Source organism: Chenopodium album, chromosome 3 (assembly GCF_948465745.1).
Source record: "Chenopodium album chromosome 3, dcCheAlbu1.1, whole genome shotgun sequence".
Taxonomy (NCBI): Eukaryota; Viridiplantae; Streptophyta; class Magnoliopsida; order Caryophyllales; family Amaranthaceae; genus Chenopodium; species Chenopodium album.
Window position 1 is genome coordinate 59,421,897 of NC_137836.1, and position 72,089 is coordinate 59,493,985.

The 72,089-nt window shown below is 42.3% G+C and overlaps 2 protein-coding genes across 2 annotated transcripts; both read right to left on the bottom strand.

Annotated features, from left to right (window-relative positions):
- Positions 1-43,102: 43,102 nt before the first annotated feature.
- On the bottom strand, positions 43,103-43,930 carry LOC145625154 (uncharacterized). Its single transcript, XM_081678232.1, has one exon. The coding sequence runs from the start codon at positions 43,928-43,930 to the stop codon at positions 43,103-43,105; it is 828 nt and encodes a 275-aa protein (XP_081534358.1).
- Positions 43,931-46,999: 3,069 nt separating this feature from the next.
- LOC145625156 (uncharacterized) lies at positions 47,000-47,503 on the bottom strand. The gene has a single exon (XM_081678233.1). The coding sequence runs from the start codon at positions 47,501-47,503 to the stop codon at positions 47,000-47,002; it is 504 nt and encodes a 167-aa protein (XP_081534359.1).
- Between the last annotated feature and the right edge of the window lie 24,586 nt (positions 47,504-72,089).

A 72,089-nucleotide genomic window follows, 5' to 3' on the forward strand; every position in this document is an offset into this window, starting at 1 on the left:
GGAGTGGGTGGTGTTGGCCCTGTTGGGGCAAGTAAGCCTTCTTCATTTAGTTTTTCTAGAAATTCTTTATAGCTTACAGGAAATGGAGTAAATTTTCTCTCTTTTGTCCATCTTTTCCTAGGATCACCATATCGATTAGTGTTATTGTATTGCGTGGAAATCGCAAATACGTCAATAAAGGATGATGCATTATCATTCCCTTTCTTGTAGTTGTTCTTAGGTTGATTATGATAATGAGGTTTGTTTGCTTTTTCCTTAGCAAGATCATCTTCAATCCTAGTAGCCACAGAATAGACCTTTTGAAAAGTCTCTAGACCAAGGTAACGTAGATGTTTGTTGTACTTTTCATGACAACTGTTAATGAATTTTTTTACTAACTCGAGTTCAGGAGGCCTTTGGGCAAGGTGGGTCGCCTTTTCTCGCCATCTACCATAGAAAGCAAGGAAACCTTCATCGTCGCCTTGCTTAAGCATCTCGAGTTCACGTAAAGTTGACTTGAACTCTACGTTACTCTCGTATTGGGTGATGAAAGCCGAAACTACATCTTCCCATGTTGCTTTAAATTTTGGATCTAGCCCATAGTACCACTCTTTCGCGGTTGGGTCTAGTGATAAAGGGAATGTCAAAGCATAGAGCTTAGGATCAACTCCCTTTAGTGCCATAGTTCCAGTAAAGCACATTAAGTGATTTTGTGGATTATTGGTCACCTTAAATATTGGCAAGTCCGTAGCTACGAACTTTTCTGGCAAAGATGGTCCTGAGGGAGGAGCAAACTTTTTTGCGTCAAAGTACTTGTTCCCCATTGTAGAACGAAGAACTAGCTTCTCTAACGACTTTTCTTTGATGGATAGTTGCTCCATATTTTCCTGTAAGGCTAATACTTCAAATTTTTTCTTTTCAGCATTTTCCATCTTCTTAATTCTCCTCTCCTCGGCCTCTTGAGCCTTTTCCTCTCTCATACGAAGAATCTCTTGTTGAAGTTCTTCGACAGTTGTCATTGTTGTTGGACTAGGATTAGTTGTCGAATGAAAGTGGTTTGAAAGGGGTTGATCTTTGGGTGGTAAACGTAAAATGCCAGTGCCCGGGGGTCCTCTTTCCCAATCTTGAAAATCGGCTCTAAAAGAGTACGAAAGGATAAGTAAATCGATACGCTTGCTTTTAAAAGGAAAAAAAAAAAGAAAAAAGACGCAAAATATACTCAAAAGGATAACATCGCCCTTAACAATTCTTCAATGAAGATATTGTTCGGACGAGTCAATTTGTTTTTTGTGAAATCAAAACTGACTCGTCCAGAGGGCGCGACAAGTTACTCAGTTGTGCACGGCTGTCGCGCGCAACGAAATAACTTGCGCTGAGAGGGGTCGCGCAACTTCTTGAGTTGCGCGCGCCACCTGATTGTAGTATTTTTTTTAATCGAGCGTTTTTTTAATCGATTTTTTTTATTTGGCCCTTTTTTTTCTTCTCTTTTTTATTTTTTATTTTTTATGTTCTCCTTTGAATATGACGCTAAATCACGAAGAGACAACTTCGTAATTGGTAACCTAGACCAAACTAAAAAAAAAAAGAAAAAGAAGATTATCCTAACACGTTGCACATAGTCACATAATCACATAAGCATGTTATAAGTCAAGATTCACGCAATGCCATTCTAAGGTAAAAAAAGGCTTGGGTGTCCAAAGGTACCATACCTTAAGACACGATGCATAAATAAATTACTCAACGTGTTGACCCATGACATCGCCCTCCCAACATTTTGTTGGTGATATGGGTGGGATGATTGTTATTGATTTTGGGATAGACGCCTAGTGTTGGCGATCCCTAGTCAATGAGCCAATCCCTAATGGTTTAAGTGTGCTATGCTTATGCATGATGCAATGTTGCTTGTTTGGTTTTTACTTTTGTGCAAAAGGAAGATATTATGCGTTCAAGTCTCGCTCTCTAACTAGAGATTATCCAAGTTCACTCTCGTTACAACCCATAGGCAACCTAGTGTTGGATACCTTGGACCATAACTACGAATTAATCATGTAACCTCTAAGTCCCCAGCAGAGTCGCCACTGTCAGGAGGGTGATCCCATCGTAAGGGGTACTCTCTTTAAATGCCCTTGGCCACTTAAAAGCCTAGGATTTTACAGACTGTTTGGGGGACCTTGAATTAGAATTGATTCCATCATCACGCTTTTTTATAAGAAACAAGTAGGAGTCGCCAATGAGTTTTAGGAAAAACTCATAAAACTCGTTCATGCCTTTCTTCCATGTGGATTTCATGGAATAATTAGCAGATTTCATAAGTTTACCCATTCCCAAATTGGTCTATAAACTAGAAATGAGTTCGGGAGCGAGGGTACTAAGATAACGTTCCTTTTAGAGGGAAATCGTCATCCTAGCCCTAATACGGCCTCTACTAGCTCTTCCTTTTTCACAATTTCATCACCAAACAATATATGCAACGCGATACCTAATACTATGTTAGTTGATTTTATTTACAAGCATTAATTCATGTAGGAATTACATTGCAAAGTCGTTATTCTTATTTAATAATATTCGTGAAAGAACAATAAATAAACAAGATTCGCCTTGGCTTAGGTGATCAACCAACAATGATTTAATTTAATTCTAGTCTTTATTTAACGCAAGATACTATATGGAATTGATTGATTAATTATTTTAAAAGTGATCAAACAACAGTCGTTAATTAATTAAAGTCCTTTTAAACAAGAAAAATAAAGGTGATTTAACTAAGTGCTCGGGAATTTACCACTTCTCTTTGCTAGATCTCCGTTTAGAACACTTATGGACACCTTCTTGTTGGGGAACCTCCACCGTAGTAACAAGGTATCGAAAGAGTGAGTGTTTAGGACAAGAGGGCTAGGTTGCACAAGTTCACAAGCTATTTTGCCAGAGTTTTTTAAGTTAATTTCTCTCTGTTGAAGCCTCGGTTTAAGATCGTATTTATAGAGAAGGATTAGGTTTAGGGTTTCGAGCAATCTGCCGCAGCAGGTGTCGCACGCAACAGATGAAGTTGCGCGCGGCAACCCTGTGCAAGTTATAGAGTTGTGCTGCTATGTGCAGCGCAATTATTGGTCTTGTGCACGGCTTTATGGTAAGATTCGATTTTATATTTTCCGTATAATTTCCGAATAATTACAAATATTTTGCAGCGCAACTCCGGAAGTTGCGCAAGGTGTCACGCGCAACTGATATAGTTGTGCACGGTAGCTCAGCGCGACTTTGTGAGATGATGTAGGGAATATTTCAAGCATTACCCCAAAATTGAACCCAACTGTGATCATACACTAAAGTACGGTGGCGTCTAAAGGGAACGAAGATAGAGCAAAAGAGTCGCCAACAAGTTTTTGGAACTTGTAAACCGTTCACGAGGTGAAGGTTACACCCCTTAACGATCCAGGAGATCGTTAACTTCAATAGGTCTGGAACCATGACTGGAAGTTCGGGGATGAAGGTACAAATCCAATCTAAAATAGATTGAACCTGCCCTAATAATAGGCCTCCACTTTATTCAGATCGTATTCATATGCGCTTTTTGACTAACATGCAATCATTAGGTTTACCCTAAACCTGTGTATCTATGTTGGTTGAATATTAATGCACAAACAAAATTATTATTGGCGATCACTTGAATTATAATCAAATTAACCCTAAACAAGATTATTAAGCGTGATTACAAGTACCAATTCCCTTTAAACATGCAAGGTGTGATCAAGCAATAACAATATATATCAAACAACATAATAATATTCATCAAAATAATAATTAAAATAATCATAACAATAATTATGACCATAATATTCATGTTAAAGCATAATAATAGCAAGATCCTAGGCATGATACTAACAACATTAATAACAAACCCTAGCATGTCACTAAACAATAAAAATCAAAGCTTTAGCCCTAACATGATACTATGAATATTAGGAAAGAAAATAGTAAGCATCTCAGAAATCATAATTGATATAAGCAAATCACCCTAAATATCATACTAAAAAAAGCATCCTAATATGATACTAGGAATCAAAATATCAATAAAACAATTACAGTACTTACTTGGATGCCTCGTATCTCTTTCTAATAACAAAATACACACGTTAGTAAATTCAAGGAAAATAATAATATCAAACAATTAAATTAAATAATTGAAATAGAGATTTGGGACCAAACCCTCAGAAACCAAACCTTTCACGTCTAGGGTGAAGGCAACTTCGAACAACGCTAGGTGTTTCTTGATCTTGTGAATGCGGAATTTTGTAGAGAAAAGCTAGGAGAGAGAGTAATCAAGAATTTCTTGATGAGAATTGATGAAAATTGACGAGAAGAATTGATGATTGAAAACGAAGGTTTTAGGAGGCTATTTATAGAGAAAAATAGCTAGACGGACAGAAAAACAAATCAGAGTTTCGAAGAGAATAAAACAGGTTAGCGCCAGACGCTGAAGGTTAGCGCTAGGCGCCAAGCCTTAGCGCCAGGCGCTAATGCTTGCCGTCAGGCGCTAATAACTAATTTTATGCGTTTTCTTAATTTTGGTAAAATTTAGCCGTACAGAAGGGAAAAATCTTATTTTCCTTAAAAACACTTCTTCGTTCATTCTAATTAAAACTCTAAAAAGTCAACCAAAGTCAATTTATCAATGCTAATTGAATTAGGAATGAAAAGAACCTTCTAGAAGAATCTAGAAGACTAAAATCAATTCTAATTTTATTAGGAATGATAAATCAATATTAGGCCCTCCTTTAGATCATTGGGCCGCATATAAAGATCAAACCGGGCCCAGTTTAGTAATTTGGCCATAACTTCCTCATTATTCATCGGAATTGGGTTTATAATATATTGTTGGAAAGCTCTTTTCAAACCCGACCCAACTACACCATTATTGGACCTTGCCATGGACCAAACCAAATTGGATTGGCTATTTTCTTAAAATAGGTTTTTAAAACCGAGAGAAAGAAAAGAATGAAAACTAGCCGCAACACTAGACTTTACACACTTTCACTTCATTCGATTATGATTCGACATGAAAGGTACTCATCACCGGGTTTAGTTTTGGGGAGAAACAAATGGGTGTCTACAGAAGCCCCCACTTTGACTGAGTTTGGAGAAACGCAAGTTTCGAAAACAAAAGTCAAAGTATCGATAGGGATGGAGAATGATTCAGAACGTTCTACGATCCTAAATCATTCTTGTAATGCCAATACCTGCAAACTAGCGTTAGTTAAATAGATAAAAGTGTTAAGAAATGCGTATCTTGCACCGTCGAGCACACGTCTCTGGAAGTAACCGATTTGTTGTTGTTGCATTGCTGTTGTGACAACCTTCCACAAGCTAGGGAACACCGTCGAAGATAACTTCTCTTGAAATCACCTCCAGTTGTTTGTGACAACCCTCCACAACTAGGGAACGCCGTCGATCAATGATGCTACATCTTGAGCCTTTTTGTTGAATTATAGTGACAACCTTCCCAATCATAGCAAAAGTCGTCGAAGACCGGCTCATCACGAACCGCTCTTCTCAAATCTTGGTGACAACCTCCACAATCTCAGCGAATGTCATCGAAGACCGCCCATCTCGTGCTATCTTCTCACATCTTTGGTGACAACCTCTACAATCTTAGCGAATGCCGTCGAAGACCGCCCATCTCGTGCTATCTTCTCAAATCTTTGGTGACAACCTCCACAATCCTAGCGAATGTCGTCGAAGACCGCCCATCTCGTGCTATCTTCTCAAATCTTGGGTGACAACCTCCACAATCTTAGCGAATGCCGTCGAAGACCGCCCATCTCGTGCTATCTTCTCAAATCTCGGTGACAACCTCCCCAATCTCAGCGAATATAGTCGAAAATAACTTTACTTGAAGTCATCCTCAGTTGTTGCGATAATATTCCGAAGAAAACTACCGAAGACCAACACTTGTCGATCTTTAAAGCTCGCTTGAACTTTGCTTTAGCTAGTGCGTCAGCGCTTCTGCTGCTTGTAAACCAGTATGTCGGTGTTGTGGACCTATATTTTGGTGCCTTTTGCGATGAGACAATGTTTAGGCACTTTAAGCTAAGTGAGACGATCTTTCGTCAGGTCGATCACTTATATGCGGTTGTAATCAAATCGACTACTCAATCATGTAAAATTGTTTATAGGGGATGACTAGCGTACTAAGGAACTCGAAATTGCTGTTCTAAGAGGCTTCGAGCGTTCTGTCGCTGCTGAAATATCTCTGGCGCCGCGATTTTGCGCTTTCGCCAGACGCTGGGATCTAGCGCCAGCCGCCAGGCGCTGAAATCTTTTACCCGACGCTGGATGTTGGCGTCTGGCGCTGGAGTCGGGTCTTCCCTACTCTACTCTTGCTGCCACTGTTCATTGCTCGGTTTCGCTTTGAACTTTGAACTTGGTCGTTTCTTTTCAACCAAATCCGCTCAAATATTTTGTAAATTAAAGCTCTTCATCTCTAATTTACCAATCAATGTAACTCTTCTTATCTTGGAGGAATCTCCTGCGTCATATTTGCGGTTTTTTCGAAAAAATTCAGGAATGTCCTTGCTTGCTAGGATGCACCTGCATTTATATCTTTGACTATAGGACTTTGCTTATCTTTCTTTAGGGTTGACCTAATGTTTAGTGTTGCTTGACTCATTGAATTGACATGACTCAAGGTATAAACTTGACTCACTGTGATTGACTCGAGGTTGACTTGACTCAAAGAGTTTGACACATGTGTTAGACTCAAATCAAGGTGATATGACACGATGTGCATGATTCGTGTGTGCATTGTAATGTGATCATGCGACTTGAAAATTCCAAAAAGCAAAAATTTTCCGTCATTTTTGTGGAGGGTACAGACTTTCTCCCGTTAAAGAAAGACGCGAAAAAAGAAAGAAGCAAAGTTTTTGAAGGTGCATGTTGAATGAGCTTAGTCAAATGTTTTGCAATGGATTAATTCATCCTGGGCTATCTCAATTGTTGACTCCATGATGAAATTATTTGGGTAACTTAGGCACGGAGGCTAAGCACTTCGTACTTTGTGAAGAAATGATGAGTGATTGACGAGGCATGCTTCAACGTTGTGTTAAGATTCCATGACAAAGGGTTCCTACGAGAAGTATATTTGGTCATGTATCTGTGCAGTGTGTGAAAGTGACACTAAGGTTAGGCTGCAAGGGCTAAGTGTGTGGAAAGATATTATTTTAAGAAGAGTCAAATGATGGTGACTCTTTAGGCTAGGTAAGCTAATAATGTAAGGATCAAGCCCCCAAGTCTAGCTTTAAGTAGATAGGGATGAGCATAGGAGATCCCTTGATATGATCATGGTGTAAGTGTGTGAATGTGAATATGAATGCATGTTTATTACGACCGCACCTCGATGTGAGGTTGCCTACGTATCCGTTAGGAATCAGGCCGAACGTAGCTCTAGCCGAACCTTACACAAGTGTGTATACCTTAAAAAGGTCTTTTTAAGGGTTGTAACGTGTTCAGGCTAAAGGTTAAAGAAGAAGGGGATAAAAGGCTCAAGACCCTAGATAAGCCCCCAAGGTGTGCAACCTTGCTTTTGAATCTTTATATTTTCATGCTTGAGGTTTAGCTCTCTTTTTTTTTTTTTTTTTTGCTTTATTTATTTTTTCTCTAGCATTTATTTTATTTTTATAAGTGTGGGCAATCCCGATTATGCGGTCTATCACTCACTAGGCATTCACGTTTCTCAGGCACGGTACCGAGCACTCAACAAGAGATGCAATATGAGACGTGTTCATATCAAAGACATGTTCATGTCAAATACATTGGAACACTTGCCCTTTGTTACACTTTATTTATTTTTTATTGTCTTTTTTTTTTTTAAAATCACTCAAGCTTTTGAAATTGCATAAGTTGCACACCATCCCATCCCAAGGTTAGGTAGATATGGGTTGAAAAAAGAAAGGTTTATCGTTAGACGAGGCTCAAAGTTGTGTATAAAAAAGGATTGTATATTTGAAAGGTGAACGGAGATATGATGTGGCTACAAGGGGTGCCTCAAATCATTGGTATACCTTGTTCTTAATTCTACATGGATTTTGTTTTTTTTTTTTTAATGCAATGTAATGAAATGATCATATGCAAAGAAATAAATGCTCATTTTATTTAAAGGGAAAAAGAAAGAATCTACAAAATTAATCTAAGGGAAAAGAAAGGTGCCTATGCTAGACTTATTAGGGAAAGGGTAAATAAAGAATAGAAAAAGAGGTCACGAAATCTTGTCGTTGAAGCTCGCCTCTTGTCTTGTGTCGTTTGCTTTATCATCACTCGCTCTTCTTGTTAACTGGAGGCATGGGAAGCTTGTTATTATCAATCAAATGTTGGATAGCCTCCTTTAGCTTCCAACAACTCTCAATAGCATGACCCCTACCTTGATGGTACTTGCATTGTTCATCTAAATTCCAACTAGGCAATCTCTTTTCAGGTGCGGGATCTTGAATAGGTCCAATGGGAGTAATGAGTCCCTTAGCATGGAGTCGATCGAAGGCAGTATCGTAACTCATCCCAATGGGGGTGAAGTCTTTCCTTATTTGCTTCTTAGGTCCTTGGTTATCCATGGCTAAAAATTCACTGAGATCATAGGTACTAACATTGTTACTAGGTGGGCGTTTTTGGAAGAAGAAGGATTGTCGTTCTTCTTTCCTTTCCAGCCACCGTGGTTACTATTATTGTTAGCAGCTTTTTGCTTTGCGAGGTCGCCTTCGACCTCGATTCCTATGTCATAAACGGCCTTGAAAGTATTCAAGTTGTGTTGATATTTTAAATGCTTTGAATACTTTTCTTGTAAGTTTTTGATGAACATCCTCACAGATTCTTTTTCGGAGGGCACCTCAATCATCTTAGTGGAATTTTCCCTCCACTTATTGAAGAAAAAAGTAAATCCTTCATTCTCTTTTTGTCTTAGCATCTCAAGTTGTCTATAATTGGTTTTGACTTGAATATTACACTTGTATCAATCAATGAAAGCGCTTACTATCGATTCCCAGGTAGAGGTTTTCTCTTTGTCAAGGGAGAAGAACCATTGTTGACAAACGGTTTCAAGAGATAAGGAAAACAAGGAATGAAAGAGTTTCTTATCAATCCCTTTAATGTTCATTATAGTTTCAAAGGCTCTTAAGTGAAGATAAGGGTTATCTGTTGCCTTGAATTTCGGGATGTCCTTGGCATTGAACTTCTGCGGAAGAAGCTCCTTGTCCACCGAGACCCCTTGTGAGCTGATGCCTTGAAATTTGTAGTCACTAGACAACTTGCTCAAGCTTTCTTGCATGAGGTCCATCTGTTGTTGCTTCACAGGGTCATCGATTTTGAGGGTTAAAGCCTTTAATGCCTTAGTCACGGTAGTCAATTGTTTCCTAAGTTCGTTGACTTCTTCTTGAGTTGCCATTATCTTCTTAGCTTTCCTCTTTTGACGAATCGGTTTATCAAAAAGTAAGACCTGAATAAAGGTGTTGTCCTTGATTAATCTCCCTTCTCTCCTTGACCAAGTACTGTGGAAAGGGAAATTAGGGATATTCACTGTTAATTATTTGACTCAAACTCTATTTAACATGTATAGATGGAAGAAGGTAGAAAGAATGAAGGTCGTGATATGAAGGGATCATGTAGAAAATGGAACGGTGATGTAGGTGGAGAGATGTGAAAAAATTAGGAATAGACTGTACCCCCAACTCAAATGACGGAAAAGGTCGACTCATGCATGAGCCTAAGACATGGTCATGGTGACATATACTTAAAGTGTGTGCTAAGACTAATGAGTGTAAGTGACATGTTAAGACTCGTGTCATGACCATGTGGCTAGACTATGTGACTAGACTCAATTAAGGACTTAATGAGGTATTATTATTAATAAAAATAATCGAATTGATTAGCAAACTGTTCAATTAGACACAAAGTGATGACTTGAGCAACATACCGAACTGTCGCCAAAACGACAAGACTGGCACCTCTCTTTGCAATGTAGCACCAGATGACAGAATTGTCGCCAGGCGCTACACTCCACAGAGCGGCGCTGCAATCCAAATCTCGGCGCCATTGTTGGAACGTTGATTTGGAACTGTTTTCGGTATTATTACTCTATAGGGTATGCCTAAAGTCGTACTGGGTCAATTCTGATTAAATTATTAGGCTTTAATTACTCAAAATTAATTAATTAATTAATTAAGCAAAGTCATTTTAGCCATTAAGCAGTTTATTTAGACTTAACACAAGTCAAACAAACGGTTAGGAAAAAAAAACACATAGAGTATGCACAACAAATAATGCACAACTAGTCAAGTAAAAACAATATGATGCAATGAGTTTGCAACCTAACCATGGCTCTAGTTCTCTTAAGTTCGGGATATGGGTTAGTCAAAGAGGGTCCATGGTTAATTCTCCAGATACACCATGCAGAAGCCTAACCGTGAAGGGTTGGCGCGAGTGGATGGGACACCGCGATTTTAGAAAAACTCGCTTCCATGGTTTGGTGAATTCAACATTCTCGGATGTACCCTTTGTTGCACAGAGCGTTCAATCAGGTAGATGGAACATAAATTCCCAGAGGGTTATGTCCATATGTAGAACACATATGGGTTTCAGATTAGTGAGGAAAACTCAATCAAGAAGTAGGATTGAGCAAATAGTGCTAAAAACTGGTCGAATTTAGAACGCATATTTCTGGCTCGGTATTGGAAGAACTTGGCGCCAGCAAATAGAGGCCGGCGCCAACGATTTGGATTTGGCGCCTGGCGACAGAAGCTGTTGCCTGGCGCCAGAGTCAAATCAGTGGCGCTAGACTCTGTTTTCTGACGCTAGTTCCTACATTCCTCAGCAGCTTTTTATGCTCGATAAAATTTTCCAGTTTCGCGTAGCATTATTTCGATCCTAGTTGTGAAAGATATTTCTCAAATTTCCTACGTGTAAAAACCCTATGTTTTAACTCATTACGGATGGTTTTTCCAATGAGATCTTTTTTATGCATATGACAATAATGTTAATCAAAATTACGCACATGAAATACTTAGAACTTTTCGAGTCTCATCCACTAATTCTAAATCATTGCCGAAATAAATTTCAGGAATTAAAATAGAAATCTTCCCCGGTGGAGTCACCAAAAAACTGTAGGGAATATTTCAAGCATTACCCCAAACTTGAACCCCACTGTGATCATACACTAAAGTACGGTGGCGTCCAAAGGGAAAGAAGATAGAGCAAAAGAGTCGCCAACAAGTTTTAGGAACTTGTAAACCGTTCACGAGGTGAAGGTTACACCCCTTAACGATCCAGGAGATCATTAACTCCAATAGGTCTGGTACCATGTCTGGAAGTTCGGAGATAAAGGTACAAATCCAATCTAAAATAGATAGAAACCGTTCACGAGGTGAAGGTTACACCCCTTAACGATCCAGGAGATCATTAACTCCAATAGGTCTGGTACCATGTCTGGAAGTTCGGGGATAAAGGTACAAATCCAATCTAAAATAGATAGAACCTGCCCTAACAATAGGCCTCTACTTTATTTAGATTGTATTCATGTGCGCTTTGTGACTAACATGCAATCATTAGGTTTACCTAACATGCAATCATTAGGTTTACCCTAAACATGTTTATCTATGTTGGTTGAATATTAATGCACAAACAAAACTATTATTGGCGATCACTTGAATTATAATCAAATTAACCCTAAACAAGATTATTAAGCGTGATTACAAGTACCAATTCCCTTTAAACATGCAAGGTGTGATCAAGCAATAACAATATATATCAAACAACATAATAATATTCATCAAAATAATAATTAAAATAATCATAACAATAATTATGACCATAATATTCATGTTAAAGCATAATAATAGCAAGATCCTAGGCATGATACTAACAACATTAATAACAAACCCTAGCATGTCACTAAACAATAAAAATCAAAGCTTTAGCCCTAACATGATACTATGAATATTAGGAACGAAAATAGTAAGCATCTCAGAAATCATAATTGATATAAGCAAATCACCCTAAATAACATACTAAAAAAAGCATCCTAATATGATACTAGGAATCAAAATATCAATAAAACAATTACAGTACTTACTTGGATGCCTCGTATCTCTTTATAATAACAAAATACACACGTTAGTAACTTCAAGGAAAATAATATCAAACAATTAAATTAAACAATTGAAATAGAGATTTGGGACCAAACCCTCAAATATCAAACCTTTCACGTCTAGGGCGAAGGTAACTTCGAACAACGCTAGGTGTTTCTAGATCTTGTGAATGCGGAATTTTGTAGAGAAAAGCTAGGAGAGAGAGTAATCAAGAATTCTTGATGAGAATTGATGAAAATTGACGAGAAGAATTGATGATCGAGAACTGAGGTTTTAGGAGGCTATTTATAGAGAAAATCAGCTAGACGGATAGAAAAACAAATTAGAGTTTCGAAGAGAATAAAACAGGTTAGCGCTAGACGCTGAACATTTGCGCTAGGCGCTGAAGGTTAGCGTCAGGCGCCAATGCTTGTCGTCAGGCGCTAATAACTAATTTCACGCGTTTTCTTAATTTTGATAAAATTTAGACGTACAGAAGGGAAAAATCGTATTTTCCTTTAAAAACTTCTTCATTCTGATTAAAACTCTAAAAAGTCAACCAAAGTCAATTTATCAATGCTAATTGAATTAGGAATGAAAAGAACCTTCTTTAAGAATTTAGAAGAATAAAATCAATTCTAATTGCATTAGGATCGATAAATCAATATTAGGCCCTCCTGTAGATCATTGGGCCGCATATTAAGATCAAACCGAGCCTAGTTTAGCAATTTAGCCATAACTTCCTCATTAATCATCGGAATTAGGTTTATAATATATCGTTGGAAAGCTCTTTTCGAACCCGAACCAACTACACCATTATTGGACCCTTACCATGGACAAAACCAATCTGGATTGGATGTTTTCTTAAAATAGGTTTTCAAAACTGAGAGAAAGAAAAGAATTAAAACTAGTCGTAACACTAGACTTTCCACACTTTCACTTCATTCGATTATGATTTGACATGAAAGGTACTCATCACCGGGTTTAGTTTTGGGGAGACACAAATGGGTGTCTACAATTGCACGCGGCTTTTTCTACGGCAGCACTAAGTTTTAACCTAGGCGCTCCTAAATCCGTCATTATTAGAGTTTAAGCACGGACTTAAGCCTAATTATGATCGGGTTTAGTTAATTAGACCTTTATTTTGGCTTTTCTTTAATTTGGGCTAGTCTTTTATGTTTTGTGGCTTAACTAGTTATCCATAAGTATTCTCCACTTTGATCCAACACGAATATGGCTTTATTTATCGTCATTGCACTTCCTGTCGGGACAGGAGGTCAAAAGTAGATGTCTACACAATTTGAATTCTTATGTTTTCTTAATTCTTCGACCCTTCTTTTTCCTTATAAATAGAGGTCATATCTCCCCTTTTTCAATCATTAACAAGCTTGATTATCAAATCCTGCTCTCTTTTACACCAAAAATCATTATCTTCTCTCTCTCTCTCATATTCTAAGCCTTAAACCTATATTCTTAGTTACACCATTCTTCCCTTAAGCACTCCAAGGAGTCCATACTTGACCCGAAGTTTTATACTTAAACCAAGGCGTGAAAAGGTATAATTAACTTAGGGTTTGGACTAAATCAACTCTACTTTTTATTTAATTTAATTGTTTCAATTTGATTTATATTTTTTTATTGAAGTTACTAACAATTTATTCATGATGTATTAATTTAAAGGAACGCGCGGAATGTGAGTAATTAATTAATTTAATTACTCTTATTTTATTTTAATATTTCTAGTATCATGATTAGGTTATTATATATTTGACTTGACTAACTCTATTATTGTTAAATTGCTTCCAATATTAATGTTTATTCTATTATTATTTACGATTACCATATTGCATGTTTATAGGGAATATGTAATTGAAAATCAAGACTAATAAGATAATTTGGACAACCGGTTTAGGTTCCTTTTTAATCTTGTTGTTTAATTTAGTGATCACTAATATTTTAGAATTATATGTTGCATTAATATTCAACCAATTTAACCTAATAATAGTTTGGAGCAAATTGAATATTTTGTTTGCATGCCTTTGAGATCGCAGGAATCACTTTTCACTATAAGAATCAAGTAGAGGCCAATACGGGCGAATGTGACTCCATGACTCACTTCGTACCATCATCCCCGATCCTCCTTTCGTGGTTCCAAACCATATGGAGTTAGTAATCTCATGGATTATGAATTGGGTGTAACCTTCACGGGTCAATCCTCGTTTCCTTTTGTTGTCCCTTAATCGTGGTTGCCTTAAATGATCCATGAACGGTTTACAAGTTCCTTAAAAACTTTTTGGCGGCTCCCTACTTTCCTTATCCCTAATCGTTGCCCTAATCATATATGTCGATTCCTACTTCCTAAGAGTGCCAAGCATATTCACAACATGCTTTTACGTAGGCGCACTTCGAACGACGCCTACACTACCCCTAAGCCAACGAGGAAGCGACCGGCGTCCGCTTCAAAGGACGAGACGTCATCTAAATCTCACAAAGTTTCGGCGTCCAAGACCCCCTCAGGGACGCCGGCGGCTAGAGCAAGGTCACGGGTTTCACCATCGCAACCCAAAGGAGAGCAACCCCAGCTAACACCTAGTGGGGACTCCAAGCCTTCAGAGCCACAACCGTCCGAGGTGGCCCTAAACGAGCCCGTTCAGAAGGACGGGGAGGGAGAGCCGACCCTGGACAACACGGCTGGCCATGACTTAACTCCTCATGTTAAGTATCTTGGGACTTGGTCCTCTAGTTCCCAAGCTTAAGAAGGGCATATGTATCCGCCCAAAGAGGTCAAGCATCCGCTGCCGACGCCCACTCTTGAGAGGCGTCCGCATGTCCCTCATCTCTCAGATGGTACTCGTACTCCATCTTGTGTTTATACTTAGTTGACATTTATTCAAAATTCTAACTTTTCTTTACTTTGTAGAAATTTTTGAAGAGATTGGCCCTTGGCTTCCTGGGTCTTCTCTAATTGGGGCCAAACGTAAGGCCGTCCGAGACGCTATCCAGCAGGCCATACCGGGCGATACGTAGAATACGTTTTGGGGTATCCATGATGGGCACCTCGATCCAATGATCAATAGTTAAGTTGAGGTAAACTGGCTTGTTGATAAGTGTCATTAATGTCACTATTTTTAGGAGTTTTCTAGTTAGTTTTTCATAGTTTTTCTATCTTTTTACTTGGTTTTAATAACGTTTTACTACATTTGTCATGTTTGTGTGTGAAATGTCGTTATTGCTTAATTTTGGCATTTCTTGCATATTTTGGTGGCTTATGACATTGGATTAAACTTTATTGGTTTACTCTTATTTTTAGGAACACTTGGATAAGTTCATTGCTCAAGATTGAAGAAATATAAAACATAAAAGAACAAGTAATGAAGAAATGTGCACTTGATTTGCAAAGATCATACTTCAAACACCTATATCTTTTGATCTAAAAAACATTTTGGGGAGATTCTAATTGGAGATGAAAGCTTATCTCGAGAGCTTTCCAACGACAGGTCATATGCCCAATTCCGATGTAAAACGTGGGAGATATGCTCATTTGAAGCTGAGCAGTTTGCCCAGTCCGAGAGGAGTGGGCGCGCACCTGTGAGGAGCGCCCGCTCCAAACTTTTTGGAACAATTCTGCCATATTTTGCTGTAGCTAGGAGCCCCCGTGCACGAAATTGGAGCGCCCGTGCACGAAATTGGAGCTCCCGCTCCTCTACGCGCTGCTCGACTTGTTGCGGAGCTTCCTAGGCAATTTAGTAAGGGCTATAAATAGTTTTTTTTTATCATTTTAGAGTGGGAATTCATTTCTTCAGTAGTTTTTAGATTAGTTTTAGGTTTTTAGAGAGAGAAACTCTCAAATTTAAGAGAGAGAAAGTGAGAAACACAATGGTTTTCATGGATTTTAGATAATCAAAGGAGGAATTTGATGATTTCAAGATCTCCATCTTATATCAATGAGCATTCTTACTCTCTTTTCTCTTTATGCTTTCTTTAATTGCTTTGTTAATCATGTTTGAGTAGGTTTCCTTCTACTAGGTGTTGAGTGAAGCTTTGTAATGGTTAATTGAGTTATTTGAGATAAATTTGATGATAATTGTGTGATTAAATTGATTGAATTGATGATGGCATGTTGTTTGTTTTAGATTGGATTGATCTCCCATGATAGCAAACTTAATTGCATATTAGTTCTAGTTTAACAAGGGATTGTGAATTAGAATTGTTATATTTTATAACATATTGGGTAAATTTCTTCTATGCACCTAGTCAATGAGGGATCTAGGCTAGGAATTTGAGAGATTGCTCTTGAGTGTAATTAATTCCCATTTTAATTCTTTCTTTGCATGATTGATTTTCGAATGGATTCTCATTAACTTGTTAATTGTTCAAAGTGGATCTTTACCCCTAGTAGACTTTATAATATTTGTTCTATATATGTGTGTTAGTGTAGTTGTAGTGTCCACTATCCATAAACTGACTTCGGTGTAGCTTAAGCATTAGATCGAGAACAATCTAACATTACCGTTCCTTGTGGTTCGACTCCGAACTTACCACTAGACTTGTTTAGGGGTTAGTTTAGGATTATAATAAATTTTGTTTGGCCGTAAGGAGGTTAGTCAACGACCTAATTTTCCCGCGCTCACTTGTCTTCTAAATTCTTAGCCAATTTCCTTACTTCTTCCCTTTAATTATCTTTATCCATTCGTCCGCAGCTTCTCCTTAGGCTCTTTGCCTTTCAAGATTGGCGTCCAAGGTAGAGGCGCGAGATCCAGTCGTCTTGGGATGACCTTAAACGACTGCAAGACGAGAACACTAATCTTCTCGCTCTTAAACAAGTCCGCCATCAGACCGCCATGAACGCCCTACCGAAAAGCCAACCAACAGGCTGAGGAAATCGTAAAAATTGGCAATGATCTTTAGCGAGAACGACTGGCTAATGAGGCTCTAGCTAATAAGAGGGACGAGACGGTCAGTCTTGCGGCTGGTCGGTAGTACGCGATCGAGGCCTCTGAGAAGCTTAAGGTCGAGCTAGAGACCACTAGGGAGGCGTTGAACACAGCGCTTCAAGCTGTAGACAAGCTCGTCCAAGAGACTGAACGCCTAAGTAAGGAGGTGGAGGAGCTGAAAAAACAGCTTAATGCTCCAAGGCCAATTCCTGCAGCAAACGTTGTCCAGATTGAGCAGTCGACCCTTACCCGCCTTAAAAATCGATTTGAGGATGCCTTTTCAATGATGGTGGAAAGGGACGAGCTCGACTACTATTTGGAGCGCTTCACTAGGCACCTGGACTTTCTCTCCATGAAGGATGAGTGCGAGGCCGTTGGGATGCCTGTCTTCCCCTTCGTTGAGATTCCCTCCCCTCCCCCATGCGATGCTGAGGACGAGGAAGAAGAAGCAGCCGAGAACGAGGGAGCTCCCTAGGCTGACAATGCAACCAACACTAATTTTGGGGTTGAGGATGCGGCCGAGTGATGGGCCCTCTTCTGCAGCTTATTAAGATTTTTGTCTTCTATTTTAACTGCTTTAATTGAACAATTTTTTTATTGTCGCCTGTTTTGAGCGGCCTTTGTAAAGATATTTTTCCGTCTTCTGAGCGGTCTTTTATTTATGGTAATTTTGCCACCTTCTAAGCGGTCTTATGAACCTTCATACTTAGTTTCTATATGTATGCTTATTATGCTATTTGTACAATCAACGGGGGGTATGGCCCTTTAATCGGCGATTTTCTAGTCCAAATTCTAAATGGTTTGATTAACTTAGTAGATTTTATACCTTAAAGGGTATGAATACTAGTAAGTTAATCAAATCATATATCATGATTGCCCTTGGACTAGGTGAACGTCGAATCAGCATTAAGTATACTGCCTTTCTATTAGCTTTGGTGGAGTTGTCCGTTGAAGCTATCGCTTGGACCAACCCAAGAAATTTCAAGTATTATCTCAACTTGTAAATTTTCGTTTGTTGCCTTAAATTTCCCGTTTTTCTTCCGTTTGGCCGCGTGGGGGCCGACCAGTGAGATTGACTTTTTAGGCTAATTAGCCGAGTAGCTAAACAAGGTTTGCCCTTGCTTAACTTTCTACTCGGCTGATGCGCATTGCCCTTACTTTGGGTGCATCAGCGTTTGATCAGATGTGGCCGAGCCAATCTATTTTGATACGCTCTTATTGAGTTTCTGCTCGGCTGATGCGCATTGCCCTTCTTTTGGGTACAACAGCGTTCGATCAGGTGTGGCCGAGCCAATTAGTTTTGATACGCTCTTATTGAGTTTCTACTCGGTTTACACCCTTTACTCTCTTTTGAGAAGACCGAGGTGCTATGTTGAAGCAACTCTTGTTTCTCTTTTCAGGCGCCCATTGTGTCTATTTTTCGATGGTCGACCAGCATTGCTATGAACAACCTAGTTGATAAATTCATTCGGCATTTTAGCTTAACAATATAGACATGAAAAACAAGAAAAAAGAATTTAACAACAATGCTTGACTTTTCATTAATGTTTGTCGAAAAATTTTACATTGTTGGTGGCCGTTCGGCTTAATTACATCATTCGGCTAGTAAGTCTTAGTTAAGCTACTTGGACATTCTGACTTAGATGCAACAACTGGCTGATAAGCTTTAGACATAGTATTTTTTTAAAATTATCCGTATTCCATGTACGAGGAACAGGACGACTATCTAAGGCTTCGAGACGGTACTTACCATCTCGCACTTATTTGATTCGGTAGCGCCCCTCCCAGTTCGGGGTTAGCTTTCCATCTTCATTGTCTGGGCCTACTGCTTCCATATTTCTTAAATACAAATCTCCCATCTTCAGTGGACGCTTAGACACTCAGCAGTTGAATGCCCTTGTTGTTTAGGGTATTTTCACCCTGCCACGTGGCCCAATCAGAGGGTGACACGTGTCAGCCTCAGGTTGGTCCAAAACGGACCAATCCCTGCTTGACACGTGTCATTCCAGAAATAAAAGGGAAAAAGGCGGCCTTCAAGCCCAAATCCCGAGAACGCCGGAATACGGCGCAGCCCACCAAATGATTAGGGTTTAGTGAACTAATCAGGGGCAATTCCCAATGACCCTATAAATAGGGAGATGTCCCTCATTTCAGGGAGAACGTTTTTTGATCATTCAATACACCTACATTCTCTTACATCAGAGAAACACCTGAGCTTGGAATCCGAGCAGATACCCACCTAAATTTCCGTATTCTTTATTCCTTTTCAAGTTACTAACTTGATCGTTGGAGGCGGAGCACCACCCAACAGGTGTCTCCGTTTGTTTTGCAGGTACAGCTCATCCCGGATCAGTCTTCGTGTTGTAACTCTCCCGAGGGACAAAAACCCCCAAAACATTTGGCGCCGTCTGTGGGGAGAGTACCTCGAAGATGGTTCAAGAGTCTGTACCACCCCCTAACCGTCTGGATGAAGACCCAGAAGTTTTTACAGACCACGAGGAGGATGAGGATCCTCAGGTCGAAACCTCTACAGCCGAGGACGGCTCTCTCAGAGTCAAGCGCATCCGGCCCAAAGAGACTTTGGAGCGGGGCGCCTCCCAGGCGGGTTCGAGCAGACCTACTGGACAGCCGGAAGGGGCAACCCAAACGGCATCTGGATCGGCCCCTGTCACCCGAGACGAACTCATGAGATTCATGACGAGTTTCAAGGGTGAAATTACAAAGCTGATCACCAAAAACCAGGCTGGCCCAAGTAAAGGTCAGTCGGTGAAGAAGACTCCTCCAGAAAAAGGGAAGTCAGTCAGAAACCGGCAGCCCACTCCTCACCCAAAGGAGAAGGCAGCCGGGACCATCGATTGGTAAAAAATTCTCCTTCCTGGGGGGAACACCAATAACACCCGCCGGCCCCAACAGCCGGTGAGAAGTAAAAGACCAACTTCTGATGCCCGGGAAATTATTAACCGGAAGAGAAATCAATCGCTGTCTGAGTCGGCTTCAACGTCGAACTTTCCAGACAGTTTCAACAACGTTTCTGCAGGGAGTGCACTCTCCTTGCATGAGAGTCAGACAGGCGGTGATACCGTCCATTCTGGCCCTCATATGATTGGGGCTGTCCCGTATATGCCTTCTCCGGCTTACGGGCAATATCCTCCTCACTTCATGCGACCGACCCTCTTTGGGGGTCAGGCGGCATATCCAAATGTCCAGCCTTTGGACTGGCAGCTTCGTTTGCTGCGCCTGGGTGAACAACCTTCTGCGTTCACTCGGGAGATAACCGAGGCGGCACAGCCGGCCAAGGTTAAAAATGTGTTGGTTGGTACCTATGACGGTACCTCCAACCCGGAAGATCACCTCATGGCTTACACCAACCTCATGTATCTGCAGGGGTTAGATGATGCCGCTTGGTGTCGATGCTTCCCGGCTACATTGAAGGGCATTGCCCAACAATGGTTTGGTAATCTGCCAGCCGGGTCCATAGACAGCTTCAGGAAGCTTGCCTTCCTGTTTGCCTCTAACTTCTCAATGAACATCCCTGCTAAGAAAACAAGCCTTGATCTGAGCACTGTTAAGCAGGGAGAGAGAGAAGGGCTGCGCTCATATGTCAGGCGGTTCAATCTGATAAGAATTCAGATTCAAGGACTGTCGGACGAGGTAGCTTTTACAGACTTTTTTAAGGGTCTGAGAGACGGGTCGACCTTTAAGTTCGACCTCGTCAGAAAAGGGGCTTTCACCCTGCAGGCGGCCCTGAGGGAGGCGGAAAGCTACATTCAAGCTACCGACCTCTGCTCGCCTGGCAGTCAGTTGGACTCTAAGAAGTCTGACAGACAGAAAGACAGCCGGCCTGCTCAGCCGGCAAAAAAGAAAGAAGAGAGCAAGAAGAGAAAAGAAGTCTGGGTGGTTAGTGACTCTGACCAGCCGTCCCAGAAGAAAAAGAAAGAGTTTAAACCGTACGTCCCCAAGTACGAGTTTAACAAAGACTCCAACTCCATCCTCATGGAGGTAAAGGACCGGCTGTCCATTGAGAAGCCGAATCCTATGAAGAGTTCTGTCCAGTCACGGAACAAGAATAAATTCTGTCAGTTCCATGAGGAAGTTGGCCATGACACCAACGACTGCTTCAGTCTTCAGCGTGCGTTGGACCGTCTGGCTGACAAAGGGCTGTTGAAGTCCTACATTTCTAAGTCCCCAGCCGGGGCAAAAAAGAAAAACAAGGGTCAGTCCTCCAAGACTACCCCCCAGCCTGCTAGTAGTTCGGATACCGACAAGGAGCCGGTCTACACTATAGCGGGCGGGTTCTCATGTGGTGGCCCTACCATCCGGGGCACCAAGAGCCATCTTCGAAAGATGGACAAAGATGATGATGAGCAGGCGGAAGCCAACTCCTCCTTCCCAGACGTCGTGATCACTGAGAAGGACAGGGGCAGCGTCCGCCGCCCGCATGATGACCCGGTGGTCATTGAATGTAAGGTTGCCAACCAGCTGGTTGGACGGATCCTTATAGACACCGGCAGCTCATCAGACATCATCAGTCTCCGGTGCCTACAAAAGCTGAAATACAATGTCAGCAGCATGCATCCGGTCACCCACCCCTTGGTTGGTTTTGGGGGTGGGATGGTCTACCCAGCCGGGAGAATTGACTTACCCATCCGGCTGGGGGAGAAAGGCAAGGGACGACACATTGTCGTCAGATTCTTGGTCGTTGAGGAGTTGACGCCTACAACATCATCCTAGGCAGGCCAACCCTTAACGTAGCCAAGGCAGTAATCATCCCGTCTCTCATGCTCATCAAGTATGAGAGGGATGACGGCTCTGTTGGTTCCTTGAATGGGGATCAGAAGACGGCCTGAGAGTGCTATCTCTCAGCCGTTCGAGATACCGTGGCCCCAGGCGGTCACGAACCAATAGACCTTGACAATGTCAAGGATGCCGACCCAGCTCCCGCCCCACCAGCAGCCGGTAAGAAAAGAAAGGCACCTATGCTGGTGGAGGTGAAGAAGGAGAAAAAATAGCAATCACTGACCGGTGAGCGGTCAGATGAGCTTCGTCCCCAACCGGCTGACGAATGCATTGATCTCGTTCTGGATGACAGCCGTCCAGAACGTACTGTTAAGGTTGGGACGGTTGCGCATGCTACCTTGGGTGCAAGCCTACACCTTCTGCTGAAGGAATTCAAAGACATTTTCGCCTTTGAAGTGGAAGAGATGCCAAGCGTCAGCCCGGATCTCGCTGTCCACAAACTTGCCGTGGATCCCAAAAAGAAGCCCATCCGGAAAAAGAAAAGAAACCACGGTAAGGAAAGAAGTCAGGCGGCAGCTGCCGAAGTCAAAAAGCTGCTAGATGCCAGGTTCATTCGGCCTTGTAGTTTTCCCGACTGGGTGGCCAATGTGGTCCTTGTTAAGAAGCCGAATGGGACCTGGCGCATGTGTGTTGATTACACAGACCTCAACAAGGCGTGTCCAAAGGACAGTTATCCGCTTCCAAAAATCGACAGCTTGGTCGACTCTACAGCCGGCCACGCCTTGATGAGCTTTATGGATGCCTATTCCGGCTTTCATCAGATACCCCTGTGGAAAAAAGATCAAGAGAAGACGGCCTTTGTCACTGATCAGGGGTTATTCTTTTATACTGTGATGTCGTTTGGCTTGAAAAATGCGCCTGCCACTTTCCAACGAATGATCAATACGGTCTTTGTTAATCAGATTGGGAGGAATGTGGAGGTATACATTGATGACATGATAGTCAAATCTAAGCAGCAGGCGGATCACCTTGCTGATCTCCGAGAAACCTTAACCACACTCAGGCGACATAAGGTCATGTTAAATCCTAAGAAATGCGTCTTTGGTGTTGAGTCTGGGAAGTTTCTCGGGTTCCTGATTGATCAAAGGGGGATAGAGGCTAACCCTGAGAAGATACAGGCGGTGATTGACATGCAGTCACTCCATTCTGTCAAGGAAGTCCAGAGACTCACCGGTTGCCTGGCTGCCTTGGGAAGATTCCTCAGCCGGTCAGGCGACAAATGCCTCTACTTCTTCCAAGCAATCAGGAAGAAGACCAGATTTGAATGGGGGGATGATGCTGAGGCGGCGTTCCAGAGGTTGAAAGAGCACTTACATTCTCTGCCTAGGTTGGTCAGCCCTTTGCCTAGGGAGACGTTGTACATGTATTTAGCCGTCTCAGACCATGCCCTCAGTGCTGTTCTCCTTGCTGAGCGAGACGGCGTGCAACTCCCGGTTTACTTCATTAGCCATGTTCTTAAAAATGCTGAACTCCGATACCCCATGGTTGAAAAATTTGGCCTCGCTTTGTATATGGCATTCAAAAAATTGAAGCCTTACTTTTTGGCACATCCGGTGGTGATTTACACGGACCAACCACTCAAGCGGCCAATGTCTACTTTGGACTCATCCGGGAGAATGTTGAAATGGGCTATTGAAATGCAGAGCCTTGAAATCACTTACGAACCAAGAAAGGCAGTGAAAGGTCAGGCGTTTGCCGACTTCATTGTGGAAATGACTCGTCCGGTGGCTCCGGATAATCTTGATCAGGTTTGGAAAGTGTACGTAGACGGGAGCTCTACAAAGAACGGATGTGGTGCAGGTGTAATTTATGAGTCTCCTGAAGGAGACAGATTTGAGTATGCACTACGCTTCAAATTTCAGGCCTCTAACAATGAGGCGGAATATGAAGCCCTGCTAGCCGGCATTCGCATGTGTAAGGCGGCAGGGGCCATGAAAATTGACGCCTACTCTGATTCTCAATTGGTTGTTAGCCAGTATGAGGGAATCTACGAGGCTACTCATCCGGCTATGATTAAATATCTTCAGGCAGTCAAAGAAGAGACCAAGGCACTTGAGGAATTTCGGCTGAATCAGGTGCCTAGGTCGGAAAACAACCAGGCGGATGCATTGTCAAAGCTGGCATCTTCCGCCTGCCATGATGCGCCTCGGTCAGTCTTTTGGGAAGTTCTTGAAAGAAGAAGCATCTATGAGGATCCCGTTGGAATTCTGGATCGAAGCTCTACCTGGATGGATGGCATCCGGGCCTATCTCTCAGACGGAACACTTCCTGATTCGCCACAGGAAGCAGCCGTCCTGAAAAAGCGAGCTGCAAGCTTTGAGTTGAGAAATGGAGAACTCTTCAATGCGGGGTTTCTGAAGCCTTTATTGAAGTGTGTCACCCCAGAAAAGGGGAAAGAAGTTCTCGAAGACTTGCACTCGGGATTCTGCGCCTCTCACATAGGCGGCAGGTCCCTAGCCGTCAGAGCCAGACGACATTACTTTTGGCCCACTCTTGAGGCGGACGCCAAGGAGTTGGTGAAGAAATGTGACAAGTGCCAAAAATTTGGCAAACTCATTCACCGTCCGGCTACTGATCTGACGGCCATCCACAGCCCAATCCCGTTTGCAAAATGGGGCATGGACATTCTAGGTCCTTACACGCCTGCTCCAGGCGGAAAGCGCTATATCTTAGTGGCGGTGGATTACTTCACCAAGTGGGTTGAGGCTGAGGCGGTTAAAAACATCAAGACCTCAGACGTAATTTCCTTCATCTGGAAGAACATTATCACCCGGTACGGGGTACCCATGTCTATGGTTTTTGATAATGGTCCTCAGTTTGAGACGACTCAGCTAAAAACTTGGTTGGGAGATCAGGGGATCTCAAGCTATTTCGCATCTGTTGGTCGGCCCCAAGCAAACAGCCAAGTTGAAGCTTTCAACAAACTCATCTCAAACGGCATTAAAAAGAAAATAGAAAGAGTTGGTGGCTTATGGGCAGAAGAATTAATTCATGTCCTGTGGGCCATCCGGACAACAGCGAAAGGGGCAACCGGTGAAACCCCATTCCTCATGGTTTACGGTGCTGAAGCCGTCTTGCCCATCGAACATTACGAGCCGACTCTCAGAGTCATGCTGTATGATGAAGAGGCAAACTGGGAAGCAATGCGCCTGGCATTGGATTCACTCCCAGAACGTAGAGGCAATGCCGCCTTGCGTCATGAGATTTACCGTCTGAGAATGACGAGAGCCTACAACAAAAAAGTACACAAGCGTCCCTTGAAAGTTGACGACTTAGTGTTACGAAAAATGGAGGCAACCGGTAGGGCCAATGAGTTGGGAAAGCTAACCCCAAATTGGGAAGGCCCCTACCGGATCTATGAAGAAGTAAGGGACGGCACTTACCGCCTGGAAACTCCAGACGGCAGGCGCCTGCCTAGAACTTGGAATGTAGACAATCTAAAAAAGTACTACTTCTGAGAATGTAAACTTTTTGTAAACAGTGTCAGTTAATGAAGATTCAGACTTTGTTTACAAAATTATCGTTTGATTATCCATCCGGGTAATATCCAGGCGGATTCCTCATTTACCTAACTAAGTTCGATACTTAGTGAAGATTTCATTTGTTAATCCGCCTGAGTAATACTCGGATCTCTTGTTTATTAAAGTTTGATTTTGTTTATTCAATTGCTTGACTATCCGCCTGGGTAATACTCAGACGGATCCTCCATTTATCTAACTAAGTTTGATACTTAGTATGATACTATCCGCCTGGGTAATACTCAGACGGATCCTCCATTTATCTAACTAAGTTTGATACTTAGTATGATACTATCCGCCTGGGTAATACTCAGACGGATTCTCCAGACTCGCATGCTAAAAAAAAAAAAAAAAAAAAAAAAAAAAAAAAAAAAAAAACTAAGTTCGATACTTAGTGTAAATTCAACATTGATTAAGAAACTAAGCACAAAAACGTTTAGTGGCTACACAACCGGTCTCAAAAAGGACCAGAGGCTAAAATGGCCGGATGGTTGCTATTTTTATAAAATCGCCTGTCCCAACATGTACAAAGGCGTCCGACGACACCCCTCCGGGTGCAATCGTCGCAGAGAACAGATTATCTGTCGGTTCTACGTATCCATGCAGACGGCAAAAATTAAACGACCAAATTGGTCAACTCATAGCCGTCTGACTAAAATAACCTATGAAGAACGAATTTCCTAAATACCGGATGCCCATAGGCATCAGTCGGTAACCGGCTGAAGTTCTCACTTAGGTCATTTATTTAAAAATTGCACCTCACCCCAATTGGGGCAAGAGTTCAATGGCTATAAAGTCTCTACCAAGACGGGCATAAGCCGTCTGGGTAGTGACTGAAACGCCTGTTGATGTACGACTGTGCACTTGGTTTGGGGCAATCACTACTGTGATTTATTGACTTGCAAACATATCATGCTCTTTGCAGCATCAGACGTTCCCAAGTCAATCAACCAGCTCCAATTGAAACCAATCACACAGCCGTCCAGGGGCAAGGACAGCCGGACTACTGATTAGTTAGGCAAGAAATCGCCGCATGCTTTTGATAAGTTAGGCAAAAAATTCAAATGAAAAATAATCAAAACCGACTTAGTCGGTGCAATTCATAAAGTCCATCCAACCAAACGGTTGTAATGGATCGAATGTTAACCGGACCCCGTCCGGGAGAAAGAAATTGTTAATTAACCCGGCTCCATAACCGGTAAAAACACCAATACTCGGCACGCAGGCCGGAAAAAGCAAGTTTTGGCATACATCCGCTGAATAAAAATTAAAAAAAAGCAAAGATTGGCATACTGCCGCTGAAGGGTCACTTCTGGGCTGCAGACGGAGCCTCCGGGTCCTCTCCCTTCTCATTGTCTGAGGGAATTTCCTGCGCTTCGCCAGGACCAGGAAGCTCAGGCGCGGACGGCTCATTGTTGCTGAGCCAGGCTTCAAAGGAGGCAGGCTCTGGCTCGCCTTGCTCCCGCAAGTACACCACGTACTCGGCGTAGCTGTGCGCCAGTGCCCAGACGCGGTAATCAGTGTCTGGGTACAAGGCAGCCCAGGCAATCTTCATACGGGCGTCGTTGTCAGCGTCACTCTCAGCAACCAGGCGGTTTTGCTCCGCCTCCAGGGTTGCTGCAAAGTTCTTCTGAGCCTGCGCAGCGTCCTTCTCTAGCCTCTCAACCTTGGACTTAAGTTTGCCAAGGTCCGCCTGGGCCTTCTTGAGCGCCTCATCAGCCTGCTTGGCGCTCTCGTCTGCCTTCTTCTGGGCCTCCTCCGCCTCCTTCTTGGCCGTCTCAGCATCAGCAGCCCGCTGGTCGGCCGCCTTCAGATCTAGCTCCAGCTTTTGGATTTTGGACGCCTGTGTCATAATTATTGCTTTAGTTTCAAGTTCATGTACGATAGTTGAGTGGAAAGCAATATTATCAGCGTCTATGGCAGATTTCTTGGCCCTTTTTACCTCTTCCCGTTTGCGGGAATAAGGACGTTTGAGCCCGTCCACCCGCAGCATGGCCTGAAAAAAGCAGGCGGTATAAGAATTACAGGCGGGGTAAAACACTTGGAAAAAATAACATTGAATTGACAAGTTTCCTACCTCAGCCAGAAGGGACAGAATGCGTTCAAGGTTGAACGTCTCTATCCCAGGGATTTCGTCCTTATCCCTCTTCCGGACGGCCTCCAGCATGGCCTTGGCATGCTTCTGGACGTCTGGCCAGCGGGGAGATTGAGTTTGATCTGCACCACAATCAATAGGTGATGAGTGCGAAACTAAGGCAGCACCTATTTGTTGCCGACCGTCTGAGGATGACGTCTGTTGGGAGTGGGATTTCACCCGTAAAGGCCACCCCAGCTCAAGCGGGGATTCAAAAGGGTTCTTACCTTCAGAGCCGACCAAGCGGGAGACGCTTGCGGGCGTGGTGAACCCCGCGGCTGCTGAGGGGTTGGCAAGATCAAGGCACACGCTGCCGGCTACCTTCTCGAGTCGCCCCGCTATCCGCATCGTCTTAGCCCCGGCTGAGGCGCCAGGAGTTGACGTAGAGGCGGACTTTTTTATTTTATTGAGAACGGCTGGGGCCTCCTCTCTAGCCCGTTTGAGATTCTTCTCAAACGATTTTCCAACTTCTCCCCCCTGTGAAAATAAACAAGTAAAGGTTAGTATCCGGGCAAGACAGTCTATAAAATAAACTTAAGAAAGGGACAGGCGCTCAATACCTTGGCCCTAACCTCGGCCGCAGCTTTCTCCGCAAGTTCTTTGCGGATGGCCGCAGAAGACCGCTTGGGAGTTTTCTCCGTCTGCAGCATGTTCAATGCTTCTTCTGCAAAAAGAAAGAAATTGGTCAACATCACAAATCAATACCGATAGAAAGATACTACAGACGGTATGAACTCAGGTGCATACGTTTATTAAACATGTGCCCTAGCCCGCAGGCGGCTAAGAAGCATTCATCCCTGAACCAGGCGCTCTTGGGAATCCAGTTTTTAGGGACTTTTATTGTTTCCCCGGTTGACAGAGTTGCGTCTGTGAGGCCGAAAAAGTCTGCCTCAATTATTTTGTCAAAGTCTTCCTCTGGGATCCGGGGAAGAGCGCACTTCCTGCCCAACAAGTCAGGCTTCTTATTGTACAGACGGAATTCATAATTCTCCCGTCTGGTTGGGGCTGACATCAGGTAGAACCTGTGCTTCCAGCCATCGAACTTGGAGACCTTGTCCAGGGTCATCATATATTGCGGCTGCGTGGTTAGAGTATACCACGCTCTCCAGCCGCCTGGGATCCTGCTGAGGTAATGCATGCTTGCAAAAGCCTCCCAACCGGGGTTGAGCCCTTGGAATTCGCAAGCGGCAACATACCCCAGAATGTTGGTCCAGGAGTTGGGGGTAAGTTGCCAGAGCCCCAGGCCGTAGCCTCTCAAAATTGCCTTCACCGCCTGGTGAAGGGGGAAGCGAAGGCCGGCTTTGAACGCCGCCTCATAACAGCCAAAATAGCTGTTGGCGTTCTCTTGATCATCCCCCCAAGCGATGGTGCCCAGCTCAGGCGGCACCCGAATCTTATACCCGTCTCCAAGCGGGTGCATTTTCTTAAAGCTCTCTAAGTTTTCCCCCATTTGGATCCGGTCTTTGGAGGAGACGTGGATGCTGAAGGGATCGTCCTTCTCACTCCATTTTTTCCTTTCTTCCTCCTCGCTATCCGGAAGAGGGGGCAAGTCATTGCTGCTCTCGGAGGTAGAGGCGGAGCTGTCACTCTCCGACTCCCTCTCACTTTGGTCCATGGGGGCAGAGGCGGCATCATCGCCGCCTTGGTCACACTCGTCCAAGAAAGAGTCAGCAGGGGTTGAAGGGGCGCGCGGAGGGGATCTCTCCAGAGCCGTCTGATCTCCCTGACCAGACGTTTCTCCCTCAGGCGTTCGGCCGCCTGAGCCCTCGCTTCTGTAATTTGGATCATTGGCCGTCTGCATTGTCCGAGCCATGGTGTCCTGCACAGACACATAACTGGTCGGAATCCATGGCAAAGGGTGGTCCCAACACCCCGAGCCGGCACTCCCAGTCCTAGACTCAGCCGTCCCGGGTGACCGGCTGGACTCTAACCTAGGCTGTGCCGTGTGTGTTGGTGATGCATCCATTTATTGCAAGAAATATGTACAAGCGGTGAAAAAAGAAAAGAGCTGAGAGAGACAGAGACGGTACCTTTGGATTTGGTATCTGAAGGAAGGCGGGTCCGGCTGAGATGCGGAAGAACAAAGTTTCTTGCTTGCGCCTGACTCAAACGGATGACTTCTGCTCTCTCAAAGTTTTTTCTCTCTAGAAAATTTTTGTAAAAAGTACAAAATAATGAGGGTAAAACGGCTATATGTAGAGGGTAAATACGGGGACATTTCCGTAATTTACCTAGAAGGTGAACGGTTACTCTGCAACGGTATAATTACCATCTATTGAAGCGTGACATGTGTCACAGATGCCACGTGGCATGCCACGTCACATCTGTGAGGGGCAAATGTTTAGGGTATTTTCACCCTGCCACGTGGCCCAATCAGAGGGTGACACGTGTCAGCCTCAGGTTGGTCCAAAACGGACCAATCCCTGCTTGACACGTGTCATTCCAGAAATAAAAGGGAAAAAGGCGGCCTTCAGGCCCAAATCCCGAGAACGCCGGAATACGGCGCAGCCCACCAAATGATTAGGGTTTAGTGAACTAATCAGGGGCAATTCCCAATGACCCTATAAATAGGGAGATGTCCCTCATTTCAGGGAGAACGTTTTTTGATCATTCAATACACCTACATTCTCTTACATCAGAGAAACACCTGAGCTTGGAATCTGAGCAGATACCCACCTAAATTTCCGTATTCTTTATTCCTTTTCAAGTTACTAACTTGATCGTTGGAGGCGGAGCACCACCCAACAGGTGTCTCCGTTTGTTTTGCAGGTACAGCTCATCCCGGATCAGTCTTCGTGTTGTAACTCTCCCGAGGGACAAAAACCCCCAAAACACTTGTCATCCTCTCATGTCTAAGCGCCGCATTGCCCCTGGCTTTTGGAAGGAAATCTAGGGCAGTCTTCATGGCCTCCCAATTGGCCAATTCACAATACAACATTACTCGAAGAGTAGGCTCGAACATCTCAATTAGGAGTACTACTTCGCCGCCATAGACAAGGAAGAATGGGGTTTCTCATGTGGAACTTTTTGCTGTTGTTTGTATGGACCATAACACATTAACCAACTCATCTGATCATAGACTGCCTTCTTTTTCAAGCTTATGCTTGATGCCGTTGGAGGTCAACTTGTTATAGGCCTCTACCTGGCCGTTGGCTTGTAGACGGCCGACCGAGGCAAAATAGTGAGTGATGCCCTGATCACTTAGCCATTCTTTGAGTTGGTGCGTTTAAAACTGGGGTCCATTATCAAACACCATAGACTATGGCACTCCGCAACGAGTAATTATATTTTTCCAAATGAAGGCTGATACATCCGTCCACTTGATCCCTCGGATAACCTCAGCTTCCACCCACTTTGTGAAGTAGTCGACTGCCACTAGCACATACCATCTTTGACCAGACGCTGGTGTATATGGTTCCAAGATGTCCGTGCCCCATTTTGCAAAGGGGAGTGGACTACTTATGGACGACAGACTATTAGATGGGCGGTGAATTAGGGTTGCAAATCTCTGGCATATGTCTCATTTCTTCACCATTTGCATGGCGTCTACATTCAAACTCGGCTAGTAGTACCCTAGGTGGGTAACTTTCTCGGCTAAGGCCCGTCCTTCAATATGCAAACCATAATGCCCTTGATGGAGGTCGTCCAACACATCATACCCTATTTCCGGGGTTATACAATTCAGGTACGGTTTCACAAAAGATCTTTTGAATAGCTCCCCGTTCTTCATTTTGAACCAGGTCGCTCTCTTTTTCATCAACCAACTTTCTTTTGGATCAGCCGATTGTAATCCATCCTTTAGGTAGGAGATGATTCTGCCCATCCAAGTGGAGCTTCTATCAATAATCTGTACTGGCTCGGCATTAATACTCCTCTTTTCTTTTACTTCCCAAAACACTGATATAGGGGTATAACATGATGCCGAGGATTCTAATTTAGAGAGCGCATCTACTTGATGATTTTCTGAACGGGGGACTTGTTGCAGGGTTAAATGCTCTAGGCTCTCGGCCTCTTCTTTAACAATCTACAAATATTTCATCATGGCCGACTCCCTAGCTTCTTAGTCTCCATTCACTTGGCTGACTATCAACTCGGAGTTCGAGGTCATATCAATCTTTGTTGCCCCTTCCGCCTCACAATATGGTGATCATAATAACAATAGAATTAACATTAATATTGGAAGCAATTTAACAATAATCCAACATTATAAAATCGTTAGAAAAATAATAGAAATAAAAATAACATAATTCTTTATTTGATTTTGCTTGCTTGCAACTATAAAATAATAAACGAGTTGGTAACTTAAAGGAAATAAAAAAACAATAATTAAACTAAAATAAATAGAGTTTATTTGGGGCCAAACCCTCAAACAGTTCTACCTTTCGCATTTTGGTTTAAGGACATAACCTCGAGTAAAGTATGGACTCCTTGGAGTGCTAAGGAAGGAATTTTGGAAGAATAAGGTAGGCTAGTGTTTAGGCTAGAGCATAGAAGAGAGAAGAGAGAATTAATTGATGCTTCGAACATCAGAAATGAGGGGGTATTTATAGGGAAAATGAGCAGAGGGAACACACGGAACCCTAAATAGATAAAATCCCTAAAAAATATTGCTGCCACATGGCAAAGCATGCCGCAACACGGCAAAGTATGCCTTGACATGGTACACATTAGTGTGACGCAGGGATACCTGGAGTGACGCGGGAAATAATTAACCTACGGGAGACAAAACGCGTGAAGGGTTTACGCAGAGAAAACACGGATCAGACCCGTGTTACGGGATGGGCACCTTCACACGGGAGATTATGCCGTGACGCAGTGCAAAATCCCGTGGCGCGGCAACTGTCCCCGTGACACGGTGGATTTTACTTCCATTTTTGCGCCCAGATTCACTCTTGCCCTAATTACGCTCATCATTTTTAAGTGACATTTCATAATTTTGGGCTATTTAGGCTTATTATTTATTAATTGGGCTAAAATAATAAATAATATGAAATGAATAAAAAAAGGTTTGGGCCAAAATAAAAATTGGACTATGCCTGGACTAAACATTAGGACTTATTTTATGAACTAAGTTTGACTGAATATGAATTTTAAGCACTCCCGGGATTAAAAACTCAACCCGACCAATAGTGGCGGTGAATGATTGTTCACCATCGGGTTTGGTTTCGTGGAAACATTTTTAGGTGTCTATAGAAGCCCCCACTTTGACTGAGTTTGTAGAAATGTCAATTTCAAAAACGATAGTTAAAGTAGTCGATAGGGACAGAGAATGATTTAAGACGTTCTGCGATCCTAAATCACTCTATATACGCCGATACCTGCAGAAAATATTAGTTCCACAGATAAAAGAGTAAAGGGATAGAATGCTTGTCTGACCAGTGCTTTAGTGACAAATGAGTTTGGTAGCTTCTTATGCTTAAAGTAATCCACCGGATGACATTTTGTTGAAATAATTTCCATGCCTGAGGAAAGTCGACTGATGAGTTTAGTAGCTTTCTATGCCTGAAGAAATCTACCAGATAATACTTTCCATGCTTGAGGAAAGTCGACATATGAATTTGGCGGCTTTCTATGCTTGAAGAAATCCACCAGATAAAACTTTCCATGCTTGAGGAAAGTCGACAGAGTAATTTGGCATATTTCTATGCTTGAAGAAACCCACCGGTTGAGATACTTTCCATGCTTAAGGAAAGTCACTACATAATTTTGGCAGATTTCTATGCTTGAAGAAACCCACCGGTTGAGATACTTTCCAAGCTTGAGGAAAGTCGATATATGATGTAATCGCTGACTTCTTTATCTTGAGAGGTGACAACAACCGACAATTTTCCATGCTTGAGGAAAAAACTTGTCTAATGAGATTGCAAGTCTCTGTGTATCGTGAACCTTGCGTCGTGCAATGATTGTGGTTCGATTGTCCCCGAACGTGGGCTATAGTTGGTTCGCTTGTCCCCGAACGTGGGTTGTAGATGATTCACACCTTCAAGTCAACTATCCGACCATGTTGAGCGTTTAAAATGTCGAATATGTGACTTTGATGCTTGCTAGGGGTAAAATGGTAATTTTGGTACCATTTAAATATCAGTTAGAATTTTCCGTGTATTTTCGGTGAGAAAATAACTGTCCAAAAGCTGCGGAAAATCGTTCACACTTGGTCAAACAAGCCAGAAATATTCGCTGGAGCGTGCAAATCACGCGCTTAAGCATCATCACGCGGTAAATTATCCAGTGACACGGGATTGTTTTTTTACAGCTGAATTACTCAATTGTGCCAGGAATAATCGCTGCTAGATTCCTGCGTGCACCGAGCCTTAATAATTCTGTGCCTTTGACCAGCTAACTCCCCACGCCACGTCATGTATGCCGTGACGCGGAAACGGTCACCTTGGCACGGGAAATAACTTCGTGTCACGGTCTTTTTTCCTTTGCCTTTAAATTGAAAATCCTCGGCCACTTTCTTCATTTCATTTCATTTTCACAATTTCATTCTCTTCTTTTCATTTTCACTAATTTGATGTTCATGGCTTGTCCCCTTCTTTTATATTTTTTAATTTTTTGCTTAGAATATCGCGTCTCTGCGGCGTGCACCGTGACACGACGGTTAATACCGTGTCGCGGCTGTGAGTATAGTGTCACGGTACATTTTAGAAGGTTTTGGCTCCGTCGGTGCTGATGTTCGAGCTCGCGTCGTCGCCGTCTGTGTCGCGTGGTCCTTAGCCGTGACACGCCACGGACTACCGTGTCACGGTTGGTGGTACCGTGTCACAGTGGTCTAGCTATTGTTGTTGCTGCTGTTCGAGCTCTCTGCCGGCATTTTCGAGCTTTTCTCACTCAATTCTCCGTCAAATTCACTCAAATCTCTTGCTAGCTTCCTCATTTTCAGATCTTTATAAGGATTTATGTAAGTGTCCTTGTCTTATGTCTCAAATCATGTTGTAAATGAACCATTTTTCTTGAAACCCATAAAAAGTCAAATGGGGGGGGGTTGATTTTTAGCTTTTATGTCGAAATTCTTGCCATGAAATAGCTTGTATATGCATGTATGTTGGTTTATGAGCAATTTGAGGCTAAGTTTGCATGATTTGGTGAAGAAATGAGAAAATCACCATTTTTGGTACTACTTTGTATGTGAATGGTGTTCTTGTTGTTCTTGTTGCTTCTTTGACATAATTGTTGTAGATCTTGTAAAACATGCTATGATTTGTCGATATATTATTTTTGTGCAATTTCGAAACATGCTCTGTTTTTGTGTATGTAATATATTGTCATGGAGTACATAGTATCATGCGATTAGAAGAACTGTAGTATTAGTTTGTCATGGAGAAACTAAGTACTAGAAATAATTTTATTATTTTGCTAATTTTTAGCCTTGAGGAAAAAATTTAGCGTGTAATAGAAGATGCAACTTGAGGTAGCTGTTAAGCTTGATTTTTTTTTTTATAAATAACTAAATAACTTAGGAAATGATGCTAAGTGTTCCAGGTATGGATCCAAGGGTTCTGCTGGATGAGTTGGGCCCCGTCGACACCCTACACAAGGCAACCCACGTAAATTGCCCTCGAGGGTGGCTCGAGGAACCCCCCCTCCGATGCTTAAGTTAGAAAGTGTTTAGAGAGAGAAAGTTTACTTAGAGAGATGTAAAGAGTGTAATAACTTGTGTGTCTAACCTCCTTTTCGTTGTACTTTGCCCTCTATTTATAGGTGTACAATCTCCTTTGTGGAGAGTTCGGCCTGGTCAGCTCCGCGGGCTGACTCCATCGGGCTGGTGAGCCCCTCACATTTGTTCTCTCGGCCATGAGTGCGCACCCTGGGAAGCTGGACGATAGTTCAGCGGGAGCTGTCCCATACAACTAGCCCCTCAAGAGGTGGTATGAGGTCACTCATGCCAACTCTTCTTTACATGACGAAGCCTTCCTGTCTGAGCCTAGCTGGAAGGAATAGCTCAGCAGGAGCTATCCCCTACAACTAGACCCTCAAGAGATGGTATGAGGTCAACCATGCTGGCTATTCTGAGCGTGCAGCCTTATCGGCCATGACTCAACGGGTCGTCTCGCCAAATTACCCTGCACACTCCTAGCCCCTCTAGTCTCTAGGTTGGTGATGCAATTCAGAGACTTGAGTGGTTAGGTCGTAATCTTGGTAAGGACTCCATCGTATTATTGGGTGTTAAAGATGGCTATGTTTCTGCCCGTTGGGCGCACACTTGGGCGCACACTTGGTCTAAGAAATGACGATCATTTTGAGAGGAATTTCGATCACTCCCGCTGAAGTCTGAGAAATGACAATCTTGCGGAGAGGAATTTCGATCACTCCCACTAAAGTCTGAGAAATGACGATCTTGCGGAGAGGAATTTCGAGCACTCCTGCTGAAGTATGAGAAATGACAATCTTGCGTAGAAGAATTTCGATCACTCCCGTTGAAGTCTGAGAAATGACGATCTTGCGGAGAGGAATTTCGATCACTCCCGTTGAAGTCTTTTTTTGATGAATTATATTGTATTATTTTTTAAAAAAAAATTCTTCTTTTTTTTCTTTTTTTCTTTTTTTTTTGGCGAGAACAGCATTTGCATGAATGGGACACGTGTCAATCATCCAATCCTGCAGTTTTGATTTTACCAAAGTGACATGGCGGTTTGGTTTTACTTCATGCCCAACCGCCCATTAATTCCGTATTAAATTCACTGTCCCCCGTTTCCTTTTACCTTCCTCATTTTTTCATCTTCCCCGTCTTCTTTCTTTTATTAAAAATTTTCTTACTTTCTTGTACCCATTCTCAGACGAGCGTTCCCCCTCCTTTGTTGTGGTAAGTTTTTTCTTCTTTCATCTTTGCTTTTGCTTCAATTTCTTATCATATTTACTTTTCTCCTCTTCTTTCTTGCTTTCTTACTAATTTGCCTTTCTTTTTCTCTTGGTTGCAGTTTTGAACTTCACTTTTGTTCGAGTTATTGTGTTCGCCATTGTTGTTGTACTCTGTTGCTTTCTGCAATTTTTGCTCTAAAGGTAATTACTTTGTACCTTCTGTTGTATGTACTTACCCAATGTTGCTTCTTTTGCATTTTTCTTCACAAAATTGTGTCTTTTGACTCGTTTCAATTATCGTTGTCCGATTTTTACCCCTTTTTGTTGTTGTTGTTGTAATTGCGTTCTTGATTCCCTCTTTTTATTCCTCTATTGTTCTTGTCTCCATAAACTGATTTTCAATTTTTGGTGCCTCATTGCCTTCTTCTTCCTTTATGTGGGCTTTTTGTCTTTGTAAACTTCGCAATGTCTGATGCTTCTGATAGTCAGAACATAAGTGAGCCTCAAGTGGCCAATGATTCGGGTTCTCCTTCTTGATCCTCTCCTTCGGGTGAGCGCTCTGTGCACACTCCTCCTGTTTCTCTTTCTTCTTCCTCCACTCCTATACAAGTAGTGCTTTTCACCCTTTACGGCGAGAGTCTCGTCCTGACTTTTTTGATCCTTACTGCAAGCGGGTGCTTGTTAAGGATGGGATTCCTTTGTCCCATCTCACCCGTTTAAGGTTGCGCGCAATGCGCCATAAAATGTTAGCTGACGCCGTTAAGTCTAATCCCCTTGCCGTGTCTCTTGTTAGCCCCATTCCCCATGTTCAGCCCTTAAATAGTATTGCTTGGCTTGATGACATGGCTGATGTGAATCGGTTTGACCATTATGTAGTACGGGATGGCAGCGCTGCGACTTCATCACCATCTCCTTCTCCAGCCGTTAACTCGAGCAGAATGACTGAGTCTCCTGGTGACCGCGCTTTTTATGATTGCCAGCCCATTTACGTTGTGGAGCCTTTAGAGGAGGGGAAAACCGATTTCTTTTTGGATGACAAATGCTACAGGCTGAAGAACTGCGTGCTGGATTCAAACTGGCAGGAAGCTGAACCTTGCTTTTGTGGGACAGAAGTTTTATGTTTTGGTGCGGGCTATGAGTTGGTTCTGCCCGCTAACGGTGCAAAGCTGTCTGCTCCCCCTGCTGGTCATATTGTTGTGTTTGCTTCTCAGCTGGATTTGGGTATGTGGTTTCCCCTTGACCCTACTCTTGAGAAGGTATTTCGTGCCTTTAACATTTGTATATCTTTGCTGCATCCAGTTTCTCTTCACACCTTGATCTTCCTGCTATGGTTCTTGCGGTTTCGAAGGTATCCTGAGTCCCTGCACTTATTTAAGTCTTTAATGAGCCTGAAAAGGTCTGCTTCTGGGACTGAGTCTGGATGGTACAACGTAGCTCCCAAGGATGGTAGAGTCCTGTCCTTCCCAAAGCTTGGTCGCTTCAGGGATTGGACTGGTAAGTTCTTCTGGGTGAAGGTGCCCTCTACTTTTGCTGTGCCGCGCAATTTCCGGGAGATTCGTACCAACATGGCTAGAGTTAGTGTCTCCCCATCTGAATTTACCCGTGAGACGGATGCCTTTGACGCTCTATAGGGAGCGGGGACTGAAGACTCAAAATTTCCCAAGATCTGGCTGCCCAACTCTATATACATTGTGGGCAACAAGCAGCTCTCTGCCATGCGTTTGTGCTATACGCATGAGGCTGGTAAGTGTTGTTTTTCTTTCTCTTCCTTCTTCTTTTCCTTTTTTCCTTGTCCCTTATGTTGCTTTGTCTCTTTGTCTCCAATTTTCAGGTTACGACAAATTGGACAGACGCATTCTTGGGCTGGCTGATAATTGGAAGGACTCTTTAACTGCTACTCCCGACAATCCCCTAGAGCTTTTTGATACTCTGGAGGTGTACGCTGATTCCTTCCAGAATAAGGTGCGTCTTGCTCCGGCAGAACTCCGGGCTGTCTTTGGCACTATGACATCTACTAATCGCGCGGGATCCAGTCGAGCTGAAGCTGAGGCTTCGTCTTCTACTGTTGGGAGTAGGCGTGAAACTCGTCCTGCCCCCTAAAGAGCGGTTATAGAGTCTAAGGCGTTAGTGAAGCAGGGTGCTTCTCTTGAGAAGCAGCCTGCTGCGGCTTTTGACCGGATGGCACCTCAGACTTCTGTTGCCCAGAGACCACTTGATCAAGCTTTTGATGATCCGAAGAATACCGCTGATGATTTTGCGGATTGTTTTCTCAAGCTTCCCTCTGATGAGGTTGAGGCTACTACTACTGCGGGTGTAAAGCCCACTTCTTCTGCTGAGCATGTTCTTCCCTTTTCTACTGATGCCGATACTATCACTGCTCATGAATCCTTGTTTTTAGATACTATCACTATCACTATCACTGATGAATCCTTGTTTGTAGATACTATCACTGAGCATGAAATTCTCCCTCACGTCTCCCCGCTGATTCTACACGCAGCTCGGTCAGTCAACCTGCGGCTACGGCTTGTCATGATTTGTAGAAGGTTAGTCCTTGCTTTAGTCTTTTTCTTCCATGAATATGGTTTCTTTTCCTTCTTTTGCTTATTCTTTTAAAAGTGCCTTGTTTTATTTTTATCTTTAACTAATTTCTATTCTGGCTTGCTCTTTCCTTTCTTTGCCTTTTTGTAGCTTGTTAGGTCTGTTGGGGACTTCTCCAATGGCTTGCTTAAAGTGGAGAAGGAGTACCAGAATCAAGGCCTAATTCTTTCTCAGAAGAATTTGGAAGTTCAGTAAGCTTGTACCGAGAGGGATGCCATAGTTAGTGAGGTGACTCCTCTAAGGGAGAGGAAGGATGCCCTGCAGCTCCAGTTGGGAGAATTTCAGCTCACCCAGACCAAATTGGCGAGATGTAAGGAGCATCTAAAAACTTCTCAGGCCAGGGTGCAGACGTTGGAAGCAGAAATTGCCACTCTGCGGGCTGGTTATACAATTGAGCTGGAAATTGCTAGGAAGGGGGCACTTAAGGCCTTTGCACTTTCTCCTGCTTTTGCTAAGTTATTGGTTGATCGCCATGATGATGGTTGGGAGGCTGCTGCCCGCTATGTGAGCAGTTTGTATGGTGAGGGTGAGGAGCAGCAGGCTCGTTTCAACACTTTATGGGCTAAAGTTGAGGCTGCTGGCGACGCTGGCTTATTCCAGTTGCCTGCTGACCATCCTCGTGATGCTAGCTGCAAGGTTCCTGACCATGTCGTGCTTAACTTGGAGGTTCCCCTCTGCCCTGACATTGCTACAGCTATTGGGGTGGAGTCTTTGGCTGGTAGATAATAAAGGTTATGGCGGCTGTCACCTTCCTACTCCAGTGATTCCTCTGAGTTTCCCTCACCCTGATCCGTAGTAACTAGGTAGCTTTTGTTGCTGTCTTTGGGGTGTATAGCCGCCAAAGATTATATTATCTTGTATCTTCTCAGAATACTTTATCTTTTGTTACTGGGTCTGTCTAGCGTAACTTAAATTTATGTTTCCTTGACTTATTTTGCTGAGTGTTTCCTCGTCTTGGTGGACTAGGGCTCATCTTTGTACGTATTGTAACTGACTTGCTGGATGTTTACCCTATCCTGGTGGGGCAGGGGTTCAGCTTTGTGTTTTATGTACTTAATGATTTTTCTGCTATTTCGTCCATTGATTGTTTTGTAGTCTACGTGCTTGTTTGAACCTGCCGCTGAGCCAAAGTGTAGTAGAACCTAGACCTTAGCATAGCAGCCCCTCTGTTGCGCTCAGTGAAGCCTCTTAGGTTGGGCCTCCCTGTTTTCCTTATTTGGATATTGAGAGCTTTTTTGTTTTCTTGTCTTCTGCTCTCTTCAGCAGGGACTTTGATGAGCTTTGCTCTTTCTACCCTGCTTCCGTTGTATGCTTGTGCTTTACGTACTCTACTTAATTTTTGTAGAGACTTACGTGCATATTGATTAGTTTATTCAATTGTTGCCTGTTTGGCATCATTCGGTCTGCTCTGCTGAGACATATTCGTGTCAACTAGCTTTTGGCTATTCATTTTATGTCATTCAGCTTATTTTGTTGTGACTTGTCTGTGTTGTTCAGCTTGTTTGTGCTGCGACATATTGCTTTGTACCCCTTGCTTCTCTTTGAAAGGGCTTATCATTTGCCTATCTCTTCCTCTCCCCCTCAAAGAGGTGAGCTGGGTGGGACTAAGAGGACCTTAGTGTTGCCCGCACAGCTCACCCTTCTTCTTTTACTCTTTTTTTTTCAGACCTTCCCTACTCGAGTTAATCGTTTCAGACCTCCCCCTCATGCGTCCCAGAGATGGTGCCCTATGTTACTTTGAGCAAATAAGGTAAAATTTTGTTAGGGAGGTATGCCCTTTTGTCGTGTAACATTGTTTTGCTGCGCCACGCTATGGTGTTTTCTGTCTTCAGCACTTACGTGTTATTATTATTTTTCTTTTTTGTGTTTCCTCATGTTAGTACATGATGCTAAAGCATAATATAGTTAGGCAATTTTATGTAATATACTTCTCGTGTAGAGGCTCGTATTTCATTGAATTAAAATGGCTTGAATGCCTTAATTGATATAACATGAACTAAACAGGGTTCTTGCAAAATTGAAACAATTATCCTCAATTCTACTTAACTTTTTGCCTCTTTAAACAAAATATTTCTTTAGCACATCAGCATAGTAACTATTCCTTAAGACCTGACCTTCTTGATCTGCGAGGAGGAATGCACCAGGTCCTACCTGCTAATGAATGATGAAGGGACCTTCCCAATTATCTAACAGCTTTCCATGTTGGTTTCCTCTTCCCACTGCTGTTGTCCTTCTCAGGACCAGGTCTCCTGGCAGGAGCTCCCGGTGCTTGACTCTTTTGTTAAAAGCTTTGGAAATCCCACTCTTCTGAGCTGCCAGCTTAAGAGCTGCTTTTAGCCTTACTTCCGGCAGAAAGTCTAGCTCCTCGAGCATGCGCTTTTCATTTCCCTATGGCTTATAGTGTTGCATCCTCAGGCTGGGAATTTGCACTTTCACTAGGACAACTGCGTTAGCCCCATAAACTAGAGTGAAAGGGATTTTTCCGGTAGATTCTTTTTCAGTAGTTCTGTTTGCCCATAACACCTTAGGGACCAGGTCAGCCCATAAGCCTTTGTGTTCTCCAGCTTTCTCTGCAGGGCTGTTAAGATCAACTTGTTTGCCGCTTCGGCTTGGCCATTACTCTACGGGTGACAAACTAAGGCACTTGCATACTTGGTGCCCATGTCCTCCAGGTAATCCTTAATGGTGTCACAGTTGAATTGGCATTCGTGGTCAAAGACTACGCATTGCAGCACCCTAAACTTTGTGATGATGTTTTTCCATATGAATGTCCTCACTTGGGTTGCCTTTATGTACTTAGTAGGCTCAACCTCTATCCACTTGGTAAAATAGTCTACTGCCACTGTGAGGTACTTCCTGCCTGCTGACCCATTGGTGAAGGGTCCCAATATATCCATTGACTACAAGAAAAAGACTGTTTTTTGACGGAAATTTTTTCTAGGAAACAACCTATTTTCCGTCGAAAAGTGGGTTTCCGACGGAATTCCGTCGGAGTTGGTCCGTCGGAAAAGAAATCGTAGGACACAAATGACATTTTCTGACGTAAACTTCGTCGGAAACACTTTTCCGACAAAATATCCGACGAAATTTCCCGTCCAAAGACATTTTTCGGCAATGGGAAAATCAGTCGGAAATTTCCGACGAATTTTACATTCCGTCGTAAATTTCCGACGGGGATTCCGTCGGAAACAGTTTCAACCGAAATAAAAAAACGCCGCACCACCACCGGCACGGCGTTTAACCACCTTAAATTCCTAACTTACCCACCAACAAACCTATATCTCCACCAGTCCACCACCAGTCCCCACCGCCAAACCACCCCACCGCAATAAAAAACAAACATAAAAAAAATCCCCACCCAAAACCCAGATCTACCCACCACCACCTCCCTCCCTTCAGCCCCAATTTAAACCCCACGTACCAGATCTGCCGACCACGACACCGCAACCCAAAAAAATTAAAAAAAGCTGACCACACATCATCACCAACCTAACCCCCAAAATCGGAACTCTAACAACCACCACCACCACCATATTTTTAAAAAAAAAATCCCAAAAAAAAATTAACAAAATAAAATCAAAATTAAGAAAAAAATAGATACATACCTTAATTTGACAAAACAAAACCTCAAAATTGGGTTTATAAGGCCAAATTCGACCATGAAAACTCTAGAAATAAAGCTTTCATGGTCGAATTTGACCCCAAAACCTTCGTTGTTGATGTCGGTGTTGGTGTCGTTTTAGTTGATATCGATGTTGTTGCGGCGGAACGGTGGTAGTAAGGTGGGTGAAAGAGATGAGAAAAGATGACTGAAAATGAAGAAGGGGGACAGAGAAGGAGATCGAAAGGGAGACGGAAGGAGATCGAAAGGGAGATAGAAGGAGAAGGGGGGCAGAAGGAGAAGGGGGGCAGAAGGAGAAGGGGAGAGAGAAGAGGAATTAGAAGAGGAACGAGAAAGGTGAAAGGAAAGAGGAGAGAGAAGAGGACCGAGAGAATGAAAGAAGATATAGAAGAAGAAGGGGGAAAGAGATATTAGGGGCGGAAAAGTGAAGTGGGGGATTTAGGGTTTTTAGTTTTTCAAGAGGTTGTTTTTTTTTTTAAAATACGTTTCGACGGAAATTTCCGACTTTCCGACGGATTTGTATTCCATTGGAAAATGTAATTTCCGACCGAATATTCTGTCGGAAAGCCCATATATTCCGACGGAAAAAAAATCCGTCGAAATTTCTGAGTTTTCCGGCGGAATTACATATCCGTCGGAACCAGTCCGTCGGAGACAGGCCTATTTCTAGTAGTGATTCCCCACTGAGCAAACGGGATCGGGCTAAGGATTGGGGTCAGATCATTTGCTGGCTGGTTTATGACTAGGGAATAATTTTGGCACTTGTAACACTTTTTCACATATGCCAGTGCATCTTGCGTCAGAGTTGGCCAGTATGCACCCCTTCTGAGAACTTCTACTCCCAGTGCCTTTCCACCGATGTGGTTGGCACATATTCCTGAGTGTGCCTCTTCCATGATTTTCTCTTGCTCCCACTCTGGGATACACCTTAGTAGAGGTTTTGAGAAGCCCTTCTTGTTGAGCTCCCCGTTCATCACCACATACCAGTTAGCGTCTTTCTTCACTTTCTTAGCTTGCACTTCATCGTCCGGCAGTGAGCCATGAATTTTGTATGCCATTATGTCTGTGAACCAAGTTCTTTGCTGCCCGACGCAATTGGCCTGCTCCTTTTCAGCGATACTGCTTTTCTCCAGGACTTCCACCATCACCGTCCTTGTGAGGTTCTGCAAGGTGGAACTAGCTAACTTTGATAACGCGTCAGCTTGGGAGTTTCCCGCTCTTAGGACAAAGTCTATCAAGAAGTGGACTAGCTGAGCAGCTAGATCCCTTACCTTGGTTACATACTTCAGCATTGTGGATTCCCTAATCTCATAATCCCCCTTCAGTTGACTGGCTACAAGCTGGGATTCAGTCTGCAGATGGACTTTCTTGGCCCCGGCTGCGATGCTCATACGCAGGCCTGCCAAAGCTTTGCCGGCTGGCTTGCTGATGAACCTAGTCAGTGTGGCCATTCTGCCTGTCAGCCACATGATGTCCTTGATGCACTTAGGCTCGGCAAGCTCAAGACTGCTTCAACCTTCTCCGGATTTGTATGTATCCCTCTCTCGCTGATCAGGAAGCCTAGGAACTTTCCCGAGCTTACCCCAAAGACACATTTCTTTGGGTTAAGTTTGATGTTATACTTGTTTAGGGTGGCAAATGTTTCCTCCAAATCCATGATATGCCATGCTTGTGTGACGCTCTTAACAATTGAGTCGTCCACGTATACCTCAACATTCCTACCTTTCTGGTGCATGAACACTCTATACATTGTCTTTTGAAAAGTAGCTCCAACATTCTTCAACCCAAAGGGCATAGCTATGTAATTGTACACTCCCCCCTCGGTGATGAATGCGGTTTTCTGCTGGTCTGGGTTATGCAAACTGATTTGATGGTATCTTGAGAAGGCATCCATGAAGCTTTATCTACCAGCTGATCGATTCGTGGTAGTGGGTAACAATATTTTGGACATGCTTTGTTGAGATCTGTGAAATCAACGCACATCCTCCACTGGCCATTTGCTTTCTTCACCATGACCACGTTGGCTAGCCACTCCAGGTAATCGCAGGGCTCAATGAATCCAGCTTCTAGGAGTTTTTCCACTTCTTCCTGGATTGCCTGATTTTTCTACGCGAAGAAGCTTCGTTTCTTCTGCCTTACTGGTTTAACATATTCCTTCACGTTCAGCCTGTGGACCATGACCACGGGGTCAATTCCGGGCATCTCATCTGCTGAAAATGCGAAGATGTCCTTATTCCTCCTCAGCAATTCTATGAGGTGCACCCCCACTCTAGGATCAATGTCCTTTTCGATTTTTACTGTTCTTAAGGATCATCTTCTTTGAGATCAACTTTAACATGCTCCCGCTGGGAAGCGGTCTATCCATCTTCTCCTTTCCGGGCTCAAAATTTTTAATGGCCAGCTTTTGTTTATCCTTCTCCCTGTGATATTCTTCGCGCTTTCTTTTTCTTGACTTTTTCTCAACCTGCTCAACGAATCTTTTCTCTAAGAGTGGATGTTGTCTGGTCCTGGCGGGCTGCTTTAGGGAAATTATGTAACATTGTTGAGTTGTTTTCTGGCTTCCCCTGAGCTTTGCTGACCGCCCTTCATTGGTTGTGTAAGCCATGGCAAGATGATAGGTGGAAACCACTCTGCCAATCTTGTGGATGAGTGGCCTCCCCATGATCACATTGTAAGGTGAAAGGAGTCTATGACCAAGAACTCTGCTCGAATATCGCGTCTTTTCGACCTTTCTCCTACTCGGACTACGAGCTCGATTATACCTTCCGACGTCAATCCAGATCCGTTAAACCCGGTGACTTCATAACTCACCCTTTTTAGGTCCTTTCTGTCTAACTTCAGCTCTTGAACACGCTGATATATTGATGAGTGTTAGTTATGGCACTCATTAGGTTCTTTTTAGGATGAATTTCATGCTATTCTTTAGCTCTTTTACTCAGTTTTTCATTGATTTTACTCTTTATTTCTTTTAGTTTTCTAATTCTTAGTTTGATTTCTTCTTTTAAGCATTTCTTGGTTTATTTTGTTATTTTCTCTTTTATTTGCTTGTTTTCCTTTGTTTTTCAGGTTAAGATCGTTTTTCAAAGTTTCCTGAGCCTCTTCCCGAGTTTGGCATTGATTAAGATGCTTAGTGATCTCCATTTGAAGCTCAAGCATGGAGAAGTGCAAGTTCCTAAAGACCTTGAGCTGTGCATTTAAGCTGTGGGGGCATGATTTTTAGTCTTGAACCCACAAACATGGAGTTTAGAAACTGCAAGGTTCCGTATTTATCAAGAGCATTAAGTGGAGCGCACAAGGAGTATTGGAATGATAAGGAAGAGGGCTCTCCTGCTCCCAGGCGCGGACGCGCGGCCTGGTGGTGCGGGCGCGCCTCCTTCTGGCGCGGGCGCGCCTACCTGGGTCCCTGTTCCGTACCTTGCGCGGTCGCGCTCCCCTTATGGTAAGCCGCGCCTGTATGGGTTTATTCGGGGATGATCTAACTAACTTCTCTTAGTTAGTTTTACTATATATAGATTTTCTTTCTATTATTAGAGAGGAATTATTCCAGAATTAGATTAGTATTAGGTTAGGTTTTTAGAGAGAGAAAATCTAGTTTGTAGAGAGAGTAGTTCTTGATTGATGATTGAAGATGGATGATTCCAAGTGTTTTCTCTATTGAATTAGTTTGTAAGGATTTCTTTATTTTAATGCAAACTTAGTTTTGATTTCAATTGCTTTGTTGATTGTTCAAGTTTGAATTGAATTTGTGTTTGAATTGGTTTATTTGATATAATGATGATGAAATTGTTGATTAGTTTAGTTTTGATCTTAATTTCAATGAATAGTGAGTAGTTTTCTTGCTAGGGAATTGGTAAAGCATATATGAGTAATTGATTGATGCTAATTGGGGGGAATTGATGGAGTTGATGTTGTGATTAAATTGGTTGATTGATTATGTGCATGTGTATGTTTAATTTAGGAGTGATCAACCTAGTTTCTTACACTAGATTGCATTGTAGGTTCTCATTGATACGGAAAATTGATTTATGGCTTACATTTGTTGATTGAGGGGATTTGTGAAGTTCCTAGTTAGTGTCTTTCGTAGTTGGCGCTAGTTTGACCTATAGGAAATTAGTCTATCACTCTCTCTTGATTGCATAATTGACCTTCCCTCGCATCATTCGACTTAGTCATCTCTAATCCCAATTAGTTGAATCATTTACGAGTCTATGTGGATCCATACCCAAGTACTTGATATGTTTGATTTCAATTTGATTGTTTGTTTTGCTTAGTTGCTTAGATTACACACACACCTACCCCTCTTTGACTTCGACATAGCTTGACTTAGACCATAGTAGTTAGCTCCCATTCCCTTAGGTTCGATCCTTGACTTGCCGTTATACTTGTATGAAGGTGTGTCGACAGTTTATAAATTTTGTTTTGACCAAGGGTAGATTAGTTTTCAACGACCTAGTCTCGCCTAGGGTTATATTTATGATGTTAGCTGAGCTCCCCTCATCTATTAATATTCGGTCTACCTCCTAGTTTGCAATTCTCATCGTTACTACTAGAGGATCATCATGAGGATAGATTATGCCCTTTGGGTCATTCTCATCAAATGTAGTTCGCGGCTGCGGGGGAAGAGGTGGCCACCTGCGCTTCTCATTATGGTTTATCTGATGTATCATTGCCCGCAGGTCTGCCCGGGCCTTGTTCACTGTTCCCCCATGCATCGGTCCTCCGCTGATCACATACACCCTGCCTTCTGGCTTGCTATCTCTGTCTCTATCCTCAGCAGGACCACTGTGACCTCCTTTGCGGTTACGAGCTACTCTGTCCTCTTCTCTTCTTTTTGGGGGATCAGCCAGCTGTTTGAACTGGTTCAGATACCCTCTTTTGACTAGGTCTTCTATGTTGTCTTTCATGTGTTTGCATTCATCAGTTGTGTGGCTGTGGTCCCTATGAAAGTCACACCACTTGCTGGGGTCACGGTTCCTATTAACCATCCTAGGAGGTCTCTGCCACTTGTCATCAGCTTTGTTCATGCTGAAAATGTGGGATCTCGAGTGAGTGAGCGGGGTGTACTGGTCGAACCTTCAAGGTCTTCCTCCCCTCTTTGGGTCTACCCTTCTCACCCCAACAGCACGATCTGCCTCCCTGCGACCTTGCTCAGCTTTGCTGGGTTGGTAAACCCTGGCCGTGTTTTCAGCCCGGGTCACTTCTGCCCGCTTAACTGGGTCGTTTGGTGCCTTCCTGCTCAGCATTGCTCTGTCGGTCTCGTCTGCCTTGATGAACTCGTGCGCTTTACCTAGCGCTTCAGCTAACGTCTTGAGGCTCTACGCCCCATATACGCTCTGAATGGTGAGCCTAGTAGCAAACCGCTCTGCATTGCCAGCAACGCTACCTCCTGGCTCATGTTTGGGATGGTTGTTGCCTCCCTGTTGAATCTGGTGATAAACTCCCTCGGGAGCTCATCTTTCCCCTAAACAAGTGACATTAATTCAGTTGTCATCTTAGTTCGATCTACCAAGGTGATAAATGCTCCATAAACATCCTTTTCAGCTGGTTATATGAGTACACGGAACCCTTGGGAATGGCTCCATGCCACTCCGCTACCAGCCCCTCTAGAGTTGGCGGGAATTCTTTGCACCAGACTGAGTGCGTCATGGTGTACAGCACCATGTGGTTCTGAAAAGCCGAGATATGATTCTTAGGTGTTGTAGTTCCGTTGTACCTACAGCTTGGCATCTTTATCTTCTCCATCGGTTCCTCCAGAATCTCCCGGCAAAATGGGGAATCATCTGAAATAACCTGGATCTGTGCTCGATTCTCCCTATCCAGGCTTGGTCCTTGCTTAGAGGTTGGAGACCTGCTGCGAGCGATTCGTCTCTCCGGGCTGCCTTTAGCCTGGGTTATTTCCTCCACGCTCCATTCTCGATTCAGATTTCGAGCTTCCAACTCCAACACCTTCTTCCTCAGCTGGACGAGATCCTTCTGCTCGGGAGTGGGGGTTGATGGTGTTGCCTTCTTCACCGCTAGTTCAGTAGCTGCTGCTACTGGTGATGAGCTCGCTCCCTTACCAAATTTAGCAAGGACTGCTGTCATCACTGCCAACTGCTCCTTACTACACTTAGAGAGGTTTTGCAAAATGGCTGGCATGTTTACGGGCTGCGGTTTTTGGGCTATGGGTGCTGAAACAATGGGTTCATTGTTCGTGCCTTTCAATGGTATACCATACTTGAAAATGGAACTAGATCCTACCGAATCGACTAGTTTCGACGTTGCTTTAGCTGCAACAGACGTCGATCCGATTGGGTTGGATTTTTGTGAGACGGTGGATTTGGGTTTCTCGGCGGATCCTTTGAGATCGATGGTTGCTGGTGGTGTTTTTTATGGTGTTTTGTTAGCGTCATTGGCCTTGGGTATGGGTGTTTATACAGCTTCCTCCCTGCCATGGTGGTTTGTCAACTAGTCCCTAACTTAGTTGGTGAACCTCAGGTTAGATGATCCTTCCCCTCCTTCTAGCGCCAATTGTTCCAGGTATGGATCCAAGGGTTCTGCTGGATGAGCTGGGCCCCATTGACAACCTACACAAGGCAACACATGTAAATTGCCCTCGGGGGTGGCTTGAGAAACCCCCCTCTGATGCCTAAGTTAGAGAGTGTTTAGAGAGAGAAAGTGTACTTAGAGAGATGTAGAGAGTGTAACAACTTATGTGTCTAACCTCCTTTCCATTGCACTTTTCCCTCTATTTATAGGTGTACGATCTCCTTTGTGGAGAGTTCGACCTGGTCAGCTCTCCGGGGTGACTCCATCGGGCTGGTGAGCCCCTCACAGTTGTTCTCTTAGCCATGAGTGCGCACCCTGGGGAGCTGGGCGATAGTTCAGCGGGAGCTATCCTATACACTAAGTATTTAGATTTTTTATTTTTGTTTGAATATAATAACATGCCTAGACAAACAGATAGAGATATTTCTACTTGTGGTCGGCGTCAGGCTTTCTGAGGGGACACTCCCACGGTTTCTAGGGGAATAGACGATGCCTTGGAGATTGAGCCTCGCCCCTCTACGAGTAGGGGTAGGTGGACTTGATTCCCCGTCTATACGGGATCATCACAGGGGATCCTGTCACCAACGCCTAAAGGGAGTCTGCTGGTTTGGGAGATTTCTATTCAGCAGTTGTGGGATTTCGCAGCCCCCGAGGTTGTGGTTCGACAGCTGTTCGAGCGCTGTTGGACTATTTTTGGGATACTACCAACACTTTTTACTTTGCTTGGGGGGAGATGACGGTGAATCCTCTGGATTTCAGCATGATCAGCGGCTTGCGCTTCACCGAGCGACCTGTACAGCAGATTCCTGACCTCACTTGGGGGGAGAGTGAGGTAGCGGAGTTATTAGGTCCTGTCGTTCAGCTTATCAGGACTCGGCCGGTGCCTCGAGGTGGTCCTAGGAGTGGGCGATCAAAGTTGGCTTCTTTTCTTGCCCATGGGTTTGACATAGCTGAGACGACACCTAAGCAGCGAGTACGGATCTTTATCTTGATCCTTTTTTTTGGGACTCTTTCTCATGATAGAAGTTCTCGTGCGCTTGTTGCTACCTACCGTCTCTGGTCAGAATCGGTGAGATAGGATCCTACGGTTGGGCTAGTATTGAATATGCTGATCTACTCTCGTCGCTGCGTCATGGCTGCAGGCAGCTGAACAACCAGGCCCCTATTGCTGTCTATGGTTTGTGGAGAGTCGTTGAGGTGACGATCTTTTCCTCTTCTTGTTTTGCTTTTATCGCTTTAGCTCATATGTTTAGAGGTCATTCTTGTTTCAGTTGTGGTTCTATGAGTACTTTCCGGGATTTGTTCCTCGACGGCATCGCGGAGCGCTCCATGATTTCCATGTCGAAGCTTGCTGGCGTGAACGAGGCGAGTCACGAATGGAGTCTGTATCGAGTTTGCGCGGGCTGCTACTTCGGGGCACCTCTATTGTTGGTGTAAGGGTCAATTTCACAGTGTATTATTTTTTTACTTTGATGTTATTTCTCGACATTCACTACAATCTTTTATGGTTTTCAGATCGCTGTCGAGATCCAGTATTGGCCTTGGGCTGGCATGACCGACCTTCCCAAGGCTTTGCAGCTTTCGGCGTGCCGTACTGTCTTCTTTAGTACAGCACGCTTTGTTTGGTACCTTGGAGAGCGTGTTATTCATCAGCGCAGCGTTGATCACTTTGTTGTGCCATTGCCTCCACCTGAGTGGATGTTAGACTCACGCTTGTTGGGAGAGCTGCTAGATAAGGGGGAGCGTTATACATTTCCTTGGCAGGAGTTCGTGCGTATGGAGAGCGATTACTCCCAGAACTTACTTCCTTACTAGGCCCCTCCACGACGTCTTCCCGAGGTTTGCTTTTCTTTTAGAATTTAAATTTGCTAGTCCCTGTTTAAATCATCGAATAACCTGATTATTCGATCATGTTTTAGGTGACTAATCATCGTTGGGGAAAGGTCAAGCTCCCTCCTTAGTCCGTTCGTTACTCGGGACCAATTGGCATGATTGAGGAGCATATTGCTAATGCACAAGAGGGTTTCAGACATGCGCAGGAATCCCTACCCGATGAGTTTGAGTCGGTAAGCTTTTTTTAACATGTCTTTTAATCTTCTTAATACTGCTTGTTATTGTTTTTTTTGTTTCAGGTCACGCACTCGGACATGATAGGCTTTATGAAGTTGATTGATGCTTTCAAGCATTGTGTCATCAAGCTACGACGCGGTGCGAGTTGTCAGAGTGGCTCAGACGATGTTTATGAGATATATTCATCTTTTTCTCATGTTTACCTTTTCTTGTATCATTGATATCTTTTCATTTTGTGTCTTTCAGGAGCAACGGAGGCAATGGAGGTCTCGCTCGCGCTCGAGGCATAGAGGCTCGGACGAGGGGGGGGGGGCTTAGTCACCGTAGAAGATCCCCTAAGGTTCATCGACATTCTCGGATACACCGACAGCAGCCTCAGACTTCTCATCCGTTTTAGGGGCTTCAAACTCGGTGGCCGCAGTCTAAGTTTTTTCAGTCGTCTCAAGAGACTCAGTGGTTGTAGCCTCGGCCTTCTTTGCTATTTCAGGAGACTCAGTGGCAGCAGCCTCGGCCTTCTCAACCATTCCAACAGGCTGAGTCTAGGCCGATCATCACTCCTACGGACAAGGGTTTATTTTCAGTTCCATTGTCTGGGACGTTGCCTCCATCGACGCTTCCTACATCTTGGAGTCAGTCTACGCAATTTACCAGCCTGGACAGGACTTGCTTTGAATATACCTTCTGCTGGAGATGTGGGTACTAGTAGTAGGGACACTACTCCTGGCACTCGGATGATGGAGGGTCTTTTTGGTCCGTCATTCCCTTACTCGCGGCCTAATGATGACACTGATCCTAGCTCTGGATCTGAGTAGAATCGACCGAGGGTTTTTATTATGTACTTGGTTTATGACACTTGACATCATTTATGTACCATGACTTACTCTGTATATTTTATTCACACTTTATGTATTTGACATTATTGCTTAATTAGTGTGCATGTTAGTGTGTGCTTGAGACTAATTGTGTGTGATTGTGTATGATGCGAAACAAAATCGTTATTTTTCCTAAGTGGAGGGTACCGACCTTCCCCAAAAGAAAAAAAAATTAAAATTATGAGATTAGTTTTACAACTTCCCCAAAATAAAATAAATATACAAATAAAAAATGGGACAAGTTTTACCATTTCCCCACAAGAAATTAAAAATCAATAATAAAAATGGGACAAGTTTTACAACTTCCCCAAAAGAAAATAAATATACAAATAAAAAATAAGACTAGTTTTACAAAGTCCCCAAAAGAAAAAGAAAATAAAAAATAAAAATAAAGGGAGAATTTTATTAGGAATAAAACTCTCAAAAAAACGAGATTGGAAGTGTAGGCGTCGTTCGAAGTTCGCCTACGTTAAAGCTTGTGTGAATATGTTTGGCACTCATAGGAAGTGGGAATTGACGTATACGATTAGGGACAAGGAAAGTAGGGAGCCGCCAACAAGTTTTTAAGGAACTTGTAAACCGTTCACGGATCATAAAAGGCAACCACGAATAAGGGACAACGATAGGCAACAACGATTGACCCGTGAAGGTTACACCCCATTCATAATCCATGAGATTACTAACTCCATATGGTTCGGAACCACGAAAGGAGGATCGGGGATGATGGTATGAAGTGAGTCATGGAGTCACATTCGCCCGTATTGGCCTCTACTCGATTCTTATAGGGAAAAGTGATTTCTGCGATCTCAAAGGCATACAAACAAAATATTCAATTCGCTCCAAACTATTATTAAGCTAAATTGGTTTAATATTAATGCAACACATAATTCTATAAAATTTGTGATCACTTGAATTAAACAACAAGATTAAAAAGGAACCTAAACCGGTTGTCCAAATTATCTTATTAGGCGTGCTTTTCAATTACATATTCCCTTTAACATGCAAAATGGTGATCATAACAATAATAGAATAAACATTAATATTGGAAGCAATTCAACAATAAATTGTTAGTCAAATCAAATATAAAATAACCCTAATCATGATACTAGCAATATTAAAATAAAATAAGAGTAATTAAATTAATTAATTACTCACATTCCGCGCGTTCCTTTAAATTGCTACATCATGAATAAATTGTTAGTAACTTCAATAAAAATATAAAGCAAATGGAAATTAAATTAAATTAGAATTAAAGTTCATTTGGTCCAAACCCTCAGTTAATTCTACCTTTCACGCTTTGGTTAAAGTATAGAACTTCAGGTATTGTATGGACTCCTTGGAGTGCTTAAAGGAAGAAATAGTGAAAGAATGGGGAGGCTAGTGTTTAGGATAAAGAGGGAGAAGAGAATTATTTGATGATCAAGCTTGTTGATGATTGGAAAAGGGGTGATATGACCTCTATTTATGGAGAAAAAAGAAGGTCGAAGAATCAAGAAAAGATCGAGTTCGAATCGGATTAAAACTCTTGCGATAGACAGCAGTTTTTGCGGTTTTTGTTTTTATCATATCTTTTGATCCATAAATTGGAATAAGATTAATAAGATATAGTTGGAAAGATCTTGAATTCTACTTTCTAACCCAATTAGAATCAGATTAAAATATTTTGTATAACAAAAGATATAGCCGAAATAGTGAGACGGTGTCAGTTTTGGATAGAGTTTGACATTTTATTCATATCTTTTCCGTTATAGCTCGGAATTGATATTATAATATATCATTGGATATATAATTTCAAGGGATATCCAACCATATAAAATTTGGATAAAAACTATAAGACACGAAAATAATATCTGTCTATCTTTGAACGTCTTTCAATTCGGATATAAATTAAATAGGATTTTCAAAAAAAGGAGTTTTATTCAATTTCAAACTATTTAATCTTATCTTTTCAAAAAGGATAATTAAGATCTTTTAGAAACTTATAGAAGCTTCTAATTAATAATAATCGGTTTAGGAATGGGATTAAATAATTTGGACCCTCCACATGATCATTGGGTCGTAGGTAAGGTGGGCTTAGGTTCTGTTTGGGCTCAGTTTAATATTTTGGCCATAACTTATTCGTTACAACTCAGATTTGGGCTTATAATACATCGTTGGAAAGCTCTTTTAAAGCCCCATCCAAATATTCAATCATTTAACCCATATTATGGACCAAAATAAACTGTATTAAATGTTTTTATAAAAAGGAACGAAATGATTGATTTTAAAGGACACGAAATGAATTATTTTGGGTTTAAAGACATGAAAAGAGGAAAATAAGTTACGGTTTGGGGAAATGGGCTAGGAATTGGTTTGGTTTATGAAATGGAAATATGGATTCAAGCACTCCAAGATTAAATACTAAACCCGACCAATAATGGCGGTGAAAGGTTGTTCATCATCGGGTTTGGTTTTGGGGAGACATTTTTAGGTGTCTACAGGAAGATAAACGGTGAAGGAAAAAAATAAAAATCCGGATAAAAATAGGTCAAGGATAAAAAAAATTAAAAAGCGCGTGACCACCGTGACACGGCAAAATATGCCGCGTCACGGTAAAGATTGCCGCTTCACGAAATTTTGTCCCATGACACGCTGGAATTTACCGTGTTACGGCGCGTATATATTGCAGTGATGTGTTTTGCGCATGTAACTGGATAGATTTTTCGCGTTTCTGAATGCTTTTGGCTATAAATTACGACCAGTTAATTAGTGATATGCATAATTACTAAACATAAAATAGCTAGAATTCATATTTCAATAATAATGTCTTAGAATTTTGATAATACATTAAATGACTGGTCAAATTATTTGACTAATGCAGACAAAGAGAGCTAGATTTGTTTTATGTTAGAGGTTTATTAGCATTAAGGCGTGTAGCAATTGAACATGAGTTTCTGGGAGCAACCTTAGATTACTGGAGTCCGGAAAAACTCATTGTTTCAAGTTCGATTATGATGAAATATGTCCTCTGTTGTTGGAATTTGGTGCTATGTTTGGCTTCCCTGCTAGAAATCTCATTGTAATGCCTACTCTGCGTGAATATTATTACAAGGATTTTGAACGTCATTTGAATCTGACAGATCTAGATTTAAATAGAATTATGTGTTGTATTGAAGTATATCTAGAAAAGCTAGCAAATTTATATTTTAATCGTCCTGTCTCCGAGTTATATCAAGTATAACGTAGAAGGGCTTATGTTTTTTGCATGTTTATTTGCAAACGGTAGAGTAGGACATGCTTGTTTAGCATCTGTGCTTTAACATGTTAAATCTAGAAGATCTCCTATGCCTACTGGCCTTGGAGAAACTTTGCGCGGTCTCAAAGAAGCAAAATCTGACCAGAAAGCCATCAAGAAGGGCTCTCTAGTACTGTTGCAAGTAAAAATGCATTCTAGTTGACCACCGTGACACGTAGCAGGCACCGTGTCACGGTATTTTTTGTTGCGACACAGTGCATTCTGCCGTGTCACGGTGCTTCTCTGCTTTCTTTTTTTTCGCAACTAACAATCTGCGTCTTTTTTCGTAACTGACCATCTGCGGTTTTTTTTTTTTTACAAATTTGATTGATGGAGCGTTTGAAACTGTCTGAAGCCCCCGACGATATTGAAAAATATGGTCCCAATGATTTCGTTCGTAAGAAGAAAAATTACTCTACAAACATGTCATATGATTATTGAGTGAGTTGGATCACGTAAGTTTGATGTGAAGGGACGACTAGGAGGTAAGAAGGCGCCTCCTAAAGATCGTCTAGGTCCGAGAACACAAGGGATTGAATTTAAGACTCCTATAATGCCTAAGAAGAAAAGTTATGTAAAAGGAAAGGGTAAAGAAAAGATGGTTTATAGGGAGAAGCATCCTAAGAACTATAAAAGGGGTGAAAGAGGTGAAAGTTCAACTACATGTGTGACGGTTCGGGCTACAAAAGACACACTAATGGTGAAGCCCGACCTAATGGAAAAGAAGAATGAAGCTTCGAAACTAAAGAAGGACCATTATTGCTTTGATTTTATGATTTAAATTTTAATTTTTAAATAAGGCGTATGATGCCAATAGTTGTAATCACATTTATTTCAATAATATTAGCATATTTATTTTTGCCTTAAATAAAAATTACAATGACTTTTTTTTTTATCCGAGTCAAGAAGTCGGATTCAATGGAAGAAAAAAATAAAAAATACAAAATTCCGCGAACACAATGTGTCGCGTCACGGTGGTATTTACCGTGACACGGTTCAACTATCGTGTCGCGGTGGAATCTGACGTGGCGCAGAATAATAAATGTTGCCGTGCTGCGGTATTTTTTGATGTGGCGCTATGAATGTTTCCGTGTCGCGGTGTAAAATTCCGTGACACGGTGCCCTCTTGTTGGATATTTTTGAGAAATTTTCCTCGGGTCGCGTTATTTTCTGCCGCGCCGCAACGTTTTTTTATCGTGACACGTGGTGGATGCTTCTTTGCAGTTTTCCTCAATATATGCCGTGAGTATGGTTATGGGGGAAGGATGTTTATTTTTTTAAGTTGTCGGGCCCCCTTGAGGGGTTGCCCATGTATCCTTAAAAGGAATCAGGCCAAACGTAGCTCTAACGGGCCTTGAACCCTTTGCAACTAGGCATAAAATTTCTTGAGTTGATCTAAATTGGTTAAATTGTGGAAACCGTTGCCATCCATGTATACTAATTGTGTCGCTCTGTAAAGAGGGTGATCCCATCGTAAGGGGGTCCTTCCTTAGATGCCCACGGCCACTTAAAAGCCTTTGACTTTACACTTGTTAGGTAATATTAGGATTTGAATTCCTGACTGTTTGGGAGACCTTGAATTAGAAATGATACTCTCATCACGCTTTTTTACAACAAACAAGTAGGAGTCGCCAATGAGTTTTAGGAAAACTCATAAACCTCGTTCATGTCTTTCTTCCATGTGGAGTTCATGGAATAATTCGCACGAATCGTAAGTTTACCCATGCCCAAATTGGTCTACATAAACCAGGAATGAGTTCGGGAGCGAGGGTACTAAAATAACGTTCCTTTTAAGGAGGAATCGCTATTCTAGCCCTAATACGGCCTCTACTAGCTCTTCCTTTTTTGCAATTTCATTACCAAAAAATATATGCAACGTGATACCTAAAGCTAAGTTAGTTGATTTTATTTACACACGTTAATTCTCGTAGGAATTACATTGCAACGTCGTTATTCTTTATTTAATCAAATTCGTGAAAAGAACAAGAAAATAAACAATATTCGCGTTGGCTTAAGTGATCAACCAACAATTAATTATCCAATTCTAATCTTTATTTAATGCAAGATACTATGTGAAAATAATTAATTAGTCCTTTTAAGGTGATCAAACAATACAAATTAATTAATTAAGGTTCCTTTAAAAAAGAAAATAAATATGATTTATCTAAGTGCTCGGGAATTTACCACTTCTCTTTGCTAGATCTCCGTTTAGAACACTGATGGACACCTTCTTGTTGGAAAACCTCCACCATAGTAACAAAAGATCAAGGGGTGAGTGTAGACACCCATCTATGTCTCCCCAAAACCAAACCCGGTGATGAGTACCTTTCGCGTCGAATCATAATCGAATGAAGTGAAAGTGTGGAAAGTCTAGTGTTGCGGGTAGTTTTAATTATTTTCTCTTCTCTCTGTTTTTGAAAACTTATTTTAAGAAAACAGTCAATCCAGTTTGGTTGGTCCATGATATGGGTCCAATAGTAGTGTAGTTGGATGGGGCTTGCAAAGACCTTTCCAACGATATATTATAAGCCCAATTCCGATGAATATTGAGGAAGTTATGGCCAATTTACTAAACTGGGACCGGTTTGAGCCTTATATACGGCCCAATGATCTAGGGGAGGGCCTAATATGATGATTTATCATTCCTAATGAAATTAGGAATGGTTTTAGTCTTCTGGATTCTTCTAGAAGGTTCTTTTCATTCCTAATTCAATTAACATTGATAAATTGACTTTTGTTGAGTTTTCAGAGTTTTAATCAAAATCAAATAGCATTTTCGAGGAAATTATATGATTTTATCCTCCAGTACGGTGAACTTATCTGATTTTCGAAAACGCGTTGGAAATAAGCTTGGCGCCTAACCCCAGGCCTTGGCGCCTGGAACCAGGCCTGGCGCCTGGCGCTAGTGTTGATGCCTGGCCAGTTAGCCAAGGGTGGCGCCAGCTCTGTTTTCTGTGCGTCAGACTCTGTTTTGTTTATTTTATCTTTTTGGCTGATTTTCTCTATAAATATCGTATTAAAAACTCCGTTTTCATTCATCATCTACATCCATCATTCACCTACAATCAGTTTTCATTCGCAATCATTGATTCTCTAATTCTCTCTTTTTCATTCACCAACTCTCATCAAGATTTCCTTGATTATTCTCACTCTCTCTCTCTTTTCTAAACTTTGTTTTCTCATACAAAATTCCACATTCACAAGATCTAGAAACACCTAGCCATATTCGAAGTTGCCTTCACCCTAGACGTGAAAGGTTTTAATTTCTGAGGGTTTGGTCCCAAATCTCTATTTCAATTATTTAATTTAATTGTTTGTTTTATTATTTTCCTTGAAGTTACTAACGTGTGTATTTTGTTATTAGAAAGAGGTACGAGGCATCAAAGTAAGTGCTTTAATTGATTTATTGATGTTATGATGTAGAAATCATGTTTACATTGTTATTATGATATTCCTAGTATCATGTCTAGGGTAATTTTAATATTAAATATGATTGTTACGATGCTTCCTATGTTCTTCCTAATATTTATGATTGTTAGTATCATGTTAGGGTTAAAGATTTGATTTTTATTGCTTAGTGACATGCTAGGGTTTGTTATTAATCTTGTTAGTATCATGCCTAGGATCTTGCTATTTTTTTTATGATTTAATTTTAACATGATTATGATTATAATTGTTATAATTTATGAACATGATTATGATTATTATTATTATTTTGATGATGATTATTTTATTTATGATTATTATTGTGATGATTTTATCAATATTATTATTATGTTGCTTGATGCTTATTTATTGTTATTGCTTGATCACACCTTTTATGCATGTTTAAAGGGAATTTGTACTTGTAATCACGTTTAATAAGATATTTAATAATCTTGTTAGGGTTAATTGTGATTATAATTCAAGTGATCGCCAATAATAGTTTATTTGTGCATTATATTCAACCAACATAGATTAAACAGGTTTAGGTTAATCCTATTGATTGCATGATAATCAGGAAGCGCACATGAATACGATCAGAATAAAGTAGAGGCCTATGATTAGGGCAGGTTCAATCTCTTTTAGGTTGGATTTGTACCTTCATCCCCGAACCCTTATTTGGTTCTAGACCTTATGGAGTTGACGATCTCTTGGATCGTTAAGGGGTGTAACCTTCATCTTATGAACGGTTTACAAGTTCCTAAAACTTGTTGGCGACTCTTTTGCTCTATCTTCTTCCCTTTTAGACGCCACCGTACTTTAGTGTATGATCACAGTGGGGTTCAAGCTAGTGGGATTTAAAGCTTGAAATTATTCCCTACAGTTTTTTACGACTCCACTGGGGAGGATTTCTATTTTAATTCCTGAATTTGTTTCGGCAATGATTTATAATGAGTGGATGAGACTCGAAACGTTCTAAGTATTTCATGTGCGTAATTTTGATTAACATTATTGTCATATGCATAAAAAAGATCTCATTGGAAAGACCATCCGTAATGACTTAAAAACATAGAATTTTACACGTAGGAAATTTGAGAAATATCTTTCACAACTAGGACTGAAATAACACCGCGCGAAACTAGAAAATTTTATCGAGCACAGAAAGCTGTTGAGGCATGTGGGAAGTAGCGTCAGAGGCCAGAGCTTGGCGCCAGCATTTTAGTCGTAGCGCCAGACGCCACTATTGGCGCCAGGCGCTACAGTTAAAAGCTGGCGCCAGTCTCTGTTTGCTGGCGCTAATTTCCCCCAATACCGAGCCAGAAATATGCGTCCTAATTTCGACCAGTTTTTCGTATTGTTTGCTCGATCCTACTTCTTGATTGAATTTTTTCTCACTATTCTGAAACCCGTATGTGTTCTACATATGGACATAACCCTCTGGGAATTCATGCTCCATCTACCTGATTGAACGCTCTGTGCAACAAAGGGTACATCCGAGATGTTGAATTCACCAAACCATGGAAGCGAGTTTTTTCTAAAACTGGCGGTGTCCCATCCACTCGGGCCAACCCTTCACGGTTAGGCTTCCACGCGGTGCATCCGGAAAATTAACCATGGACCCTCTATTGACTAAACCATATCCCGAACTTTAGAGAACTAGAGCCATGGTTAGGTTGCAAACGCATTGCATCATGTTGTGCCTACTTGACTAATTGTGCATTATTTGTTGTGCATATATATTCTATGTTTCTCTTAACCGTTTGCTGACTCGTGTTGAGACTAAATAAATTAATGACTTAAAGAACTTTGCCTAATTAATTAATTAATTAATTAATTTGAGTCAATAAAGTCTAATATTTTAATCGGAATTGACCTAGTACGACTTTACGCATACCCTAGTTGATTAATAACACCGAAAACAGTCCAAGACCGAAGCTCCAATATTGGCACCAAGGTCTGAGTTATAGCGTCACATTATGGAGTGTAGCGCCTGACGACAGTTCTGTCGCCTGGCGCCAAGCTCCACAGTGCGACGCCAGTTCTGTTGCTTGGCCGACAGTTCGGATTATTGGTCGAGTCATCACCTAGGGTCTAATTAATCAGTCTTCTGTTTAATTCGGTTAATTTTGCTGTCAATAATATTTAATTGAATCAATGATTGAGTTTAGGCACTAAGTCCCATGGTCTTACACAAGAGTCCAAGCATGTCACTTACACTCAACGCACACACCAATACACATACTTTGACCATGATTAAGAGAGTCTTGTGTGCGCGTTTTTCCGTCATTTTTTTTAGGGGGGTAAGTCGGATATTAATCCTCCAATAAAAAATAATAATACTTAGTTCCTAAAAATATGTACATTATTTTTTCCAAAAATATGCACCCTTTTCTTTTTCCCTTAAAATAAACTATAAATTCAAGTTGATTCGAGTCAAGTAATTAAAACGCAAAATGGTTTAATTTACAACGCGTGGTCAAGAAAGGAAGGACGATTAATCAAAGACAACCTCTTCGTACAAGTCCAACTTTTCGACAAACCCATAGCTCGCAAGAGAAAAGCTAAGACTATAATGGCAACACAAGAAGAAGTCAATGATCTTAAGAACCAACTGGCTACTGTGACTGAGATACTGAAGCTTCTCGCACTCAAGATTGATGATCCCGTGAAGCAACAACAGATGGACCTCATGCAAGAGAGTCTAAGCAAGTTGTCTAGCGACTACAAGTTTCAAGAGCTTACATCACAAGGGATCTCGGTGGACAAAGAGCTTCTTCCGCAGAAGTTCAGCGCCAACGACATCCCAAAATTCAGAGCAATTGACAACCCTTACTTTCATTTAAGAGCATTTAAAACAATAATGAGTATCAAGGGTATCAATAAGAAGGTCTTCCCTTCTCTGTTCTCACTATCTCTCGAGACCGTTTGCCAACAATGGTTCTTTTCTCTCGAGAAATAAAAGACCTCTACCTGGGAGTCAATAGCAAACGCTTTCGTTGATAGGTACAAGTGCAACATTCAAGTCGAGACTGATCATAGGGAACTTGAAATCCTCAAGCAGAAAGAGAATGAAGGCTTCACCTCTTTCTTTGACAGTGGAGAGAAACCTCACCTAAGATGATTGAGGTGCCAAGTGAAAAAGAATCTGTGAGACTGTTCATCAAGAATCTCCAAGAAAAATATTCCAAGCATCTCAAGTATCAAAATAATCTCCATACTTTCAAGGCCGTTTATGACATTGGGATCAACATTGAAGATGACTTGGCTAAATTAAAAGTTGCCAACAATAACTCCAACAGTGGCTGGAAAGGAAAGAAGAACGACAATCCTTCTTCTTCCAAAACCGCCCACTCAAACAATGTGAGCACCTTTAATTTAGGAGAAGTCCTTGCTATGAACAACCAAGGACAGAAGAAACCATTTAGGAGGAACTTCACCCCTATTGGCATGAGTTATGACACCGCATTTGATCGATTAAATGCAAAAGGTCTTATAACTCCTATTGGACCATTTGGGGACCCACCAGTTGAGAAGAGGTCAGTTAACTGGAACCCCAATGCACACTGCAAGTATCACCAAGGTAGGGGCCATCTCACTGAAAGCTGTTGGAAGCTTAAGGAAGATATCCAAGACCTAATCGACAATAACAAACTGTCGTTGCCCCCTACCAGTAAGAAGCCAAACATTGACAATGCACCTCTAGCTCATACCCTGACTATCTCCGATGAGGAAAACGAGGTTGACCCCTCCTCTCTCATTAGACCTGTCAAAGAAATCAATGCCATAGAAAAAGAAGAGGAGATCTTTTTCGATGTCAAGGATAACCTTCCAGAACCGGCGAATAAAGATGATATACAATTGCTCACACTGTCTATGAAGGAGGTATCGCAATTACTACGCGAAGCTCTCAAAGTTATGAACGAACTCCATAAGAAATATGATGAGCTTCCACTTCCGAAAGAAGAATCTAAAAATGAATTCACACCAGTGAGAATGACTTATGATCTAGGCAAAGCACTTTCCCTTACAAGTCACTGAAAAACCCAAGAAGAGAAATAGAATCTACACTCCGATTGGGATCCCATATGCGCAAATGTTTGAAATGCTCTCCGAGAGTGGCGAGGTCAAACCTCTCGAACCGAGACCATTCGAGTCATTAAAAAGGACAGATAGATACTACTATCAGTATCATCAATCAGGGGGTCACACTATAGAAAACTGTTTCAAATTCAAGGATTTGGTACAGATAATGATTGATGAAAAGAAACTAGTCCAAGTTCAACAAGAAGAGGATACAACCATTAATGGAGTTTGGGATAGTGATGAAGAAGATGTCTATCTAAAGGACATAGTAGGACCTTCACCTTCTGTGTCATACACCACAGATGACATTTGGGGTGAAGAAGACTCATCAATAGATGTCCTCACAAGATCTGGGAGAATGCAACCTCCCGTTACAACACAACCTATACCAACCATATCATACAATAAGTTCCCATACCTATCATTGAAGACAACGACATTGTTAAGCAGTTCAAGAAGACAAAAGTTGAGATGAATGTATGGAAAATTCTGGCAACATCTCGAGAACATAGGTTGGCTGTAATGAATGCCTTGGATAAAATCGGGATAGATTCTGACACTACTCCTGAGGGACTAGCCAACTTCCTCACAAGTGACCTTCCTAGTCCGATTAATTTGATCACCTTTTCTGACAAAGATTTAACCCCAGAAGGTGACAAACATTACAAGGCATTAAACCTCACGATAGTTTGCAAAAGGATGAATGTTCCTATGACTCTTGTAGACAATGGATCGGCTATCAATGTCTGTCCACTTAGAACCGCGAGGATGCTCGGCATAAGGGATGAAGACTTAACTCCGTCCACACAAGGAATAAGAGCCTACGATAATACTCGTCATCAAGCTCTTGGCAAAATTACCCTAAATGTAACGGTAGGAGCAATAGAACATGCTACTACTTTCCAAGTAGTGGACATCAAAGCTTCATTCAACTTATTGTTGGGACGCCCTTGGCTTCATGATCTAAAGGCCGTCCCTTCATCTCTCCACCAACAAGTAAAAGCTATAGTTGGGGGAATTCCAATTACTATAGATGCTTCGCCTATGAGAATCAAATCCATAGAGAATCCAATCATTAATGTAGAGCACGACGAAGATGATGAAGATTTATGGGGCTTTAACGAAGAAGTCTCCTTAATCCAGGAGGATGAAAGGACCCCTCTTTGCCATGACCCCCATTCAAACATGATTGTCAATGCAATGCTGAAGAAACAAGGACACTTTCCCGGGATGACCCTAGGGAAGAAGAAAGGAATAGAAAAACCGCTGGAGTCACCTGGCCTCCCTAAGTTAGATACTTTCGGACTTGGTTTAGAACCGACTCGGAAAGATCTCAAGCGAGCCCAGGAAAAGTTGAAAGCACGTAGGGACGCTCGCATTCAAAAGAAAGCAATTCCAATGGATCAGTACCCTCTTACACTTAATGGTCAGTTCATAAAAGAAGGAGAGGACTATCCATGCCATGAATTTCCCGAGCCATTTGTTGTAAACGGCATAAGACAACCGGGATTCGAGATTTTCTTGGATTGCTACTTCACTAATGAAATCCCAACTCCCGTCCATAAGGAGAAAGCACCCCCATGCTTTGACTTTAACGTCATGGGATTACTGTTTGGGCGAGAAAAGAATGATCCAACTTATGAAGAAGATAATTCCTCACTCATTCAAACAGTCCTAGAAAGTGAAAGCTTCGACCCCTCAAAGCTAATTACTCCAGCTGAAGGATCACTACAAGGGTGGCGCAAGACTATCAAAGTGATTACTCCAAGCGGAAGGAAGATATCAATCGCGACAGGGCAAGGACCGATGTTTGCGGAGTCGTCTGAGTCAGAGTCTGAGTCGGAGTCTCTCCCTCTAGAGTTTTCTAAGTCTTTAGTAGTAACACCTCCCCCTCCTATTGCTTCTCCTAGGATAGTTAGTGATCTAGTCCCTGAGGACATATCACTCTTTGATGTAATGATCTCAGAGTATAATAATATTTCTCATTCTCCTTAGTTCTCGTGTTCTTCCTTAACCCAAGATGACGAGCATTGCTTAGCTAACGATGAAAAAGACAAAGAAATTATTAAAGCAATGGAAACACTCGAAAAGAAAACACCGGTAATTGAAGAGACTAAAACAATTTATATCTGGAATGATTCAACTCATAAAAGAGAAGTTAAAATCGGATTAACATTGAATAAACAAGAAAGAACCGATTTAATTAACTTACTTAAAGAATTTATCGATGTATTTGCTTGGTCATATGAAGATATGCCAGGCATTAATAGAGAGATAGCTCAACACACTATACCACTAATTCCAGGAATGAAACTTGTAAAACAAAAGTTGCGTCGAATGAAACCCGACGTAGCACTTAAAATAAAAGAAGAAGTTTAAAAACAAATAACTGCAGGTTTCATCAAGGTATCCAAATACCCCGAATGGGTCGCCAACGCCGTCCCAGTTTCGAAGAAAGACGGAAGGGTAAGGATGTGTGTCGACTATCGAGATCTAAATAAGGCAAGTCCAAAGGACGACTTCCCTTTGCCACACATCGATATTCTAGTAGATAACACGGAAAATCACGCGCTTCTTTCGTTTATGGATGGATACACAGGTTACAACCAGATTCTCATGGCAGAAGAAGACATGGAGAAAACAACTTTTATAACGCCATGGGGAACTTACTGCTACACGGTAATGCCATTCGGGTTGAAAAATGCGGGTGCTACTTACCAACGTGCAGCAACTGCCTTACTCCATGACATGCACAAAGAAGTCGAGGTATATGTCGACGACATGATTGTAAAATCAAAAGACCGTCCAGGCCATCAAGTAGCCTTAAGGAAATTTTTCGAAAGGTTAAGAAAATATAATATGAGGTTGAATCCATCAAAATGTGCTTTTGGAGTCACCTCAGGCAAGCTCTTGGGATACGTCATAAGCTCTAGAGGAATAGAGGTAGACCCAACCAAGATCAAAGCAATCATGTCCATGCCACCGCCCAAGAGTGAGAAACAGATTCGAGGATTTATTGGCCGGTTGCAATACATAAGTAGGTTCATATCAAAACTGACGACGATATGTGAACCAATCTTCAAAAAACTCAAGAAGAATGTACCTGTAATATGGGATGACAAGTGTCAAAAAGCCTTTGAAAAGATCAAAGCCTATCTCGCAAATCCTCCCGTATTAGCACCAGCACTCCCCGGAATACCTCTTAGGTTATATTTGACGATTACCAAAGAGACAATGGGAGCTATGCTAGCACAAGAAGTAGAAGGCAAAGAGAACGCAATTTACTACTTAAGCAAAAAGATGCTCGAATACGAGGCACGCTATACACCGCTCGAGAAGTTGTGCCTCGCCTTGGTGTGGGCCACAACTAAGTTAAGACATTACATGTTGGTGCATACCGTTTTCGTAGTCTCCCGATTAGATCCACTCAAGTATATATTCAAAAATCTACACTCAATGGACGCATTTCAAGATGGATAGTCAATCTAGCCCAGTTTGATGTAAGATTCATGCCACAAAAAGCTATTAAAGGATATGTGGTGTCAGACTTTCTAGCAGATTTTCCAATAGAAGACTCGACGCCAATACAAGACAATGAATTTCCAGATGAAGACCTAATGGTTACCGAAGATGATACTTGGACCTTGTATTTCGACGGAGCCTCAAACCAAAAGGGGTGTGGCGTCGGAGTACTACTAGTATCACCTAAAGAAGAGAACGTTCCAATCTCCACAAAGCTTGATTTCGACGTTACCAACAATGCTGCTGAATATGAAGCATGCGTGGTAGGCCTTGAAACAGCTTTGGCATTGGGAGTAAAGAAGTTAAGGATATTCGGAGACTCTTCTTTGATCATCAATCTGATATCTAAGAGGTGGAAAGTAAGGAGCGAAAGCCTAGCCCCTTACCAAACCTATCTGGAAACTCTTACCGATCAGTTAGAGAAGGTAGAATACGCATATCTACCTAGAGAAGAAAACCAATTTGCTGATGCCTTGGCAAGATTAGCCTCAATGGTTAGGATTCCCACGGAAATCGAGCAAATGCCTCTAACTATCGAAAAAAGGCACAAACCAGCATACATCTAGGCCATAGAAGACGACAAAGTAGTCCAAGGCGAAGAAGAAGAAGAACCATGGTACACGGGCATACTCAATTATGTCACCAATGGAGAATACCCCCCTCATGCTGACAAAAGAGCAAAGCGAGCATTAAGACTTTTGGCTTCTCAATATGTACTCATAGACAACGAGCTAAATAAAAGGGTACCTAAAGGTCGAGCTCTCCTATGCGTAGGAAAGAAGGATGCACAAAGAGCAATGCGAATAGTCCACGAAGGAATCTGTGGGACACATATAAATGGCAAAATGTTAGTCCAGAAAATAATGCGAGAAGGATATTATTGGACTACAATGAATAGGGATTGCCATCAATACGTAAAAAGATGCTCTAAGTGCCAAATTTATGCCAATTTACAACATATCCCTCCATCTTTGCTCTACACCTACACATCGCCATGGCCATTCTCTACATGGGGAATTGACATCATTGGCGAAATCACTCCCCCAGGAACAGTTCGCCACGAATTTATCCTAGTAGCAATCGATTACTTTACAAAGTGGGTCGAAGCGCAATCGTACGCTAAACTCACTGCAAAACATGTAGCACTCTTTATCGAAAGAAATATTATCTGCCGATACGGAGTCCCACATGAAATGATAAGTGACAATGGAACTCACTTTCAAGCCGAATGTGAAGAATTGCTACAAAAATATGGCATTCAACATCATCATTCTTCCCCTTATAGACCTCAAGCAAACGGAGCAGTCGAGGCAGCTAATAAAAATTTAAAGACGATCATTGAGAAAATGACGGAAAATTATAAGGATTGGCCTGACAAGCTTTACTTCGCATTGTGGGGTTATCGCACGTCAATCCGTACATCAACAGGAAATACGCCATTTTCCTTGGTATATGGAATGGATGTCGTACAACCTGTCGAACTAGAAATACCATCTCTACGCATCGCGTTAGAGAGTAAACTCGATGAAGTTGAATGGACTAGGGCAAGATACGAAGAATTGATTCTACTCGACGAAAAACGACTAGAAGCTCTACATCACACTCAGTGTTACCAAACTCGTATGTCTAGGCATTTTAATAAGAAGGTCAAGACAAGAAATATCAAAGTAGGAGATTTGGTATTAAAAGCACTAAAGAAAAATGTTTTAGACCCAAGGGGAAAATTTAGACCTAATTGGTCTGGACCCTACATTGTCAAAACAATCCTGTCAGGAGGTGCAGCAAAACTAACTGATATGGATGGCAATGAATTCTCAAACATGACAAATCTTGACCAACTTAAGAAATACTACCCATAAGTACTTGAGTAGGATACTCAAGAGAGTTACGTTCGGCCTGATTCCTTAAGAAAGGATACGTAGGCAACCCTTTACGGGTGCGGCCACTTTATTTTTCGACATCTCCGCGTTCCAGAATTAATTAAAAATTCAACAGAAAATCGGCGGATCATCGGCGTCGCAAAGAAGATCTTGGCGCCAGCCAGAAGTCATCAGCGCCAGCCGATGGAATTGGCGCCTGGCGCCAGACTTAAATGACAGGCGCCAAATGCCAATAACCGGCGCCAATTCGGAAATAAATTCTGGGTGAATTTCGGTGTTTTTCGGAAAATTTTCGACTTCCGTACTCGAAGAATTTCTGGAAAATTGATTTTTTTTTTCGATTTTCATTGCTTTAATAAAATAAATTTAAAGTAAACAATTTAATTAAAAGCTGAAATTTCATTAATAAAACAAAATTACATTATTGATGGAATTTAAATAAAGGTGAAATAAATTACTTTTAAATAAAAAATAACAAACTAAGTCTAATAAATTGAAGGATAAGCAATGCTCCTAATCTTTCTTTTCCTTTCTCGCCCTTTTCCAATTTTTGTCTGCTTCCTCCTCTTCATCCACAACCTTAGCTAGTAGGCATCCTTTAGAGGACCTACATTCAATTTTGGAGTAGATAGTCTCCCCTTCAGCTAACACTCCATGCTTCTTTTCCACCCAAGCCTTTTTATCTTTGGTGTTAGCTTTCCTTTTCCCTTTATCTTTGGTAGCACCTTTCTTCCTAGGCATTGCAGGTGTTTTGAATTCAATTCTTGCACCTAAGCGTTCCTTGGCAGGAATCACCCTGTCACCTAGACGATTCTTCACATCGGTTCTACCCTGATCAATCGAAGATTTCTTCAGCAACCACTTCTTTATATCATTGGGCAAAGAAGGAGGGACCTTTTGGGTAATCACTTCCCATAAAGGTCTAGCGCTCCAGTAAGCATCAAATCTATCTACTTCTTGAGAAATAGGGTACTCAAAGGGAGGACGAAGATCCCCGGAAGGAATATTCTGAAGCAAGCCGTATTGTCTTTTTACCCTGCAGGGGTAATAATAAGTTACACGAGACAAGCTTGGAAGACGGCAGAAAGGTTGCTTGTTAACACCAACCATCCTTTCTATTTTCCACCATGGGACGACCCACTTGATAGCAAAATCACGTGATTCGAAGACTTTTCTCCACCCATGGCGCCCAATTTTAGGGATGCGCTTCTTCCTTCTCACGAAGCAATTGGGAGTATACTTCTCAATATCGTCCGGAGGGCTAATTAATCCTAGCCTCTCCATTAGCCACATCTGTGAAAAAATTGCAATACAAATAAATTATTATTACAATACAAAAATATATTTTTTGATTTTTGTAATTAAAAATATTATTTTTCTACCTGTAATAAAATTGGAGAGCCGCGATAAGGTGCTTTAGGGTCCCTTTTCAATTCATCTAGACTAATCATAGTCTCTCCAACTATTAATGGCATTGGATTTCTCCCTGAAATACGGAATCAACGTCAATTGGCGTCAAAACCCCGTGATTGGCGCCAACCGTCAGCGCTTGGCGCCACACGCTAAGTGTAGCGCTTGGCGCCATGCACCATAGTGTGGCGCCAGCTGGCGCCAAGTTGCCAGATCAGCCGCGCGTGCTCAACTTGCGTTTTTAATATTAAACTCGAGTCGGTTAATGACTTTATGGCTCCGTTTAATTTTCCTAAACATCCTTTTTTATCCTTTTTCTTAATTAATTAAATATAGCTATTATTTTTAATTTATATTATTCTTTTTGGACTTTATTTTAAATTCCAAACACCCGACATTTTATTCAATTTTTTCCTTTTTTTATTTTTTCTTTTTGGGGGAGAGAGTCGGATACCCTCCATCAATAATAAAAATGACAAAATTTTTGCGCAAAATTGTTTGTCACACTTTTCTTGCACACACTAACATACACATAATAATAACAATCAAATAAACTCATAATGACATAAATATACAAAATGTATAATGAGTTTAAGGCAAAGTTCTAGGAAAAGTCAAAATAAAATATACACAGGAACAAACTACGGCGCCAGAGGACGTATGCCCATCATGTCATAAAAATGCGTCGTACGAGGAGTCACCTCTCCACCAGCTCCAGCTCCAGTCTCCGTAGGAGGAGGAAGACTCAATGTGGGACCACTCCAGCCAGGATCAACTTGAGGCTGAGGCCACAGAGGCTGCTACGATGAGGAGCCTATCTCGTACATCCCACCACCTCTGAAAGCCGAGGTAGCCTCTCCTACCGGTGCAGCGTGAGCACCCTCAGAAGAAGATCTCGAGCCCTCTGCAACGTCCGCACAAGCAGCCTCAGAGCGACCACCTCTACCCCCTGACGAAGTGCGGCGACGTCTCGAGCTAGACCTTGCTGGATCCCTCCGCCCCTCAGGTCTCATACGGGTGTGAGAAGCAATAGGCTGGCCCTGCAAAAAAAATTAAGTCAGAAACAAGGTAAAAGTGAAGCAGCAATGCAAAAATAATGAGTAAAGAAAGGCTACCTCTCGGATGACGTCATCCCGACGGCAGGTGGCCGCATTCCTCATCTGGACGAGCTGGCTCCGGAAGGCATCTATACATCGTGCCATCGCCGAAACCACCTCACGTGAAAACTGTCAGAGAAATAAGTCAGTAAACATGCATGATATATGGACAAAAACAAAAAAAAAATTTGTGGGTAACTAGGCTTACTCGAGTCTGGTGGCGAGGAATTGACCGCTCTACGAAGCGCTCACCCTCGGGAGCTGGAGAAATCATCTCCTTAATCGGCCCATACATCCCCTGATAGTGGATGGACATACGGGGTGGCACGAACTCAACAGCACCATCCTGATAAGACAAAAAAGTCAGTAAAACATTACTTGGGGGCTACCTCGTGGAAAGTAAAGAGCTGAAAATCTTACCCTCACATCCTCAGCCGGTACGGGGGCTGGAGCAAACAAAGGTAATAGATCCTCAGCATAACACCTCCCGAGGATTACATGGGACCGCCAAGGGGTACGAGCTCCCTCAGACATGCTCGACAATCGCGCCTCTTCGAACATATGACGTGGTGGAGCAGTAGGAACGACGAAGACATCAGAAGAATGCTGTCTAGCAACCCTCTCTCCTAAGTACGCGGTCTCTCTATAAGTCCCCAGAAAATAGCGACGCTCAACAGAATACTGTGCGGCTAACCCAGGGACTGTTCAACCACCCCACGGCCGGTATACCACCTCAGGTCCCTATAAAGAGCATCAATCAGGCAAGATTATGTCTAAAGCACCGCGGAAAAGCAAAATAAATAATAAAAGTCGTACCGAGATAATCCAGTTCCGGACATGTGCAGTAGACATATCCACATGATGACCGCCCCAAGAGGCGCTCACTGGAAATCCCCGCGGCGATGGTCTCGCCGGCGCAGCAGAAGGAAAGTACTCGTAGAACCAGATCTACAAAGAGCTAAAAGTGTGAGTAAATGCTAAACTAATATGCAGAGCTAAACTTTGTAGGGAGTAAATGTTTACCTCTTCGACCTTCCAAAAGGCAGACAAAGCAACGTTCGTCCCAAAGGACCAGTGTCGACACGAGTCCCTCAGCGCACGAACAAAGTCAGCATAGGCCAAGCTGGCCCAGTCATAAGTCCCGATCTGGTGAAGATCACGGACAGCAGGGAGGTAGTAAAGCAATGCCCTACTACCCTTGTCGGGGGAGAATGTCCCTGACAACAACATTAGCACAAAGATATGCACCCACTGCTCTCGGGTGGTCGCATCGTCATCAAGAGCCCTGCTAGCGTCGAGCGGCGAATTCCTCTAGCACTAAACTGAGTCGTCTCGACCTCAGCTCGGGCCCGAATAGCGATCGGCCCCAACAACTCCTCGACCTCCGGAGAGAAGACGTCGATTCCACTATCAAACGGCAGTGGCATAGAAGTGAACTCCAGTCCTGTGAT

What these genes read in the sequence shown, in the direction of transcription:
- LOC145625154 (XM_081678232.1), bottom strand. Translation starts at nt 43,930, where the DNA reads ATGGCCACACTGACTAGGTTCATCAGCAAGCCAGCCGGCAAAGCTTTG.
- LOC145625156 (XM_081678233.1), bottom strand. Translation starts at nt 47,503, where the DNA reads ATGAACAAAGCTGATGACAAGTGGCAGAGACCTCCTAGGATGGTTAAT.